At 38.4% G+C, this 71,851-nt stretch overlaps 4 protein-coding genes and 1 long non-coding RNA gene across 8 annotated transcripts; 4 read left to right on the top strand and 1 right to left on the bottom strand.

Moving 5' to 3' along the window:
- The first annotated feature begins 4,640 nt into the window (after nt 1-4,640).
- lum (lumican) lies at nt 4,641-7,883 on the top strand. 2 transcript variants are annotated; one of them, XM_067391040.1, is made up of 3 exons: nt 4,641-4,940; nt 5,818-6,723; nt 6,804-7,881. In XM_067391040.1, the coding sequence occupies exons 2-3, from the start codon at nt 5,844-5,846 to the stop codon at nt 6,956-6,958; spliced, it is 1,035 nt and encodes a 344-aa protein (XP_067247141.1). In that variant the 5' UTR covers nt 4,641-4,940; nt 5,818-5,843; the 3' UTR covers nt 6,959-7,881. The 2 variants fall into 2 exon arrangements, with proteins under 2 accessions (XP_067247141.1, XP_067247140.1); XM_067391039.1 differs by lacking the exon at nt 4,641-4,940 and adding an exon at nt 4,963-5,085 and having other exon boundaries at nt 6,804-7,883.
- An 8,817-nt stretch (nt 7,884-16,700) lies between these two features.
- Nucleotides 16,701-18,187, top strand: kera (keratocan). Its single transcript, XM_067391038.1, has 2 exons — nt 16,701-17,574; nt 18,005-18,187. Exons 1-2 carry the CDS (start codon nt 16,713-16,715, stop codon nt 18,166-18,168), a joined length of 1,026 nt encoding a protein of 341 aa, XP_067247139.1. The 5' UTR covers nt 16,701-16,712; the 3' UTR covers nt 18,169-18,187.
- A 6,321-nt stretch (nt 18,188-24,508) lies between these two features.
- epyc (epiphycan) lies at nt 24,509-32,589 on the top strand. 2 transcript variants are annotated; one of them, XM_067391033.1, is made up of 10 exons: nt 24,509-24,685; nt 28,089-28,172; nt 28,227-28,305; nt 28,574-28,834; nt 29,460-30,104; nt 30,477-30,587; nt 31,034-31,192; nt 31,502-31,704; nt 31,958-32,053; nt 32,356-32,589. In XM_067391033.1, the coding sequence occupies exons 1-10, from the start codon at nt 24,509-24,511 to the stop codon at nt 32,524-32,526; spliced, it is 1,986 nt and encodes a 661-aa protein (XP_067247134.1). In that variant the 3' UTR covers nt 32,527-32,589. The 2 variants fall into 2 exon arrangements, with proteins under 2 accessions (XP_067247134.1, XP_067247135.1); XM_067391034.1 differs by lacking the exons at nt 28,574-28,834; nt 29,460-30,104; nt 30,477-30,587.
- A 383-nt stretch (nt 32,590-32,972) lies between these two features.
- On the bottom strand, nt 32,973-36,980 carry si:dkeyp-38g8.5 (uncharacterized protein LOC568385 homolog). Of its 2 annotated transcripts, XM_067391036.1 has the most exons (6): nt 36,196-36,980; nt 35,965-36,094; nt 35,493-35,641; nt 35,220-35,313; nt 34,996-35,083; nt 32,973-34,411 (listed from the first exon to the last, which is right to left on the bottom strand). In XM_067391036.1, the coding sequence occupies exons 1-6, from the start codon at nt 36,308-36,310 to the stop codon at nt 33,689-33,691; spliced, it is 1,299 nt and encodes a 432-aa protein (XP_067247137.1). In that variant the 5' UTR covers nt 36,311-36,980; the 3' UTR covers nt 32,973-33,688. The 2 variants fall into 2 exon arrangements, with proteins under 2 accessions (XP_067247137.1, XP_067247138.1); XM_067391037.1 differs by lacking the exon at nt 35,965-36,094 and having other exon boundaries at nt 32,977-34,411; nt 36,764-36,980.
- A 6,692-nt stretch (nt 36,981-43,672) lies between these two features.
- On the top strand, nt 43,673-52,328 carry LOC137023915 (uncharacterized). Its single transcript, XR_010895595.1, has 3 exons — nt 43,673-43,786; nt 45,760-45,871; nt 47,385-52,328. It is a non-coding gene; the product is annotated as an uncharacterized lncRNA (long non-coding RNA).
- Nucleotides 52,329-71,851: the final 19,523 nt, after the last annotated feature.

Here is a 71,851-nt window from a genome sequence, read left to right as displayed (position 1 = left end):
GTCATGGTGCAGTGGCAGAGCTGGGCCATTGTGCAGTGGTGGACCTGGACCATGGAGCAGAAGGTCATTGGACACTGGCGGACCTGGGCAGTAGAGCAAAGGTGAGTCTAAACCGTGAAGCAGTGGCCAGGGTAGTGCAGGCTGAGCAGGTAGCCAGTGTGGTGCAGGCTGGGCAGACGACTTCCACGGCAGAGCAGAAGACCACCATAGCATATCAGGTGAGACAGAAGACCACCATAGTAGAGCAGACGAGACAGAGGACTCCCAGGGCATATCTAGTGGAACAGGCAAGGCTAGGTCAGGCAAAACTGAAACACAAAGCACAGAAAGGTTAGCACTGGCCACAGGGTCCATGACAAAACAGGTAGAGTGCTCGAGGGTGTCCTCCATGGTCATAACTGGATCAGCAAGGTGTCTCTGCTTTTCAGGAAGTTGTGTACAATCTCTGTGGTTGTGTCGAGGCAATGAGGAAGTTCATGTACGATCTCTGCGGTCGTGTCGAGGTGAACAGGAAGTTCAGGTACAACCTCTGTGGTCGCATCAAAGCAGACAGGGAATTCAGGGACTACCTCCGTCTGTCAAAGCAGAAATGAAACTCTGGAGTTGAAGCAGGCTCTGGAGCAGACTCGCGGGCTGAAGCGGGTTCTGGAGAAGGCTCTTGGGCTGAAGCAGGCTCTGAAGTAGATCCTTGGGCTGAAGCAGGCTGAAGTGGGTTCTGGTGCAGATTCAAGGGCTGATGAGCAGTATGTGGCCCAAACACACATAATGGCCATCGTCATAACAGGGTGTACAATCGGCAGTGGGACCACTTCAGAGACCCACTGGCTTGAGACTACCACAGGGGTACCATCAGCTCACAATGACATAAGCGATGTGTCCTCCAGACTTGAAGCCAGTCTCGAACATCTAGGGACTGCTTTATGACTTCATGTGCAATGTTTATGACGGCTGGGAACACTGATGTGACGGCTGAAGACTCTGGTGTAATACCCATATTTGCTGGAGACTCTGGCCTAATGTCCATGATGGCTGGAGGCTCTGGTATGGTGGCCATCTTGGCTGATGACTCTGGCGTGGCAGCCATGTCAGCTGGTGACTCTGCCGTGGTGGCCATGTCATGAAGAGGCTCTGTAGTGACAGCCAATGTCGTGAAGAGCCTCTGGGGTGATGGCCATGACGTAATGAGACTTTGGCTGACATGATGATGAGGGCTCTGGCTTGGTAGATAGGACATGAACAGGCTCTAGCTTGGTAGACATGACTTGAACAGGTACTGACTTGGCAGGCATGACGTTAACAGGCTCTGGCTTGGTAGAGTCAGTAAAGTCCACCAGGTGAGATAGTTAAAAAAACAATCTTATACATAATCCTCAGTAAATCGATCCCCTTGATGAAGGTGAAGCAAATAAAACGCTGGGTTCATGATTATTGGTCTAGTACAGGGATGGACAACTCCGGTCCTGGAGGGCCAGTATCCAGCAGAGTTTAGCTCCAACCCTAATCAAACACACCTGAACCAGCTAATCAAGGTCTTTAGGATTAGTAGAAAGTTATAGGCAAGTTAGTTTTTATCAGGGATGGAGATAAACTCTGCAGGACACTGGCCCTCCAGGACCGGAGTTGTCCATCCCTGGTCTAGTATATTTTCACGATCAGTCCACTGAGGTGTGCGTGGTGTAGAACCCAATAGACTTGACCAAAACACTCACCAACAGCAGGTTACATTTAACAAAGCTAGACCACAGTACAATGAAACATGAGGACTATAAAGACCAACAGACTAATGAGCTAAAAAGACACACCTGTGAACAATGACACAAGGAACCAACTACAGAGCAGAACTGAGAAACCACAAGACTAAATCAACCATTAGGCTTGTTCGAGATGCATCGGAGCTGCGCAGACCAATCGGCGTTTGACATCAAAGTACTGCAAGAGTGTTTAGAGAGCAGACGACTCCTCATGCTTTTGAATCGCTCTTGCGGTACTTTGATGTCATATGTTCCCGATGCTTCTCGAACAAACCTAATGACAACATGACACATTCACAAAGGAAGCACATGGCAAGATCATATGAGGGAACAGGGAATCATATGACAAACAGGAAACTGGAACCAAGACAGAAATGACAAAATAAAGGACATTAAACTATAAACACGAAACAAAACCCCAAACCACGTTTAAACATCTGTTGTTGTTTAAAATAGTTCTTGCTTTTTTTCCTCAAATATTTTTTCTGTTAAATACTTTTAAATTAAATATTTTTTCTGTATACATTTTCTGTATTTCAGGGTTATATTTAACTAAAACAAAAACAACAACAACAACAAAACAAAACAAAATATTGAGATGATAATTTATCTTAAATAAAATAAATTATAAAAAACTTACTTTAAGCTGGTTTAAGTAAATTGGTTGGTAATTTCTTATTTTCATTTAAATTTAACTTGATGTACAAAAATAATTAAATAAACTAAAATAAGAAATAATAGACATATTTAAAAAGAAAAAAAAAACTATTAAAAACGACAAAAACAAACAACAAAATTACCAAAGCATTAAAATGAAAATATAAAATAAACAAATTCAGCATATGAATAAAACAAATTAAAGTATCTCAGTGATCCTAAAATAACACTTGTTTTAAACAAAGATAATTACCACCAGTTAACGGAGCATGTAATAAATTACCTAGCACATAACATATAACATGTGACTAGAGTGTGTTTGAAATCACATTCCAGAATGCGGTAAGCAATATGCTAGTATTGTTGCTGTGCTTCTGCAGCAGATTTTTTTTAGTCAACCTGCAAATAGTAGCATTTTTACATGGTTCGAGAGCAATTGCAAGTCTTATACCTGCATCAGGTATAGCTGCATAGGTTTGCCCTGACCTGCCCCTACTACATAACTTCATACATAATGTCCAAACATGAGCTCAACACCACACTCTTGCCCTGGAGGCCTAACAGATGAGTGCATGGACAGAGTGAGTGGAGCGATGACCTCCAGGGGACATGACAGATGAGGAATGGGTGATAAGGTCATAGTGCTTTTGACAGGCATGGGCACTGCTGCAGTCAGATAAAGCTAGAGCAATTTAAAGACTATTCATCGGCATCTGATCCGTGGCCTAGCACATGCTATAACATGCGCAGGTGCTAAAGCATGCAACTGTTTGAATTTTACTCTCAATTACTTGATTTTATTCTCCCACATCTTTTTTTTTTTTTTTTTTGGTAAAATGATGACCATTATGATGACCTTTTCCTACATTATTATAATTGTATATAATAATTTAATATTTTTCATTTATTTAGCTTTTATTTTTTATTTTTATTTAATTTTATGTATTTTTGTTTTGAATTATTTGAGTTAACATCCCCCTTTTAATGATGACCATGGACCCTACAAAATGTAAGTGTTTAATTTATTTTATTTTACTCATATAATCATATATTGAGTACGAATTCATTGTTACTCATCGCTTTTTGAAGTTTTGAATTTTTTAAAATTATAAAATAAAATAAAATGATGACCATGGACCATACATGATTTATTTTATTTTATTTTTTATTTGTACTTTCTTTTGAATCAACATACTCAGTGAAACTTTTTTTTTTTTAGTAAAACAATCACTATAGATAACTTATTGCTATTGTGATTTATTTATTTAATATTTTATTATTATTTTAAATTTTACTTTTGTGTACTTATTCCTTGTTATGACTTTGTTTTGAATCAACACACATGGGGAAGCTGAGATTTTTTTTTTTTTTGGTAGTAAAATGATGACCATGTAGCTTCTTGTCCTTTATGATTTATTAATTTAATCTTTAATAATTATAACATATACAATTACAAGTCCTTCATTTTATTACATTTTATTTTACATCTGGTGTGCTGATTTTATCTTGATATTCTTTTTTAACTTTGCAATAATCTAAGACAATCCATAATCTCAGCTCCTCTGATAAACACAACCAACCAACCTCTCATCTGGTTTTCTGGATTTACTGCATTCCTAAGAGCCAACGTGTGCTATTAAAGCCAAACTGACCTGCAATCAGCTCCGTCTTTCCTGGATCCCTCATGAGTTACAGCCCACCACTGTGTGCGAGCTGCCCATCACAGAGGTCCATGACTACAGCCAGACAGAAGCCGTCTGGCTTTTATGAGGCTTAAGATTAAAAGATGGCACAATGTTTGATGATATACAATCTACCAGCTGTTACGAATTGGACACACTCTCCGTTCAGATGCTGAAGATAGACAACACAGTTATGTAAAGCTGGTTTGGCCCACTAGCGTCTTATTTGGTCAATTTTTCCAAGTCTTATTTACAGCCTAGTAGTCTAATAGCAGGCAGCTGTCATTGCAGCATAGCCAATTTTTTTTCTAGGCGATTTTCCAAATAGTTTTGTTAACCTTTGTTGTATCAAGAATATTTCGTTTTTTATGAGAAATGCTTAGCATTGGCTATGAAAGAACCGGTGGTCGAGGTGTTTGTTGGCTTGTTTGCGGCTCACACAATAGTTGAACTGTTTTATTGGATTGTTTGGAAAAGATGGGTTGGAAAAGTGTGTGTGCGTCTGGCGGCAATACAGGTATATATATTTTGCGAACCCTCCCCAGTGAGTCTTTGCTCCTTTCTTTGTCCCATGAAGTACTACATGTCCCAAACTGCTTTGCTACACCTGAACCTTGTTAGAATCCATATGTGCCACGGTGAACAACTGCTGAGATCTACTCACTAGAACCGCCTGACTTCTGTTTTCTATCAATCTTGGGTAACTAAGGTCTGGCTTGAGTGTCTCTCTCTCTTTTCTCTCTCTCTCTCTCTTGCTGTCTGCTCTCTCCCTCCCTTTCTCTTTCTCTCCAGAGTCCTCGGGCCGCACACAACTCTACCTGAAGTCGTACACAGAGAGAGAAGCAGGAAGGTAAGGATATTTAGCATCTGCGGTTATGAGTTGAAAGCTCATGCTTGCTTTTGTTCTGTCTGGATGAGATTATCAGAAATCTGCTTGGCAGATTTTTGGGGTGGACTGAAGAAACAGTATGATCATATTGCGGATATTCGGCTAGGTAATGTTTGAGATGCTTCCAGTTCTATCAAGTACATTTCAGTCAAATCATTGCATTGTTATAAATAGTTCAGTTAGATTATTTATGAATGCGTGAAGAGAATTATTATGCATGCGTGAATTTTTATGTTGTGCTTAAGCAGTGAGAGATTATGCACTACTGGATTTAATTAGGCATTTTCCTGCTATGAATTGTTTTAACACAAATATTGTGTGTTGAAAACGTCCTTGTGTGACACCTGCTGCTATTTATTCTTCTTTCAACCTTCATGAAATATTAATTTATTAATGAATATTAAAAACATACTTTTGCATTATTCATTTGCAAATCAATAATGATTCAGCATAGCACGCAAAGAGAGGAGGTATAGGTATGAGGTAACGTTAATGTAACTTGAGATGAACTTGGATCTGCACATAAGCAATGTGGGTCTAATTTGAGCTGGGAGGAACGGCTGTCTGGGCCTTTTTGCACTCTTGAGGATGAAGTCATCAATTTCCATTAGAAGAATGTCTCTGGGTTTTGTTTATGTCTGAGGTTCACAGTAGAAAGTTCTGTTATTCTTACGTTTTTTTTTTTCATGTACTATTATATAACCAAAGAAACCTCTTCTCTTCTCTTCTCTTCTCTTCTCTTCTCTTCTCTTCTCTTCTCTTCTCTTCTCTTCTCTTCTCTTCTCTTCTCTTCTCTTCTCTTCTCTTCTCTTCTCTTCTCTTCTCTTCTCTTCTCCAGGTTTGATTTGTCTGAGTTGTGCAGCCATGTTTGCTCTGGGCTCCTTCCTATTGGCTGGACTTGTATGTCAGAGTTTGGGTCAGTACGAATACTATGATGAATACTACATGCCCTCCGCACCACTGGAGGGAGTATCATCTCCCACTTGCGCCCAGGAGTGCGAATGTCCCATCAACTTCCCCACAGCTATGTACTGCAACGAGCGCAAGTTGAAGTTCATTCCCATTGTGCCGAGCGGAATCAAATACCTCTACCTACAGAACAACTTAATTGAAGAGATCAAGGCTGGCGTATTCGATAACGTCACTGACCTTCGCTGGCTTGTCCTCGACAACAACAAAATCACCAGCGACAAGATCCAGGCTGGTACCATTGATAAACTGGGCAGCTTGGAGAAGCTCTACTTCAGCCATAACCAGCTGACCAAACCCCCTGGTCCTCTTTCGAAGTCTCTGGATGAGTTGAAGCTGATTGGCAACGAGCTAAGCTCGTTCCCTGCTAGCACCTTGTCTGGGATGGAAAACCTGACCTCCCTTCACCTGTCCAAGAACAAGCTGACTACTGAGAGCATCACAGGTGCCTTCAAAACCCTGAAGTCCCTCGTTCTGCTGGACATGAGCGAGAACAAGCTCAAGAAACTTCCCTCTGGAGTTCCAGCTTCGCTTTTGATGCTCTATGCCGACAATAACGAAATCGACAGCATCCCTGGTGGCTACCTGGCCAAGCTCCCAGCCCTGCAGTACCTGCGTGTCTCCCACAACAAGCTGGTGGACTCTGGAATCCCTGCAGGTGTGTTCAACGTGTCCTCTCTCCTTGAGCTCGACTTGTCTTTCAACAAGCTGAAGTCCATTCCAGAGATCAACGAATCACTCGAGCACCTGTACCTGCAAGTCAACGAGATAAACAGTAAGTCTTTCTCTGTGTCCACCTAATCAAGCAACAGATTTTGCATGGTTTTTACTCCATTTCGACTTCTGTTTCTTCAGAGTTTGACCTGACGAATATCTGCAAGTTCAGCTCCCCGGTCAACTACTCTAGACTGAGGACCCTGCGCTTGGATGGAAACAATCTCACGCACCGCAGTATGCCAGATGACACGGCTAACTGCCTACGCCAGGCCTCAGAGATCATCTTTGATTAGGGTCACATCCTGCCAGTAGTTCATCAAACAAATTAAGGCTATTGCTCTTATTAGACACGCTGATTGACATCTGCACGTCTTTATTCATGATCCTGGCAGCCACAAGTGATAACTTGCACATTGATGACAATATTTACTCTCTAAAATGGGCAGCAATAGTCTGGAATCTTGAAAATCTTGCACATAAAACATCAGCCTTGTATGATATTGTATGAAGAGTAGTAGTTGAATTTGACAAGATATTCACATCTAAAGAGAGACATATTTGTGCAACTTGTGAATATCCCATTGTGCGCTCTATAAGAAGTTGCACTATATGTCATCTAACTGCATCTTAATATTTCTGCATGTTAAATACCTTAATCGCTCAAAATTGTAATCATATTATTAATAAGCCTGCCGGTAAGGAAATTAGATTGTTTAGAGTAAAAGTTATGAAAAATATCTACTTGTATATAAATGGGCAGCAATGTTGAATGCAATCTAGAATTCAACTGAAAGTAAAATTTATACTAAACTGAAATTAAATTGCTGGACACTGAGTGAATTTGCTGAGGTTTAGCTAACTGTTAACAAAAAAGTTTTTTTTTTTTTAATTTAACTGAGGAATTGCAGTGCCAAAATGTTGTATTAATAGCAAACTAGTAGCAGCTTGAATTTCTGAACTCTGCAAACATTTATACCATGTTCTACTGTATCTGCATGCAGTTCATCTTAATTTTGTAACAGTAATTGCTTTCACTTCTATGGTAAACATCATTGCAGTTTTTATGTATTCAATACAACATTTCACATCATCACAATGTTAGTCAAATCATTGAACCACAAGATTACAGTAACTATTGTAAAAGTTCCCTTATTTGTTGTTGTTCTATTTTGTTTTTTAAAATACCAAAAGAGTTTGTTCTTCTTTAATTGAATAAACCAGATTTCTTACATGTGTGGGGGGATACTGATGGCATCAATCCTGATAATGAGGGCAAATGTAGAAATAAATATATGAATATTATACACAATATTTAATTAATAGGATACATTTACTTAAAGCCACTCCATTTTATCATGAGGAATTCTCTGAAGAATCATCACATGAAATCTTCAGTAGATCTTCATAAAGTAATTAGGATCTTTTGAATCATAAACAAAAGTGCATCAATCTCGATTTGTCTAAATTAAATTAGACTCAGATACTAAACACAAAATAGTTCCCTTTACGCACAGGCGAGCTACTCAATATTTTGTTCATTTTCGACTTGGTTATTGATCTTCTAGCTTGGCTCATGTGGATTTCCTTTTCTCAGCCCTGCTTTTAAAAGAAACTTCTGGTGTGAAACTATCCTCCATCCTCCTCCTTTCTAGCCTCTCAGCCAAACTCGTGGATGGACAAAGTTCTTGTTCTAAGCAAAGCCATTATGACAGAACCACTTCCTCAAGGCAACATGTTCTCTTGATGTCTCTAGCTGAAGTATAGGCTGTGAATATAAATATAGAGATTGTAAGATGAAAAGGCTTTCGTATGGAATAGGGTGTTATTTTTGTGGCATATCCGCTGGCAGTACACAAACATTTAAGTTAATACTGCTTTCTAACATATTAAATCATTCTATTAAGGGCTTTAATAAGGATTATGGAAGTAGTTTTAAGATACATGTACTATTTGTGTCCATAAATCCCAGACTATGATCAAATTCCCAACATTTCAGAGTATGTACTGAATTTGTTGACACACTCGATGAACTATGCCAGTGTTTAACATAAATACTACATCTGCTAATGCCATGTTGACATTATCCTTTGACTTTATATTCTTTGACCTGTGATGAAGTCCTACAAGCAAAAACCACAAAAACAATTTACTTGGGTGTTAAACAAGTACAATTTAGCCCTGCGGAACAAATGTCCCGGGATTTGTAAGACTTGTATTTGAAAAGAGCTGCTCAGTTTACAGTTGTACACTAGTTCAATGTTTGGTCATGTGTAGCTGGGCCAGTATTTGGGTTAGCTGTAAACATTCATTCCCTTCCTCAGCTCAGGACATACCTGGGATGAATCATAAAATAGCCCAACATTTGGTCCATTCTTTCCCTTTAACTCTTCCAACCATCTGCTCCCATCTGTCTCTCCATCCTGAACCACACCTTCATGACAGGAACTTCAAAAGTTGCATTTAACATAACTACAGATCTTTCTGCACAAGTCTGAGCTGGCACTAAAAATGAGTGTTTTATTTAAAACAGTAGAATTGCAGGCAGACAACCCAGCATTCCAGTGGAATGGAGGGTCTGGGGTGACCATCTGATAGTTATACAGAGAGGCATTATGGGAGTTCTTTTGTCTGTGTGTTAGAAACAGATGATGGATAGGTAGTTCTGGCTTTTCGTTTTAAATATCTTTGCCACTTTATAGCAGTCTGAGCATTTAAGTTCACCACAAGCTGATTTTGCAGGACCAACCACAAAAATCTTTAGATTGCTTTTGTTGTTCCAGATGTTGATAATGAAATGCAGTTTTCTGTCTTTCGAAAACCCATTTGACTTTCTTCCGTGGAAGAAACAAAAAGACTTCATTCATAGTATGGACAAATGCTGATTTTAAATGTCTTGTTTTGTGTTTAATAGAAGAAAGCAAGCCATTTGAAACAATGTTAACAGTAAAAGTGCAATGCTAGTATACTGTTAAAGGACACTGCAAAGATGATGAAAATGTATTGTTGCTGTGTCATATGTTTTGTGTGAGTGTGCTTGTCAGCTGTGCATTTGAGGTCTTGCTAGAAACCCACAGCCTGTAATTCAGAGTCTACTAAACTCCAGAGAGACTGTGGGGGAAGAGACCATTGTGATGTTTCTTAGTTGAACCTCCTACAGCTGATCTCTTGAGAGAGAGAGGACACAAGAGTTTCTTGTTGTTTAGAGTGCATGTCATGCTGTGAAAACTCAAAAAAACTTGCAAAGTAAACACAGATGCCCTAAAAGGAAGAAATCGGTTTATTTGCTTTGTGATATCATTGTCAGAGAGTTTTGTGTGGCTCTGCTTAGAGAAATGTATCTTTAAACTAGGCTTTTCTTCCATTAAACTGCAAGCTTGCATTCAGATTTGCCAACATATAATCAATAACCGATGGATAGAACCAAGACTCTGCCTTTTTTCTTCTTCAATAATTGTGACTTTAAAGCTGCAGTCCGTAATTTGTTTTTGTTTAAAAATTATCCAAAATCAAATTTTGAGCAAGTACATAAGCAGCCAGTGTTCAAAACTATCTCCTTACCTTAGCCTTATTCACAACGGAAAGCTTGTAATAATGTTTTCGGTCATAGTAAGTGGCCTTACTATGTACTTACATTTAAATTAATCATTTGATACAATGCACTTATTGTGTACATACATGATTTTACATTTTACTTATATTTTAAAAACACCTGCATGTAATTACATCTGTAATTACATATCCCATACCACTAAAGCTTTCCCTAACCTTACCCGTATCCCACCTCAACAGCAGCAAACGTGTTTTGCAATTCAATATGAACCCAATAAGTACATTGTACTTATTTTTTGATGTAAGTACATAGTAGTTAAGGCCACTTAATATAAAGTGGCACCATGTTTTCTAATTCAGGTGTTACTGGTAGGTTTCCGCGGGAAATTCGAGAATGCAGCCATTCGTCTTTGCGTCATTACGTCACGTCTGTTTACATAAAGGAACAGTCCCAGCTAGTATATGGCATGTGGAGGATGCTGCAGGTGCGGATCATATATAGCCTTTAATCACAACAGCTGCAATAATTAAATTTATCATTTTGATGGTGGATTGACTGTATCATTTTGATGGCGGACTGTAATCCAGAAAGGTCCAAATGACAATCATCAGAGAAAACTGGAGATTCACCCGTAGTCAAAAGCAAAAGAAATTTAAATCTACAGGTAACGCTACCACACACTAACTACACAGTCACGCAATGCTAATGTTGTTAACATTAACATTTTCAGAACATATAAGTATAACACTATTAATAATTTGCATGGTTTGACATGATCCGAGCTAAGCGATCGTTAGATTTAATTACCATTGGCAGCGTGATTTATTGTTATGCTTTTTTTCTCAGTCGGTCAGAACAAAAAATTCATCCACGCTAAGGAGCCATGCCGATGCACAACCCATGTATGATTATTCTGCAAAAAATAACTGCAATTGCAGGTTTCAAACAGAGATGGCGACATTTCCATGAATAGGTTCTTTCAAGAAGTTTGTTTAAAGAAATGTTTTGATTAACCAAACCCAAATCAAGTTGTTTTAATGAAAGAACTGCTCTGGGCTACATTTCTTAAAAGCATTGTAAACCTAAGGAGATTGTAAAGACCATTGGTGTCAATGTATTCTACAATCTACTTAGGCTTACAATGCTTTTGGGAAATGCAGCCCTGAACAGTTCAGGTCGGTTTGTGATTGAATTGTTCAGATTGATGTTGTTGAACCAATTAATTGAAAAGATCTGACTTTATTAAAGAATTTATTCATGAATTAAACATTGATGGTGTAAAGACAAACATTGCTTTTATGGAGCTTTTTGGGCATGGCCTAACATCTGGAGATCTGAAAGTGCATGAGTGCTTTGTGTTAGAGTGTGTGAGATTTTATGGTCCCAAATACTTCAGAACAGAAATCATGAATCCTTTTATTCCAGACAATAGCATCCTTTCAATAGGACTCCATTTTCAATTGTGCAATGGGACTTTAATCAGTATCCTACCCAAATCAAAGTCCTCCTATATCCCACTTTCCTCTTCTCCATCTTGAAATGTCTACAGCAGGATCCAGATGTTGAAACAGATGTCGCCTGGTTACACACTGCTCTTTCATTCATTGTGTAGCTATGCACAACTCAAGGAGAGTGAGACCTACTGGGAAATGGTAAGAGTGCTGGATTAACCCTCTAACATCATTGTAATTCATTTCACCAGTTTTTGCATTCCAGCTTAATTCCACCTTTCACAGGTTGGGACGAGTCTCCATCAGTACAAAATGACAGCCCGATGATGTGCATTGCCCCAGGGTAGCATATAGTTTAATGGGGTAAATGGTCCATCAAAGCTGTGAAGGATGGAGATGAGATATGTCTATTGAAATGAAAGGGTTAAATGTCTTGAAGCCACCTGCAAGTGTTTGGATGGTGTCATATTTGCCAGGGCCCCCCACCTCCCGAGGCTCTACAGAACCTTACTGCACAAAGAGAAAAAAGTGCTGTGCTAGCAATAAGTACCCAATGCACGCTTGAAGAAAGACACACGTATCTTTCAAACATTCACACACCCCCTTATTCAACCTCACCAACTGATGTCAAAGGTTTGGCCTTGGGGAAGTTACAATGCTAACAATAGTAATCTAATAAGGCTGTGTTTTCTGATGCATGTCCGGGCCAGAAAGAAAGTGGGAGAAACTGCAGAGTGGACTCAAACTTGAGAGGAAAGCAGGCGGACCAAGAGATTGACTTCATCCCCAAAACCAGAAACACGCACTTTGCCTCCACCTGCGCAAACCAAAATCAGCTCTATGACTGAGATGAGCAGGTAATGTTTTCTTTTTTTATTCTTTATGTGATGGTGATGCAATACGGAAGTGGGTGTAGGGGGTTCATGTTTTTTCTGTTGTAGAGTATTGAGTTATTTTAAATTCCATTTCATTATATTTTCCTCATTGCTCTGTTTCTCTGCACCTCTGCTTAAGATCTTCATTTAAAATAATGATTTCACATTTTATTTTCATATTTTATTTATTTATTTATTTTTAATAACCAGCAATTACAGGCTCATGAACTTGAAATGTTTTTGAATTTCTTATGTGGTGGTATTAAGTGAACTGAATTGAAATGACTTGTGTAATACTAATAAAAAAAAGTGCCAAAAAAGTAACCATGATAGCACCTTGGTATTTTTGAAATATGGCATCAAAACACTATTGTATAACTGTCTGTCATCACTGTACCAGATACCAGCACAGCACAGTATGTTTTTTAAAGGAAAGACTCAGATTTTGCTTGTGTAAACAACAGAGAGGGGTGTGTTACAATTAATTATTTCAACTTTAATTAGTTTATCTTTTTGTAAAGCTTGAGTTAAGGGATGCTCTTTCTAAATATAATTTGTATAGAAGAAAGTACCAGTGCAGCATTTTGTTGTAACATAATTGCCTGAGACACAATGCCCCAAACAGGAAATTAAATCTATTTGAGAGCATGTGTTTCTTTTTAGGCGAAGCATAAATTTCCCACAGTTGTCTTCACCATATTGTCATTTCTCAGACATCATTTCTTTTTACCAACTATGATGGATTTTATCCTTGTTCCAGTCAAATATGCTAGTAAATTATTTTACTAAAGATAATAATTAAACACAAAGGCATTCAATTGTTGTTTAACAGCCTCAGATTTAAAATAGTTTTAGCGTTGAGTGAGGTGTCATGAAGATACTCTCAAATATTTAACAATTAGCATTAGCACTATATACAGATAGCGTAAGCACATAGCACAAAGCATTTTAGACTGTTTTGATCATAAGCAATGGATGTGATTACTTAATCCCTGCTACTCAAGACAGAACAAGACATTACGGGACAGAAAGTGCCAGATTTACGCAATTCCAAAAAAGCGCCAATGGGAGTGGAAAGTTCTATACTTGATCTACTGATGACGCGCACATTAAAGAACACAGGCGTAGCTGGATCATTTCCATAATGGCGCAATCTACCAAGAGCAGTGCAGATTAGTGGCTGGTTTAAGACATGCTTTTTTTGGGCGTTAAATAATGCCCCAAATACCAGTAAATTGACTAGCGCAAACCTTAGTAAAACATCTTGCATGATTCATTTAAATACTCTCCTCCCATAAATCTTGCGTCTGAAAGGGAAACTCCTACAAATGCATACGCGATAAGGTCAGCTGCAAAAATAACCCTGTCCACGTCTTTTCAGCGCTAATCCTGACAGTAGTTTTTTAACGACAAAAAGGGCAAGCTGTTAGTAAACCTGGCCCAAAGTTTGCACATTTAAGGGGTCGTCTTTCACATCTCAGTTTTGAAAAAGGCTCAAAAAATGGTGGAAACTAACACGATTTCATTGGCTGTTGCTCATTGCTTCTCTTGCACGAGTCAAGACTGTGCACCTACCTGAAGACTGGGTTACAAGAAAATCCAGTCTTAAGATTGTAAGCCGTGTCTAGTCTCATAGGTGCAGACACTAGAAGACTTGGCATCTGCAATGATCTGGGACTTTTGTCTCAGACTACTTGCAAACATGGAAGGGGGTCAAGGTTTATTCTTGTAGAGTGATCTTGGTTTGAAAGACTCATAGAGGAACAAGTCTTTAATATTTCCCTATTGATATTATGTATTAGATGAATATTGATACTGCACAATTTGTCTGATCTGTTTATTCCAATGATGACTTCAATACAGAATAAATACTAATTGCTGCCCCGAGAATGACCTTTTGTCATGTCCTGTATTTTGCAGTCTAACACTCTTAGCTGCCGATTTAGTGTTGTAGACCTTGACATAGGTGTCTTCTGTGTTTAGAGCTCTTTTTCGTTCCTGTGAATAATAGGTTTTCAATTCTGTAATTGGATTAGGTTTGTGTTTGTACTCTTTGCCCTTTAGACCACTGGTTCTAATGTAGAGCGGCACCATCCTTGACACGGGATGCTGGATAATAGACTGGATTACTAATGGTCGTAGATTTAAACTGGAGGAGCCCATTACAGAGGATTACAATGACACAGTAAGGTGTTGTTGTCGTCAATGGAATTGAGAACAAGTAATCTAATCAGCACTTGGCAGTCAAACAACGACACCATATGTGGCTACCTGTGCCAACTTCAAATCAGCCTCTAAATCCAGACTAGTGCTCCCATGGAAACAAAAATTTCAGCACATGCGTTTTGGTTACTGCGCATTAATTAACAGACTTTTTTCATTACTGATTTTGCAACTGTGGGCATCTACACAAATAAAGTAGGTCAACTGTCATTTACCGGTCAAACTGGGAGTCCTTATGAAGGAAATGAGGATGCTAAAAAGGATAGATAGATAGATAGATAGATAGATAGATAGATAGATAGATAGATAGATAGATAGATAGATAGATAGATAGATAGATAGATAGATAGATAGATAGATAGATACTGCAGTCTGATCGAGACATTTGTTTACTCAAAAGACAGGAGACAGGTGATGGGCGATGAAGAAAAGGATGAAGAATCCAACGTATTATATATAGGCCTGTATTAGCCTAATTATAACTGGGCCAAGGCCCATGTCTTCCTTTGACCAACACACCGGTTTAAGCACTGTCCATCCCCAAAGGATTATGACTCTTGATCTTGAGAGGCTATGATTGGCTAAAGTTGTGTCCAGTGTGTCTGTCTGTGAAGGGATCATGAGATACCTTTGACACTACAAATAGGGGCAGGAGATGGCAAAATAGCTCAGAGTTGAGATATCTGTACCCTCAGCAAGAGATACCGTAAAAGAGCACCAAGAAGACAAAGGTAGGTTTCTAGCATTTGTGCAATGATTCTGTTCATTAGGAATATTTTGGGAAGGATATTGTCAGTTTCTTCTACACTAGTAGAAAGCCTCTGTCCTTCAGAAATGCATACTGTGAGCTATGAGTCATTTTTACATCTGCTTTAATCTTCATGGCTTTGTGTATTTTGTCTTGGTTTAACACAGAGGTATGCTGCTTAGTTTAGGGCACTAAAGATATCAGCTGTTTTTCTGCAATGCCAGTTTGGAGGTCTTGATTTAAAAGTATTTTTCTTACTTCTTAGAGATCTTTACAGGTGAAGCTGGCTCCAGCTGACCTGATCACTAGGTATCCAGGGCTTCCCTTTGATCCCAGACAGTCGCTTAGAGCTCAGGACCAAAAATTTAAACCAATACCAGATGAGAGAGAAAGCTCAGCTATGAATATGTGTTAACATATTATTTCTTGAGCTTTCTCTCTGTCTGTTTGCTGTTTCTTTTATCCTTACATGATAAATTTAAGCCAATAGAAATATGTGGATGTCAGCAAAGAAACTTCTGAGGGAAAACCATAATAATTGATTGGGTGTACCACAGCACATACACATTAGACCAAACTCAACCATGCATTTGACAGATTTAAATGTTTTAAGATATGAAAAGAGATTGTTAAGCTTGGAATCAAATGGGAATACAACAAATTGAACCAGCCTGGTCCATGGATGCCTAATGTTTAGTGACGGTCAGGTGTTGTTAAATTGCAAAGATTGTTATACTTTGTTGTATCTAGAAGTAGTCAGACATTCACATACCTGAAGCCTTATGTTTGTCCAAGATGTAACTGTCTTCTGAATGGAGATGAGTAGCACTATGCCAGGCTTAAGTCAATTAAGGTTGACCTGGCAGCATATTCGGAGTTTAAGAGGATTACTACTTAGACGATGAAGACAAGGGGAATGATAATCTTAACTAGAGGATGTTCCTAATTTGTCAATGAGTTTATCCACTTAGAGAGAACCTGGGGTAATATAGGGTGGATGTATAGCAGGGGTCAGCTAGGAAAATTGTTCCAGACCCTGTGACAAGTGGGCCAAGTCCTGTAAACTTTAGTGACAGTCCTGTTTAGTACTAAAATTAAGTATTTAGTTTTATCTCTAATAGTTACATAGTTTTAATATTGATAACAGCTAATTTTGCTGCTTCTTTTTTTTCTCCATGTTTTTCTAGGTTAAACCTAACCATGGAGTGGCTCATGGTTGCATTTGTGGCCCTAATTTTGGCCAGCCAAGTCCGCTCTGATGAAGTTCCCTATGAGCACATGATCTCTCAGCTCCATGCATGTCCTAAAGAATGCAACTGCCCTCCAAGCTTCCCTAATGCTGTTTACTGTGACAACAAGGGTCTAAAACGCATACCTGCCATCCCTCCTTATACCTGGTACTTGTACCTCCAGAACAATCTCATTGATGTCCTCTCAACTGATGCTCTGCACAATGCCACACAGCTTAGGTGGATCAACCTCAACCGCAACAAAATCACAAACGAAGGCTTGGAGGCTGACGCTCTTAAGGCTATGTCTAACCTTGTACACCTCTACATGGAAGACAACTTGCTGACTTCCATTCCATCTCCTCTGCCTGCCAAATTAGAGCAGTTACGGCTGTCCCGAAATAGAATCTCAAAGATCCCAGCCGGTGTCTTCTCTGGAATGGACCATCTCACCTTACTGGATCTGCAAGGTAACAAGCTACAGGATGATGCAGTGACTGAGGTCAGTCTGAAAGGACTCAACAGCTTGATCCAGATCAACTTAGCAAAGAATCAGCTAAACAGCATGCCCCTCGGCCTACCACCCACAACCACACAGATCTTTTTGGATGGCAACAACATTGAGAAGATTCCGGCTGAGTACTTCAAGGGTCTTCCGAAAGTGGTGTCTCTCAGGCTCAACCGCAATAAGCTGGCTAATGGAGGTATCCCAAAAAACGTGTTTAACCTTTCCAGCATCCTTGATCTACAGCTTTCTCACAACCAGCTCACAGAGGTGCCCGTTATCTCTTCTGGCCTGGAGCACCTGCATCTGGATCACAATAAGATCAAGAGTAAGTCCACAACCAAAGTTCTGAACATGCACGGTTTTCCATTTTGACTTCCTTTGTATTCCTTGCTGAAACATTAACATTTAATTAAAATTGAATTAAACATAGTAATTAGTTAATACAGACATGCCTCAAAAGTATCACAGTTCATACAATTGCCTTGTTCTGACAAAATTCGTACAATGAATGTATCTGAAACTGATGACTTCATTTCGACCATGAAATACTGTAGTCTATACTTGCTTGGTTATCTGTAAAGCTCTAAAGACTTTGATGCCTTTGGAAACCTGTCTGAAACCAGTTTCCTTCATAGACAAAACACCACTTAAGTTTTTGACTGACTAAGTAGCAAGGAAACTGCCTTAGAGTTTGGATGTTTTGTACCAGCATGTTTGTGACTTTATCAGTAAGATATATTCTATCATTTTCATAGGTGTGAATAGCTCGGACATCTGTCCACCTGGTGCACTTGATGATTACCTTGATGAGAATGGTCCACGTCTCCGTTACCTTCGCCTTGATGGTAATGAGATCAAACCCCCTATTCCACGAGAGCTGATGATGTGTTTCCGTCTCCTTAGAGCTATTGTCATATGAAGGTGCCACACCATCTAGATACTCCTGTCCATTTCATCCACCAGAACTGAAAATGTATGTAAACTAAAACACTTGAAAAGGGTCAAATAAAGGGCTATCTTTTTGGTTAGAAAATTGAAAACCATACACTGCTGAAAAGACCAGCCAAGACTGGAATGAATTTCCATGCTGGTCCAGATTGACTTATGCTGGTTTGTACTGAACTAGAGTTGGTCTATCTAGTAGGCCAGTGAAACTAAGCTGATAAAGCTGTTTGACTAGCATCTTTCTGGTGGAACTTTGCCAAGAAAGCACATCTAGTTAAGCTAGTGAAGAAGCTGAGTGGGAATACCAGTATCCAAAATATGACATATTTTGGCTTCCTGTCCTGGTCTTTTCAGCAGGGTTAAGATCCATAAGACTGGTTCATATGTGCATTTGTAGATGGTTTCTCATGGCCGTATTGTAAAACCACTGTGCCTTCCTTGATTTCATATGGGAAACTAACAGTCCTGCAGAAACACCATTATGTTAAAAGTTTTGTATCATATAGAAAGCTCCAAAATATAATTGTCTTCATTTGCAAGTAATGTCATTTCCCCATCCTGTGCAGAAGTTAAGATCTTAGTAAGTGTAGCATTACCCAAAAGACGGTTTTACCTCACCACACAATTCTGGGGTGTTTTTGGACAAAAGAGTTGTGGTTTGATTTTGGAGCCAAATTTTCTGGTAGTGAACTTAGTATATAGCAACGGTTTAATTGATTTTATTCAGTGCATGGTAACTCTCAGTAACAGCACCAACAGAAGTTTGAAATTTGAGAGACACAATTGTTTATTTCCTCTGTTGTAGCGAATGACATGTACTGACATGTATTATTTTTTTAAAGTAAGTTTACTTCTACTTTTTTAATATTTCTTTACATCTTTGTACAATCAATATTCAATCAATATTTAGTGTTAAATATAAATTTTATAGATTAAGCACTTCAGTCATTAATTGTACTGTGACATACTGATAATTAATATATAAATACAGTTTAAATTTAGCAGTTGACAATGGTACTACAAGAGAACCTTCTGAATCATTTTAAGACTTATTTTCCTCTAGGGTATAAAATAATGTGAATATTCTTTTTCAACGCACAAATGTGATAATTATTTTTCATGTTTTCATTTATCACTGCAACATTCTTTGCAGAAAAATGACAGGAATTAATATCACTAACTGTGAGAACCATTAAGACTGTCAAAAGGGATAATATGAGACAACTTTTGTTTGATGTCCTGATTAAACTGGTTTCAATGGTCCAGCATCGTCTCTTCACTGATTCATTTTATATATACATGAAACATTTTGGTTATTGAAAACTGCTTTAAGTAAGGACCTGAAGGGTCCATATCAAGTCAGGCATCCTCTTTATTAAAGAAGATATAATCCACAAGCAATGTATTTACCTACAGTACAATAATGTAACTTGTATTCAGACTCGTGATTTTAACAAACACTTCGTTTTAGATTTTGCTAAACATGCAGTTCCTTCAAAAAGCAGTTCCAGTCTTTTTAGATGGTTTGTTTGAAAAGATTTTCAAATGTATTGCAAAACTTCTCATGAGTAGATGGGTAATATGAGAGCTACTATACCAGCGCATATTTATGATCCAAGTGCTTTGCGGTTACAAAACCCTTTAAAACAAAATAAAGTGCAACAAAAGACTCTGGAACACTTTCTTTTAAATATTTATACATGTCTAATAGAGAGAAAGAGCAACAATGAGTGCACAGTATACCCAGGTATCAGTTGAAACAATGACTGCATTTATACTGCAAGCCTAAAGCATATATTTTTGGTCGCATCTGTTACGCTGACTTTAGACATAACTCGCTGTGTTATATTAAATCCCCTACTACACAGTGCAGGCCTGTGCTGCTCAAATTGATCGTGCAAGTAAATGGATTTTGCTTCAGTGGGTTTGCACGAATACTGGTGCATGCTAAGCACTTCTTTTGGTGCCTCTTAAAGCTATATAAAACAGGCTGCAAATAGTAGATATTTTTGCCCACCCATTAAACGTCATCATTAATCAAACAAAGTGAGATTAGTGGTTAAACATGTCAGTGAGAGTGAAACAAAATGCATGTGTGCCATTTGTTTTTAATTTGAATTGCTTAACAGTCCTAGTCCTTAACAAATTAATGCTGGATTTTTATTTCACGTGACTCAGCAGGAATATGATTATATCGAGCTGCCGAGAAAGAGAATTAGTATGGAAAAAGAGGTTGAGGCCTGTAATAACATCCCACCGAACATGAAGAAGGCACTTGTATGCCACTTCCTAATAGGTTAGCAGGTTTTCTGCAGTGCACTGCATCTCTGCACATAGGTAGTGAGCAGAGGTCTGAGTCCTGGCGCAGAGCAGAATGGAGGCCTTTTCTCCTCTCAGCATTGCACTAACAGTGGAGCCTTACAGAGGGCCCATTGTGAGCTGGGGCCCTGCAGATCCCTACATGAAAGCAGAGTATGCCTCACGCTCACCTCAGGAAAAGGAAGACAAATATCTCATACTTAGGACTGAATTACTTATGTGTCTCTTTGGGAAACAAAAAAGAAAGATGGTTGTAAGGGATTAAAGGATTTTGGCAGTTGGGGGTCTGTCAGCGTGCAAATTGTGTGTCTGTTCAGTGTGTGTGTATGTGTGTGTGTGTGAGAGATGCAGTGTGGTATGGGGTGGGCGCTGCTGTAGATGTGACCAAAACTCAATTTCTCCCTTTTCTCAGTCTCACTTCTTACCTTCACACACACAGGCAGGTAGGGCACACAGGTCTGCGAGTGTGTGCACACGTTCACGTCACACACACAGAAACATCCACACACAGATACACACTCGCCTTCTCACCGTGAGTGACCTGTTGCCATTGGCCAGGCCCACCAACCCTCTGCCTGTCCGATCTGAAGAACTGGACCATTTGGGAAAGGAGGAGAAAGAGGTAAGGGTTCTTCTGTATGTTCTTCTAAATGCTGGTGCTGTGCTTTAGAGCAGGGATTGGACCCAAGGGCTTCCCCTTCAGCTTCTTAGCCTCAGTGGTACTTGGCCACTGAGGCTAAGCTAAAAAAGCTAAAAATGCACCTCAATGACTCTACTGAGGTTTTCATTTTTTTTTTTTTTTCTTGTATATGACTGGCTTTATGATTTTAATATTTGGGTGCACACCATGGTATTTATTAATCTTTTTGTAATTCTTGTAACAATAATGCACATTTGTGAAAAATACACACGACCGACTTTACTGAGACTTCTCTCCATGATCTTGGTGAATGTTCTTATGATATTGACAGTGATTTACAACAATTTTAAGTGGGACGTGTGGTAATGATAGCAATTCATCCATGCTCTTTATAATGGTCAGTTTTCCATTCCTTGGATTTTTGGGGTTCGCTTTGAGTGTGATGATGTTTCTGCTTGATTTTTGAGAGGATAGTTGATTTTGTTAAGCTTTACAAAAAAAAAAAAAAAAAAAAACATATAAGATTATTTGCAAAAAAATGTAATGGGAGACTTTTGATGTCTGATATATTGTTAATGTGTTCAAGGTCAAAGGCCATATTACACAAACTTCCCGTTTTAAATCTTCAAATCTGATAAGTTATAACGGAAATTGCCAGGGTTACTAAAAAGATAAGAAATGTCTGTAATATGTGTTTACGTAGGCTACAGTGCTTGTATATTTTAGCATTTTGACTTATTGGAAGAAAATAAGTCATACATTTGGCGATATTGGCTGCACCACTTGAAGAAGAAATAGTAGAATCAATGAACATGTGGAATGCTGTTGGTTAGAGCCAAAAACAACATTGGGATAGTTAGTTCTCACACACATACTCGCACGGGGTCTACACACTGCAAACACTGCCGGGAGTTTGTAAAAGCCGAGCTCTGTGTTCAGTATAGTCCCTCTTTGAGCATTTCCCTGCTGAAGCTGTCATGCATTGGTACACTAAAGCTTTACTGAGAGACGTTTTTTTTTCTTTCGTAGATACGGACTGAACTAGTTTGCGTCTCTAATCGATATCGCCGCTATATAATCTCTATTCATGATGTGATGAGATGGCATGTGTTGATTGGCTGTCAGAAACCCACAGGGAACTGATTCATGTTTAAAAATGTAGTGGTTTCTAGAGAGCAGCTATGCACCAAAATAGCCTTTCACTGAGAGTTACGTGGATTTGTCTGTATGAAAGAGAGAGAGAGAAATAGAGAGAGATCGTAACTCACTGCAATGCTGTCCACAAACCTCGGTGGAATTTCGAACTTGAGTGTAGAGACACACACTCATAAAGGAGCTCTGTCAGAGTTCTCCCTCTCTTTCTCTCTCTTGCTTCTCTCTCCGTCTCACCCTGAGGACCAGAACTTGGTCTGCCCATCAAGTGCACCCTTCTCTTCTTCCACTCCAGCTGGTCATTGCTTTCCTATGTGCCTCTTATCTTTCATAAGAAATGTATATAACTCTACTGTTAAAGAAAAAAAAAACAAACAAACAAAAAAAAACATTATATATTAAACATTAGAAAGAATACAAAGCAATTGAGATTAAGAAGATGAGGAAAAGAAAGTGTATGAGAACGGATAATACTTCAGTTAAATATTTCACAAATCTTTATCACAGACACCAGTAAAAATTTTGAGTTTTGGACATTGTTAATAAGAATTATAGGGCCATGTAGAATCTGCTCCCACAGAACCAAAGGATCCAATCAGCAGAGTTTTCCACCAAAATCAGCACAGAACAGAAGATGGAAAAAAGGTCTGCAGATTCTCTCTGAGCCAGCTGATGACTAGCTGTGAAAATAACCATGTTTTATAGTCTATATGTTAGCATAAATTTGCAATAGATAATTTACCCACATTCTTTAAGTTTTCAGGGGGATCTTCATGGAATCGTATATATTCAAAGAACAAAAAACATTTTATAAGTAAACTTTTTTTCACAATGTGTGTTTTTTTTTCAACAAAAAAAATGCTTTATATATCATAATTATGTTTAAAAAGAAACCTTTTATGATGTCAGCCATCTCACCTCTGACCTTTCAACTTTAACACACAAAGCAGTCACTGAGGGGATTCAAGATGGCTGCTAGGTTAGGTGTTGGCTTCTTGGCCCTTGTAAGTGAGCTAAAGACTTTAAAGGATTAGTTCATTTTGAAATGAAAAGTAGCCCAACCTTTACTCACCCTCAAGCCATCCTAGGTGTATATGACTTTCTTCTTTCAACATAATTGCAGAAATATTGATAAATATCCTGACGCATCCAAGCTTTATAATGGCAGTGATAGGGTTCAATGAGTATGAGCTGAACAAAGTGCATCCATCCATCATAAATATGTGCTACACACGGCTCTGGAGTGTTAATGAAGGCCTTCTGAAGCGAAACAATGCATGTGTGTAAAATAAATATCCATATTTCAAGTCAAATATTGAGCTTCAGCCAGACCGCCTTCCGTTACGAAGAAAGTGTAAACTGACGTCACGCCAATTACGCTTTTTAGCGTACGTTTATTAGGGAAGGCGCATGACGTAGAGTAAGCTTTGTGAACTGCAAGAGGTTTACACTTTCTGCGTACGTTGAATACAGAAGGTGGTCTGGCAGAAGCTCGATATTTGACTTCATAACTTGTTTAAATATGGATTTTTTTTTTTTACACAAATGCATCGCTTTGCTTCAGAAGGCCTTTATTAACACTCTGGAGCCGTGTGGAGTACACGTTTATGATGGATGGATGTGGATGGAAGCACTTTGTTCAGCACATGCTCATTGAAACCTATCACTGCCATTATAAAGCGTCAGGATATTTATTAATATTTCTCTGATTGTCTTTGTCAGAAAAAAGAAAGTCATATAGAACTAGAATGGCTTGAGGGTGAGTAAAGCTTGGGCTAATTTTCATTTCAAAGTGATCTAATCCTTTAAAGGCTTATATTTCAGTATTACGGCTGTCTACACCCTGTTAATGAACACTTCTCCAACCTTACAAAACTCAAATGTCTTTATTCCTATGGCACAGAACTATGCAGAGGTGGTAACAATAGACTACTGATTGGATATCTGTTATTTATTCATCTTTGCTGTCATATCTATGTACCTCAAAAATAAATCTGTACCTATATATATATATATATATATACCCCAAAAAGGAGCAACTTTTTAAATGACGTGTAGAAGTGAGCCAGATAACCTTGTTTTTTAAGAAGCATTCTGTTCAAACTATCCTCTGTCCCCTGTTTACTACTTTGTCGCTCTTCTACATGAGCATTTTAAGATCTCACCAGACTTTAATCCATCTGATTCTATGTGTAGCAGGAAGATGGTAACGCTGAGGTTGATGTGGGGACTCCTGGTCCTGTGTGTGGTGGCAGCCTCTCCCCCCAGATACGCTCGGCAAGCAGAACTAGAGAAATATGACAACAACAACGTGGATTTAGACCTAAATGTGGATGCCGACGAAGTCTATGACTATTATGATGCAATTGATGAACCACAGGTAAGAGTCTCATTCAAGGTTTCATAAATCATCCTGATATGTTAATGTGGGCAGCCAAATGTCAATATGCTCATGTTGTGACCTCAATAACAGGGATTTTCCATAAATGAGCTTTGCATTAGCACCTGAACTCAAGCAAGTGAAATATCTTCAATTACATGTCACATGTAAGGGTTTTGGATCAAGTCTTATTTATATCTGGACCCTGATTAAGATTCCTCTCTTTGCATATTCATTAACTTCCTCCAGCCTGTTGAGATGGCTAATGCTCAAGCATTGGGCTCAGTTTGAATTGTCATGCAGGAATGTATTGCAGCAGTTTTGCTTCAGGGTGTTTGACAACTTTTCATTTGCTCCAAATGTTCCTGGAGATAATCATATCCAGCTATGTCAGTCTTTGGTTTATGATTTTCATTTAGAAACTGGTTTTAACCCAGCTGCTGTGCTTCAGGGTCGGTCACTGAGGGCATGTGGGCCTGTATTTACTCATCCTCTCTGATTGCAGATCAGTTTTTCGGCCGTGCATACTAATGTTAGTCCCTTCTCGGTGATGTGTAACTCCATAAGAAACATCATTTTCAGTTTATTGCCTTTTTACGATACAAAGCTGTCAAAGTAAATTTGTGACATACTTCATCATTTGCATTCAAAGATTGTTTTTGTTCTTGTACTTCAATGTATTTTGTTTAAAAAAAAAAACTGCTCATGGACAGGCATACTGCTGCAGTAAAGTTCAGTGTGTCAGACTGATTTATATTTCTTTCTTTAATATAACAAATACTTCTCATAGACAACATATCATTTGTATGATGGACAAACCAGATGTTGTTGAACGTGAAATGTTCTCAACTGAATTTTCCACTGGCACAACCTTGTTGAATGAGAGGCAGATACTGGCATTTTTCTGTACTGAAGTTCACTCATAATCAATAGTTGTACAACACTAGCCATACTTGTTTGCCAGATTATTTCACTTAAGTGACGTTTTTGGCTGGATAGTTGCTCTGGTATTAAAATACTTAATTATACCCATCTTTACATGCTTTATTAAATTAAATTGTTATTAAATTGTTGATGTTACAACATTTCTGGACAATAAACTGATCAATGTTTGCTTGCCAGAAGTTGAGCTGCAGGTATGAAGTAATTTATTCAGTAATAACTATGATATAACAATGAGAACAATGACCAGTTTATCATCTTTGGCATGGAAAAAAGATAGGCTAAAACTATGCTTGACTGGCACAAGCCAATATGGATTTTTAGAAGAATCACATCAAAGCCAAAATACTTAACTTGATCCTGATGTGAATGTTATGTAGTTAAACCCACAACCAAAAGCACACTTGTGAGTTACAACACATTTTCCTTGTGTAATGTGCTTAGTTTTCAGCTCTTTAGGATATTATAAATAATTTGGGCAAATATGTATTGTTTCTCCTCATGTGGAGAGTTTTCTTTACAGATTCAGAACTGTAGCTGATTAAAACTGCCGCTACAATGTATAACTGAGTGCATCTTAAGACTCAGTAGTTTGGCTCTTGGGCTAAGTTTCTTCTTTTTCGCACAGTTTTAAGTTGAAGTTACTTATAAATGTAAGAGTGCTTGTAGGTTTCTGTGGTGCATGCCTTTCTGCATTTGTCTGTCTAAAAGCATGTATGAACAAGGACATGTAAGGTGTATTTTACACTCTCAATAGAGTTGCTGTTGAAAAGTTGCTGCTGGTCCAACGTGAATCTTAGGCTCTTAAGGTCGAACTTACAGAAATACACATCTGACTGTTTTTTTAGGTTTCTGAAAAAGCATAAAGGCATATAATGCATAGTTGCATGCAGTGCTAGTTACATCTATGCTTAATAAATTATTACTTTTTCCTATATTTCCACCATCATCTTCAGTCCCAGCTGATAAAAATATAGAATTAGCTTTCAGTTGAACCTAATGACCCCTTAGTGAGTTGAAACAGTATAAAACAAATTGTTGCACTGTTAAACTTCCACAACAGAAAGATTTTTGTTTTTAAATACTTTCAAACATACACAACACTTAGACAATGTAAATTCCCTCATTAAATCATCTTCTACCCTTTTCTTTATTTTTTGAGTAAAGAACAAAATGCTGACAGGCTTGTGAGTCACAGGCCTGGCTGTTGTAGAAAAGATTTTGTTAGGGTCTAGAAAGCTCTCATGCATTCTGGTATCTGAAATGAGTCAATGCCACTGTTTATTGCTGTACATGTTGTTGATTTATTTCAGCCATCCTTTTAGCCTTTGGCTTTGCATATTTGACTAGTTTGGTGTATGAAAAGCAAGCATATTCTAAGAAAGGCCCTTGAAGACTTGTTGTTTTACTGGCTCTCGTCATAAGTAGGTTTTGGCCATTTGTCTTCACACATGTTGAAAGAATTAATAGTGTAATCCATTTTAATAAAGCAACTGTTCTACAGCTTAATAATGGTATTTTTTATTTATTTAGTTTTAGAATGTTCAAGTTGACCATACTGTTAGACAAACGAGACACAGTCTCTGGAGTTAATACAACACTCTGGAATGAAAATGTGCAAAAATATGGATTTTTCTGCTACCATGTATGTCTTGGTTCCACAAGGACCATTTCTGGAGAATAGCAGCTGCTTGCAGATGAGACTGTGAATGGTTTTACAGCTCCCCACTCTGGATTGTAGCGGAATCGAATACAAAAAGCTGAGAGAACTGTCAACATCACATATGCAGAGTAAATTTTCTGAGATGAATAGAATAGGTTTTTAAAAATCAGCACATCAAAATGATCTGTAATTTGTCTCACACCTTACAACAATTAGCAATTGTAAGGAAGAGGGTGAATTAGAAAGCTTTGACTGAATAGGCCTGATACCCAGTGAAAAGCCCATTACTCTTTCAAAGGGACGGCCTTTTGCTGAGTCACGCCTCCTATTGAACCTCTGAATTGTTTCTGTTACAATCAAATGTGTCTGCAAGACTTAATGCTTTAGTAGATTACACAGATGTCTAATGTAAAAATTGTTTGTACTTGGGATATCAGTACAGTTTTAAATCAGTTCGGTATAGTTCTACAGGACGTTGGTCCTCCATGAGCGGGATTGAACACCCAATCCCGCTCATGGAGGGCCTATGTCCTGCAGACTTCAGCTCCTTAAGACCTTGATTAGCACATTCAGTTATGTTTAATTAGAGCTAGAGCTAGACTCTGTTGATTGGTGGCCCTACAGGAGCAGTATTGGGTACCTTAACAGACTGAGATAATCATGTACTTGTTTTCAGCAGTCTTTTTAACCCAGCACTTTCTGTCAGTTCTGTAATCATCAGCAGTCTGAGAAAGCCATGTTTTGGTTTGTAATATGACAAAAATGATTACAGTGTACTGATCTGAACTCTTCTTGCAGATCGAGATTGGCACCTTGGGCCCTGATGAGGACATTGATCCTTTACATGGTGCCTCATTGGAGGAGGAAGAAGAGGAGGAGAATGTAGAGCATGAAGAACAAGAAGAACGGAGGACAGTTGAGGGGAGAGAACACAAGGAATTGCCCATAAAGCCTCAGCTTATTCCATCAGGCTCTGGGGAGTCAGGGACTCTGATGGGCCCTAGTGCTCAGGGAGGTCTGTACTATACATGTACAAATGCACACACTACTAATTGTCATGACTAGCCTGCCAACCATCATGCTTTTGTTCCATTTAACTAGCAATACGATTGGTTAAATGAGTTTTAATAATTCTTTAACTTTATATGTGCATCATTCTTATGCTGTTTATGTGCATCATATCCAGTAAAACACTCATAGTCTTTACTGAGCCAGTCCATATGGTTCTAAGTGTAATTCTAATTCTAATAAATGTTCTAACACCTAACCTTGTCTTGAACAAGAGGAGGAGCTTCGTCTGACGCCCATTGACATCCTTCAGATTTCCGGGGACATTTCCGGTTCTGGTGACTTGGGCTCTGGAGACTTGGGCTCTGGAGCCTCTGGAGACTTGCTCGATGAAAAAGCTTCCGGTTCTGGAGAGCCTTTGGGCTCTGGAGGTTCTGGGGCCTCTGGTGACATTTCAGGATCTGTGGACTCAGGAGACCTTGGTTCTGGAGTCTCTGGGTTTTCTGGTTCAGGCATAATATTAATTTCAGGTGGAGGTCAGTATTCAGGACTTTGGTTTGCTTGATATATTTATGCTGTCAGAAAGAAATGTGCAAACATTGTACCTTTAGGGGTACAACAGGTTGGTACTGGTACGGTACCCTTTAAGGTATAACTTTTGTACCGTTGACAACATTGTACCTTATCTACACATACAAGGTGCATATTAGTACCTTAGGAATAGTAATATGTACCCTTAAGATACTACTATTAATCTTTTAGGGGTAAATAAGTTACAAATATGTCTCTTCAATGGTACTTCACCTGTGACAAACTGTTGTACCCCAAAAGGTACAATTATTTCACACTTTTTTGTAAGTGTAGCTTAAGAGGGTCCTTGATTACTTCAGCATAGTATTTTTTTCTGTGGGTGAGTTGGTGTCCAATATATGGTCTATACCTGTTAGACCTTAGTGGCGAGGTTTAAAACAAGTTTTAAAGCAAGTAACCATGTTCTGTAATTCAACACCACAATTTAACTTTTTTTTTTGTATTGGTTAAAATCTTGATCCCAAATGGCTACCTCGTCATCATTACCAGCATTGCTGTCAAGCTGTTATCTCTCAATTGCTAATGAGGAGGCTAATTTCTTTCTTGCCACCCCACCTTGTCTCTCACAAGAGGAGGAGCTCCACCTGATGCTTGAAAATCTTCCACACGAGGCCTCTGGGGATTTTGGGGAGTCTGGAATCTCTTGGGTGTCTGGAGCCTCTGGGTTACCTGAGATGTCAGGGGAGCCTGTGGCCTCTGGGGAGCTTGAGGTATCTGGAGAGCCTGTGGCCTCTGGGTTACCTGAGGTATCAGGAGAGCCTTTGGTCTCCGGAGTACCTGATGTGTCAGGAGAATCTGAGGTATCTGAGGCCCCAGGAGTGCCTGGGGCCTCTGGGGTACCTGATATGTCAGGAGAGTCTGGGCTCTCTGGGGTACCTGATGTATTCGGAGAGTCTGGGACCTCTGGGGTGCCTGATGTATTCGGAGAGTCTGGGACCTCTGGGGTGCCTGACGCGTATGGAGAGTCTGGCATCTCTGGGGTGCCTGAAGAGTCTGGGGAGTCTGGGATCTCTGGGGTGCCTGAGGAGTCTGGGGAGTCTGGGATCTCTGGGGTGCCTGAGGTCTTTAAAAAGCCTGAGACCTTTGAAGGGTTTGAAGAGTCTGGTGTACCTGAGGAGACTGGAGAGCCTGTGGACTCTTTGGAGTCAGGAGAGTCTGGGGTGACTGAGGCCCCAGACGTCACCACTGACCTATTAATTCCTGACCTAGATGAAGGTCAGTACCATAATATCAATACCTTGCACTTCTATGACTTAGATTTATGACACAAATCTGAGCGTGTTGGCTATTTTTTAGGTTCAAGGATAGTTTAGATGAACAAGTAATATAATCACTACTGAACTTATTGTCGCACTCATCAATACTAGACTTCAAGCATTTTCTACAAATGTTATTCCCACTGGAAACCAATTTAACTGGCTGATATTGGTTAACTGTGTGTTCATTTGCTTTGGTGTGCATTATAACAATAATAATGCATTATAACTTCTCAATGTCAATATAACTCTCTGTCTGTCCTGTTCCATTGTTCATCTGTCCATGTGCTAATCTGTCTTCTAACACCTTAATGTTATTGTGTTTAACAAGAGGAGGAGATACTCCTAACAACCCCGACCACTCCCCTGGAGGGGACTGGGGGTGATATAGGGTCAGGGGTGGTACCTGACATTGAAACAGATATTGACACAGATACAACAGGTCAGTATTTCACTTGTATAATGTGTTAACTGATGAAGTTCTGTTGTTAACCGGAGATCACTATTTATTTGTGTTAAATAGTATACTGCAGGAGTGTCCAATCTTGCTCCTGGAAGGCCACCTTCCTGCAGAGTTTAGCTCCAACATACTTGCCTGGAAGTTTCTAGTGATCCTGAAGACCTTGATTAGTTCAGGTGTGTTTGAGGATGGAGCTAATATCTGCACTAAGGTGGCCCTTAGGGAGTAAGATCCCTGCATACTGTTTGCAGCACATGTTCATGTGACTTTGTGACACATTGTGGCTTTCCAGTCTCTTAATGACTGATACAAAAGTGCAAAAACTCTTTGCTCTGTGTATCCAAACAGGCTGCTGCTGGCATGTGCATCAGTACAGTTTCTGTGTTTTAATATGTGTTTGTGTTTGTCTTCTGAATGCCGGTGGTAAGGTATGGCTACCTGTATGCTGTGCACCTGTCTGGTCGGATCTGTGTACTGTGATGACCTTAAGCTGGAGCGTGTTCCTCCCCTCTCCAAAGAAACCACTCATTTCTATGCCCGCTACAATAAAATCGCCAGGATCAGCAAGTCTGACTTTGCCAACTTGAGTATGTGCTTCATCAATGGGAAAATCACACCGTTTTAATGATGTCAAAATTAAATCAAAATGAATCAAATTGAGCCCTGCCCTACATTTTTTTCTAGTTGAATATCTAGTTTAATTCAACAATGCTTCACAATTCCTGTTTATTTGAGGCCTAGAGTTCATATAGACAGCAGTTTGTCTAAAAATCTTAATATTTCATAGCCTGACCTGATAGTGTTAGCATAATTTGACATCTTTAGCTTGATGCTAAACTATTTAATGTTTTAATGAATTTCACTGAATGGCTTTTTTGTCTTTTGTTGTCATAAAGATAAATTAAAGAGGATAGATCTGACTAGCAACGGCATTTCCAGGATTGATGATGATGCTTTCTTTGGCCTTCCTGCTCTGGAAGAGTTGATATTACGAGAGAACAGTATTAGACAACTTCCTGCTCTGCCACCCTCCATGACTCTTATTGATGCCTGTCACAACCAGCTGGGTAACACTGGCATCCAGAGAGAAGCTTTCAAGGTGAGAGAAGCAATAAGAGTTAAAATGGATTTTAATAAAGCATAGCCTTTAGCACATTCTTTACTGAACGGTGTTCCTTGAACCTGTAATAGCCTACTGTTATGCAAGTAGACCTGAGGGAACATCTTAAAGTTTGTTTAAATTAGACAAACTCCAGACAGCAGAAAATATGATGATGGTTCGGTCCCTATGGGAATGGGGTACCTTAGCTAATTTTTGACAGGATTGACATCAACTCGTTTTCTGTTTTCAGGACATGCCAGGGCTACTTTACCTTTACTTGACTGACAACAACATAGACCACATCCCAGTTCCCTTGCCTGACAGTCTGCGCTCCCTGCACCTACAGGTACCTGTACTCCCACCTCACTAGTGCCACACTGTGGACATCTATGGCACTTGCCACCTAACTGAAATATTAACATTTATGTGTACATTTTTGTGAAACTTGCTAAAGTTATTATGAATGGCAGAGAAAGTAATAACTTGAACCAAGCATTAATTTACTGTCAATCTTTCTGGTGATCCACATAGTAAAATTATGATTATATCACACAAAATTTAAACATTGTTAAAAAACAACAACAAAAAAAACATAAAATGTATGTACCTGCACGGTACATCTAAAACATTCTCTGTTTTATCATTCAGAATAACAATATCCAGATGATGCACGAGGACACCTTCTGCAATCCGCATGACTTAAATTACATTCGCAATGCTCTGGAGGATGTTCGCCTGGATGGTAATCCCATCAACCTCAGCAGAACCCCACAGGCCTACATATGTTTGCCACGTATCCCCATTGGTGCCCTTATTTAAGCCGAAAAAACGCACACTCAAATGCACACGTACAAAACTCACATGTATGCACATGCATCAAAACTCCTCTGTGCGTACCTCTCTTTTTTTTTTTTTTTACTTTGGGCTCAAGCAAACACTTGGATATGAATGGCTGTCTTTAAAGGAGGTTGGCATAAATAAATAAACTCACACTCTCACAGGAGTTCTGGTGGACACTTCCAACTCTACGCTGCTTGTGTTTCTAACTTTTTACACAGTACATACTTTTCATAATGTAGGTTTGTAATCGTATCTGGATTGATGACATCTCACCTTATAAACAATCTCTTTTAGAGAAACAGAGAACCAAGCATAACTCTGAAAGTTTTTTTTTTTATTTATCAAATACTAATGAACCTATCAGAAAAAACAAGATGTCATTAATTTACAAATGCAAATCTGAACACGACGAAAACTCTCATTTTGTGTGTTGTACTTGTTGCCTGTTCGGGGCTAGCTGCAATAGCCAGCCCAAATTGTTTAAATATGTTTGTATTGTAAATGAAATATTGTTAATATTCATATAGAATTTAACAAATGTTTATCATAATTAGCATAAACTAATTGAAGCTGGCGCTCACTGAACTTCTTGAAAGGTAAATTGACTAATGCAATAAAAGCATTCTATCAATGAATTTGTTGTAAAGTCTGTACTGTAATATAAATATATATAAGCTGATTTGTTTTTTAATTTTTTTTTTCCTCCAATTTTACAAGAACTGCAATATTTTGGTCTATCACATCAGAAGCTGTTGTTATGACTAGTGGCCTTCAAAATGAAAACTGTTGTATTGGCTGAAGGGGTTGAGAATGATTGGGGGGAATGGGGGGGAAATATTAGCTCAGCATTGTGTTTTGTATGGAAAAATTCACACCTGAATAAAGATTTCTGATGACCTCTCCAAAACAGAGGTGGCTTAACGTTTTCATTGTTAGCTTGTAAAGTCTTCAAAGGCATGAAACCAACACATAGCGCTTCAAAGTGCTCTTTTAAACAATAGCTACTAACATTACAAAATCAATTACTGTAACACAGAACAATCCACTTCCGGCAACAGTAAACGGTTTTACTTCAAACAGAAGGTGTACAAAAATAATAACATATACATAATGGGTCCCATTCAGAACAGTCAGTTCTGTTTTAGAAGTTCTCAATGAGCTTTTCAAACAGGTTGAGGAATTTCTGCCTCCTCTCCAAGGAAGCCGGTTCCATCACTAAGGGAATAGAGGTGTCAGTTCCTTCTGAATTATCGTTCAGATTAGCCGGCTGCTCCCCCTTCTCCATCCCACGCTGCTGCTCTAGGACGGCACGTTCTCGTTCAAGCTTTGCCCTTTCTCTGTCAAGAATCGCTCTTTCCTTTTCCAGCTGAGCTCGGATGTACTCCACAGAGGCCCTATCTCTCTCCACAGCGGCTTTCTCTCTCTCTAGAGACGCCCTGTCTCGGTCCAATGCTGCAAGTTCACGCTCCACTCCTGCTCTTTCTCGGTCTAAAACCATCTTCTCCCGCTCCAGGACCATCCTCTCGTATTCAATAGCAGCTTTATCGCTCTCCAGGATGGCCCTCTCGTGCTCCATCTCATCCCTGTCTCTGTCCAGGTCTGCCCTGTCTCGCCCCATTTCTTCAGACATCATGTCATCCTCTTCGACAAACAGCTCGATCTCGCTTCTGTTCGGCTCACGCGCCCGTTTGCTCCTCCTACGCGTGGTGTTGTTCGGCCGATACTCGCTGTCATCGCCCACAGAAGAAGTGTCTAGGGTGACTTCGCTTCCCGCGAGTCTACCCTCCATGGCATCATCCATGAGGGAGAACCACGGCCAGTTTGTGGGGTTCACCGAGACACCAGGTGGGGGATTCTTCATTTCCTGATACGCACAATCACAGACACAAACAGTTTGTGAGAACGCAGATCATGCAGATTATGTTCTGATGTTTATATCTATTAAAATGTCTTTTAGTTAATTTTGTGTATAACTTTAATTAATGTTATGTGTATATTTATATAATACATTCATGCTATTACCATACATTTTAAATAGTTATTGAGCTGTTTACTATATATGTTTAGGTATATAACACATTCATATATATATATATATATATATATATATATATATATATATATATATATATATATATATATATATATATATATATATATATACAGCTATGGAAAAAATTAAGAGACCACTTAACATTGATTTCTGAACTTGGAGTGGTCTCTTAATTTTTTCCATAGCTGTATATATATATATATATATATATATATATATATATATATATATATATATATATATATATATATATATAATATGCAGAGCACTGAAAGGTTCATGAAGTCCTTGCATCAGGTGTGCTAAATATGGGCAATATCCAAAATGCACAGTGCTGGGGGCCTGTATGACAGGATTGAGAAGCACTGAACACTCATAACCTGGCATTATCATACCTTATATTTCATCTTAAGGTTTTCCCATTTCCTCCTGGCCTGGCTGGCAGAAATTTCCCTTTGAAGACCCAGCTCTTTCAATATGGCCCTATAGCACAGATTACAAAAGTTATGCAGATTTTAAACACTGACTGCTGCAGGCTGCTAGCATAAAAAATTACTGTATACTTATTTATTGGTGCAAAGACATGAATGGGTGAGTATGCATGTGTGTTTTGTTTTACCTATAAGCCAGAGTTGAAGAATTTCTCTTTCCAGTGAAAAGTGAGTCGTTGGTCACACGCAACTTCACGAATCTAACAAATTCTTCATTTGACACTTGAAACACACACACATATAGACACATGCAGAATTTCAGATATTAATATAGGTAGGACACGTGATTTGTGTAATACATGCATCCAATTTACCTGGCCAGCTCAATGCTAAACTGCTAAAATTGGACAGTTAATTAAATGCATTAGGACTTTAAATGCATAAAATTAATTGCTACTCACTCTTATAAATGAATTCTGCATGATCTGGGCCATCCTTAATGTCCTCAGAGGGACTCTGTACAGTATAAAGTTCGTGGTCCATACTTGCGTCTGTTGTCTTTGAGTCATCAAGTGCGCTACTCATGGCGCTAGTGCACAAGCGAAGGGCACTAGAAGAGAAAATGGAGGGTTACGTTTATTCCTTCTGCTGTTGATTCATGACGGTCCGAGTCTACATACCGCCACCTATTGGACTGCTGTGATATCTCACAATGTAAAAAGTCAGGAAAAGTGATGCATAACAGGAAAACATTTATAAATTGGTATAAACCTTTAAAAATATGGAATTGATGATGAAACCTATACATTTTTGCTGATACTATACGCACAGTATAAAGTTGCGGCAACTATAAAGTATAACAGTATGTTATTTTATTGCAGAAATAAATATACTTTATATTTTATAATCTCAACGAAAGCATTTATATTCTACCTTTCAGGATGTGCTTCTTTATAAACAATTAAATGACTTTCAAAATCGTTTCTTCGTAAAACTGTAGTTTCGCAGTAGTGATAATGTAGCGATGGTCGACAGTCAAATCCACATCTGTGAATGGAGGAACCTACAGCATAAAACTACAGCATAAAAATGGTATATTATGAAAATACTACGTACCAAAACCTATATTTATATAAGCTATTCAAACACACTAGATGTACGCACCCTCGTGGAAAACTGCCCTGTTAAAATGTTTTGTCATATGCAGTTTTAATTTGTCATTTCTGGTCGAATTAAATACACTTTCAGAGCAAAAGGGGCACTGCAGCACGTCGTGCATTGATGTAAGGAGTAACTTCGATTCCCAGTCGACAGTTCAACAGAGGGATTTTTTAGAGTTGTTTCAGTAATACTGACCAGAATAGTGACAAATATGCACTGAGACACTTCCAATGTCATATTTGAAATACACTTCCACTTTTTGAGTTGAGAAACACGATTATATGCATTTAACAGTTCTGCTGCCTATCTTGTGCGATGTATTATTGCTTCTTGTTCACTAAAGCACCACAGTGTGTTTATTTATAAATTAATTGAGCACAATTATTCCGTCATATGAACGCAAAAGCATCCCGTTTTGTGTCAGCTGTCGTGGTCTCAAACCCGCCTATGTCTAACGTTACTCGATGAGCAGCTTAGTGTCGAGATTTGATGTTGCACATTTTCCCATTAATGTTTCCCATTAATGTAAAATTTGAATCGACAAAAGAAGCGCAATAAGCTCGATACTCACTAAGATATGACCCGACGTGCTGTCTTTGATTTTTACATTGTCGCTTGTCATATTTACAAACTCGCGTCCCGAAACTGTTGGACTAAAACTGCTGGCGGTGCTGTTACTGTAAATGGCGGTGCATTAATGTAAATACGCCCATTGATACGGACAATCCTGAGGAGTTACTTTACTTATTAAAGGAATGTTTTTTGTATTTATGGTCAAAAGAACAAAATCTCGGATATTCCCTACAGAAAAGATTGATGCAAGAAAAGATGTATTTCACAAACAGATTCATTTTATTTTTCGTAAGTCTCTCCAATACAAAGATGGCAGCAGAGAGCAGGATCAAACTGAGGTATGTCACGGGAGTGACGCCATTTTGGTGAGGTCAACAAAGTAACTCATTTTACTGCAAAATGAAATGTTTTGGTAATGTTCTTCGAGATGTTTTCCCACAACATATGCATTTTTTATTATTTGACCAGTTCAATACGCGAAGATTTGAAACAAAAGACTCGAAAATGGTTTCGAAACGCCATTTAGCTAGTGATCAAAAGCGTTCCTTCACTACTTTGTAGACTAACTTACTTTAGTTGGCATTTATAATATTTGGCAAAAATATATCTTTTTGTTTTTACAGTTACCGACTGCCACGGAATTTGTAATTGTTTGAACTTGAGCACAGCAGAAATTACCTAATGTAAATGATTAACAGAACGAAATACAAGCTTATCTCACAGAAAGCGTTTTAAACCTGGGTAGTGGAACGGAAAAAACAAGGTCCTGGTGTTATAAAATTAACGTGTATTGGATGGTTTGTATACATATTTTGTTTGTGTGTTTATAAAATTCCCTATGGCTTTTCTTCCATGTTTGAATATGTTGCAATGTTTTTGTGATGGGGAGTCGACTCCAAAAGAGTCGATACCTCGACTCTGAATAGCCCCAGAGTCGGGGTCGACTCCAGCATAGGAATCAACTCTCGATGTCGACCATAGGTGTCGACACTGTTGCTGTGTCTGGAATCACTTGTTTACTGATTCTCGAATGGCAGTTAAGTGCATACTGTCTATGGTTAAGTGCACTAAGCAAGGAGTGAACGACTTTAGTTTGTAATTATGCATACCTCCATGTCAGCTTTAGTGTTGATGGAAGCTTATATTACTGCAATAAATATAGATTTGATTTTCCATTTGTTCATTTAACTAACCACACATGAAAATAATAAATAAATAAAAAACTCACATCAACAATAAACACATTAATAAATGTACATTATTGTATGCATTTTTTATGTATTGTATTAGTTTTAGTATCTTTAACTCTCGTGTCCAAGCACTTTTAAGACAATTGTCATGTGCGTTTAGCGCCATCCCCCGACCATTATGAGATGAATTCATGAAAGAATCCCTGCTTTCTCGTTTAATTCTAACATAACATTCAACCACAGATGTTTTTCGTGACTTTTCTCTCGGTAAAATTAGGTATCGGCAGTTAGCAACTGATCGGCTACTCGACAAGTCATCTCTAAATTGGACCAATTTGGATAGTCTCGCTAAACGTATGTTGTTTTAATGAGGGGATTTAAGGCTTCGTGTCGGGAAAAATAAAATAAACGTGTAAAGGACTGCCATCTTGGCATATTTATGACCCTTTTTTTGATGTACAGTAAATGGAGTCGAGGAGTCGATTCCACCGACTCCTACCGTGGGAGTCGGAGTCGACTCCAAAAAAACAGGAATCGGACACCCCTAGTTTTGCTGAAAAGATCCTACGGGGGCACTATTGCGTTCATATCTATGGTCTGATGACCGCCGAATAAGACGAGATGAAAGCTGATTCGTTGAAAACGAAAAACGTCACTTCCGCAAGTTTCTTAAGTACGTAAGACACACGTTCCTTAGCCACGTTTGTCATTCGTTTTGGAGCGTTGGCGAGTCAACAGCAGCCGCAGTTGAATCTTTTTAAAAGCTTTTTTGGTCAACTTTACGGTTATATTTCAGTCACTCGGTGCTTTTTGTATCGCCACATTTGGGTTAACCAAAGACTGTGTTTTGTTTTTTGGTAATGTGTTTTGAAATCATGAAAATGAAAGAAAACTACCCGAAGGACACCAAGACCGCGTCTGTTCATAAGAAGAAATGGTCAAAATCAAAGAGGAAGACGTTTCTGCGAGCAAAAATCAGCGAAAAGAGGCGACGGGTCCGCGCCTGGTCTACCAAGAGACGACAGTTTTGTCCGGACCGTGTTGACGGTTACGTTACAGCTACGAGGAATCAAAGTTACGTACCAGCGGTTGCCATGGCACCAAGGAACACAACACAGTATTTAATGGACCTGGAGTACGCTGAACGATTAGATGTTTCGTTTGAGACATGCGATGTAAGCCATGATTTCTCAATGCAGATTCATGTCCCATTTGATGAGAGCGTTTTCTCACTGTCGGACTCTGATTACGACAGATCGTTGGACTTTCAACAGCGAGACTTCGAGAACGTGTTCTTCAGGAATGAAATCTGACGTATTTCCGAAACTCGACTTGATTTCGTCGGAACAAGACGACCGGGCAGCTGTGAAACCATAGACAGTAATATGTGCGTGAAATGCCAATGGTTTTATTGTTAGGCCTTTATAAATGTGTGATTGTATCGAACAATGTTTTATTGAAGCCAAGGCATTCAACAGAATTCTTTGAGTTGCATGTTACGAGTTGAATTTGGTTTCATTTGTCGGCTCTCCTTGTCTCACAGCATTGCGCAGACTCCAACTCAGGGAGGCGGAACGCTCTGCGTCACAGCTGCGTGATGACGTGTACGCCACGCCCCGCCTCCAGTACGGCCACCACCACGTGGCCAGCAGGTAAACTCGCTCCACCCTTTGTGTATGCGGTGTTAGAGCGTTGCAGTAACCTGATGTCGCAGTGTAATTTGTGAACAAATGTGCATGCATTGTTCTGCCTACGGATGCATGTGTGTTTTTGAGAGACTTTTACAGGTTGCTGATCCTCCTCGACGGATCTCAGCTGTCTGTGCAACCCACCCCAGAGCCTTGGGACAAAGCCACATGGCTGCCTGGTCATCGCTGCTGGGTAAATGTGGTAACTTTGAATGTCAAATCACACAAGTGCACTCAGGTCTTTATCATGTGATATGATCTTATTTTGTGAGAACTTTTGTAAATATTGATTGTATTAATTATCAATAATTGTATTAACTATTAAAACATACATCTGACTTTCATCTTGTTTCTTGTTTATTCATTGTATGAAATTAATTCAGGAAAATGAGATGCAAAGACTGCGTACATATCTGCTTGACGACAATAATACAATACTTAAAATAACAGTAAAGCCTGTATAGCAGGCTGATAAACTGATTTTTTTTTTTTCATAAATGTTTTAGTTGGATGTTAACACACAAAGGGGATGTTGGGATAACTGCTGCAGGATTTCAGGAATATATGGGTAGGAGTTAATGGACCCAAAATGCATGTGTACTGAGAGACCCAAAAGTATTAAACTGACAAATGTGTAGAACATGTAAAATGACTTATCTGTTCTCTAAACCACTTATTTTAAGCATACTGTACTTCTGGAATCGCAAAATGAACTTGTTTTGAAATGCGTTAAGAAATTGTGCAAATGACAGTTAAAGGTATAGTAAGGGATTTCTGTGAAATGCTGTTAAAAGTAGATCTGACACACTTGTAGCCAATCAGCAGTAAGGGGCGTGTATACACATTAGGGGGGAGTTGTTTGTGTTGCATAGAATGTTTGTGAATTTGGGGGCGGAGCTATCAAGATAGGGAATTGGGGGGGGGGGGGGGTTAGAGGTATGTTTGTTTTGGGGATGTCAAATATCATTAGTTTCTCAGAAATCGCTACTCCACCTTAAGGAACATTCCACTTTTTTTTTGAAAATAGGCTCATTTTCCAACTCCTAGAGTTACAGTTGAGTTTTACCGTTTTCAAATCCATTCAGCCGATCTCTGGGTCTGGCGGTACCACTTTTTGAATAGCTTAGCATAGTTTATTGAATCTGATTAGACCGTTAACATCTCGCTCAAAAAAAAAAATGACCAAAGAGTTTTGATATTTTTCCTATTTAAAACTTGAATCTTCTGTAGTTACATCGTGTACTAAGACCGACGGAAAATGAAAAGTTGTGATTTTCTAGGCCGATATTAGGGATGTCACGATTTTTGAATATTCGATTAGTCGATTTAATTATAGAATATCGAATAGGTTGTGCGATTTGTCGTCTTAAAATCCTCATGTTTCCAATGGTGACACGTTCATGTAACCAGAGGGAGGCGCGCGCGCTGCCAATAACGCACCTAAAAAGCTGTAAACAGCAGAACATAGACAAGCGTGGCATTTAACATAGACGTTAAAATCAGTGTTCACACGACACACGTGCCGTCATTCAGGCTGTTCACAATGATATAACGAGTTTGGGCAGCCTAAAATCAATATGGCTTGAGGTAAGCTTGCTGCGATAGTCGGTGTTGCCGGTGTTCAGGAACAACATCGGTATCATAACTTGTCACCGCTCCCGAATTGGCGCTAATTTGAAAGTGAAAGTAAAATCCCTTCAGTTATTCATGGTGCGTGTCCACAAAAAGGTGCCGGACTGGACAAAAGCCAGGCGAACGCCGCGAGCGAGCGACACTGATAGTCCACACTGGCGGAAAGCGAGCGTTTTCAGTTTATTCCTCCGGAAGCTCAACGTAGGAATTAATTGAAAGCGCTCGCTCTGCTTCGCACTGTTATGAATGGCCATGCAGATTTTACTTTCACTTATATTAACGAACATATTAATATGTTTTAGCACATTACAATCATTATATGGCTTGAGTTAAGACGGCATATTCTCCAATGAATTAAACAGTTTATCAATATACAGATTGAAAGCTTGAATGGTCTCTCTCCCACTGTTTGTGTGTTGATGCGGGGGAGGGGTGCATTTTCAAATAATCGAATAATTCCCAGCGATTTTCGAATATTATTTTTGCTTGAAATGCCCATCCCTAGCCGATATGGCTAGGAACTATATTCCCATTCTGGCATAACAATCAAGGAACTTTGCTGCCGTACCATGGGTGCAGCAGGCGCAATGATATTAGGCAGCATCTCTCACAAATGTCTCCATGGTTACAAGGCACGTTCCCTGTGCAAGCAAGGGGTCACAGGTGCTGCGTAATATCATTGCACTGCTGCACTCGTGGTACGGCAGCAAAGTTCCTTGATTATTATGCCGGAATGAGTGTATAGTTCCTAGCCATATCAGCCTAGAAAATCTTTTCATTTTCCGTCGGTCTTAGTACACAATGTAACTACAGAAGATTCGAGTTTTAAATAGGAAAAATATCAAACTCTTTGGTCATTTTTAAGCACGATGCTAACGGTCTAATCAGATTCAATGAACTATGCTAAGCTATGCTAAAAGTGGTACCGCCAGACCCGGAGATCGGCTGAATCGATTTGGGAAACGGTAAAACTCAACTGTTTAATGCTAGGGGAGTTGGAAAATGAGCATATTTTCAAAGAAAGTGGAGTGTCCCTTTAATATTTGGCATTTGTAGGGTCTTTTGAATGTTATTTTGTGCAATTGGGGCCCATGGAGTTCGGGGACTGCTGCTGGTGAGAATTGAAGATGCATGTTCATGAAATGTGATAAAGTCTGTTTCTTGTGTATTAAGGTAAGAATTTAGCTTAAAATGAACCTTTTATGCCTCCTTGAGTACATTAAACCATTTACACTGCATATAGGCACTAATGAATGAAATCAATGGGGCTGATCAGGTAATGTTGAAATACTGTTGCAATAGAGTGGTGCAGGTATCATCACTTTGTAGGCCAAAATGCAGAAATGAGCATTTTAGCACTTAAGGTTTCATTGTGCTGGAGTCTGGGTTTTTTAATGGGATTTTGGTTAATGGCTGAAATAAGGTGTGTGAACACAAGCTCAAGACACTTTCACGTTTTATTCTACGACATAAAATACATAAGCATTACCCCACTCGTGATTTTTTTTTTTAAGCTATTACATGTCTTAAGAAAGGCGGTTGGAAACAAGCGGTTAAATGGGACTACAGAAGCTGTCGGGGAGATTAAACGTCATCACGCTGAACAGGTAAACCTGCGACAGCCTATAGTAGCCTACAGCCGAGAACTCTGAAACATTAATTTTAATGTGATTTTAGTGTGAAATGTTTGCTAATGTTTTCTGTATTAAGTTGAATACATTTACTAAGTTGCAATGACAATGATCTGCCATATACTGTACAGTGAAACCCTAAATAAACTGTACAAATGATATCGGATCAAATAATACACCGGTTTTAACAAAAGAACTGATGTACTGACATTGCTGTGGTCATAATTATGACACTCTTCAGTTCACACAAATGACTGCACAAGTCTAAAACCAAAAAGAGCACATTTGGGATAGAGTACAGGAGGCCTTGTGTGTTGATAAATCAGCATGGACTGAAATCATATTTTGATCCATGTTAGGAAAAATTCAGGCTATTCTGGGTGTGTTTTGTTTGTTTGTTTTTCTTTATAAATAAGCATACACAGCAATATGTGTATTTTAGATAGGCGCACAACGCACTTCATCAAATGAAATGTAAACAAGCTGTGGATCAGCACTTCTGCTAATTGACTCTCTTGGTATATGATTGTTTTGAGTACAGGAACACCTTGTTCCTTTCCTCACCGCACAGCTCAGTTTTTGGCACAGGGCGGTTCCAAAAAAAAAAAAAAAAAAACATGTGGCAAACAGGTGCACTTGCCTAACTGGTTTACACCACCAGGTGGCCCTAAATTGCCACAGTAGAGTAAGGCCCACCACCAGTACTCTAGGAAGGCTGACAAGAGCAATGTGTTGATAATCCTAGTGCCACATTTAGATTATAGTGCATGGCATCTGTTTGTGAGGGACATGAAGCAATGGAGGAGAGCAGGCCAGGACAAACTCTCAAATTACACAAGGCAACGAGGACACAAACCACAAATGAAGGAACCCACACAAGGTAAAGTGTGTCTCTATTTCTCCATGTTCCTCAACTCATACTTTACTATAATAGACCAAACTTTAAGTTTCAACTTTTGTTTTCTTTTTTATGCTGAGTGTTTCTCCCACTCTGACAATGCTTTGTGTTAGCTCAGTTGCCCCGTGGTCCATCTGCCAAGAGTAATAGATGAGACAACTTGTCCCAGGCCTACTGTGTGCTGTCAATGAGATGACTGCAGAATACAAGTCTTGTGCATTATGATTGATATGGAGCCCTCCAGCCAGGCCGCACTGCCAGTCTATTGATTAGTCACTAGCCTGGCCTCATGGGAGGGCCTGTCCCTCTGTCATCCATCATACACATTTTCTCCTATTTTAGACAGACCAAAAAAGTTACCAGGATAAGCTCCTACTTGAAGGTGCGGGTTTGCCCATTTAGAACATATCTCTAATCTTATCTGAAGATTTGTGTAAATGGTACATTTCATTTGGATGCGATAAGGTTGTAGGTAATTCATGCTGGTCTGGTTTCATGAGATTTTAAGCTAAATCTAAACTAAATAGGCCGTTATCTGTTATCTTTCTTTAATGTGATTCCAGTCCATTTCCATTGCATAAAACTTTTCAATTATTTAATCTTTTTTTTTTTTTAAATAAAGGGACATACAATCATTTTGATAAACGGTTTGCATTATGTTGTCAGGCTAATTTTAACCTTTTGGTATCATTAATGGAATCAGGTAAAGTCTGCTTCCATGAAAGGCTGGCCTTGATGAAACAGGCAGTGAATCGGAGTGTATTTGTACCTGATTGCGTAATTGGGGGGAAACTTTATAAACCAAGAGATTTTATGTGAAGGAAATGGATTGGAATGAGTTCAAGGAAGATAATAGATAATGTCCTATTTAGTTCAAATAACTTAAAATCTCAAATAGCCCAGGTCGGCAATTACCTAAAATATAAGGAATATAAATGTGAAAAAGTGACTATAGGGGAATATAAAAAAGTATTTTTGCAATGAAAAATATTTCAAACAAAACAACAGCAAACTGAACTGTATATACTGTATATAAAATGTAAGTTACTCAATATCAACTTCATGTTTTTTTTGAGCTGTTTAAAACTGGGAAATTATAAAAGCAATTTCCCAGTTGGACCAGCTCCGAATCAGCAAGGCTGTGATTACCTGTTGTATATAGCTTAAAAGGTTAGTTCACCCAAAAATGAAAATTACCCCATAATTTACTCATCCTCAAGCCATCCTAGGTGTATATGACTTTCTTCTTTCAGTCAAACACAATCAGAGTTATATTAAATATATCCTGGCTCTTCCAAGCTTTATAATGGAAGTGATTGGAGGATGAGATTTTGAAGCCCCAAAAAAGTGCATCCATTGATCATAAAATGTACTCCATGTGGTTCTGGGCGTTAATAAATGTCTTCTGAAGAGAATTGATGTGTTTGTGTAAGACAAATATCCTTATTTAAATCTTTATAAAGTAAAATAATGAGCTTCCGTAGCGACAGCCATACACATTTGCGTCTAAAAAGTTTTCCGCGACATAGTTCACAATGGCGTTCTACGCTACACCATGACATGCTATGCTATGTCCTATGTTATAACGTACGTCATGTCATTGTGTATTATGTCAGGAAAGTCGCAACAGAAACGTATTATTTTATATTCACTACAGAAGGCCTTTATTAAAGCCCTGGAGCCTCGTGGAGTACGTTTTATGATCAATGGATGCACTTTTTTGGGGCTTCAAAATCTTATCCTCCAATCACTCCCATTATAAAGCTTGGAAGAGCCAGCATATTTTTTAACATAACTCTATGTTTGGCTGAAAGAAGAAAGCCATATACACCTTGGATGGCTTGAGGGTGAGTAAATTATGGGGTAATTTTCATTTTGGTTGAACTATCCCTTTAACTAAATCAGACATACCGTACATAATCACACAGTTTCATTGTCTCTTTTCTAATGTTCAGGTTCTGGCAAATGTTATGGAGAAAGCATGGAAAAACGTGTGTGAATCAGCTGTTTGGTGATGGATGAATGAACCAGACTTTTGGCAAAACACCAGTCCAGTAGAAGATAAAGGTAAACCCACTGGAAGCAATTTGCTTGCTTTTCTTTCTTTTTGTGCATTTGAAACAAAACATTTTTGCTGCTTGTTCATTGTATTTAAAGCAGTTTGTACTTCATTTCATATTCTGCACTTTCTTTAAATGGCAGAGTACTGTAGATTACTTTAATTAATTTGCAAAATTAAGGTGGAATTGATACATATTCAACACTACCTGATTCTCAATGTTGAAACTGGTTAGGGTGTGGAATTTCTATGGGACTGGATAGGGACAGTAAATGGAATTAGTTTTTTAATATTGCTTAAATAATGCCTGATATTCATAAAACATGCACAGACAAAAACAGCACTTTGACCTTCACAGAGACAGGAAGAGACAGGTGCCTGTGGCGTTGTGGTTGGACACACCCACGGAGTGGACTCTGTTCAGCCGAAAGAAAAGGTCACAGAAATGTCGTGCAGTCATGTCCTTGTTAGTTTGATCAGATTTGATAAAAGCAAACCTGCTGCTTGGTTTCTTCCTGCTGTACTTTTCGACATCCATAATAACTACACACCACACATTTGATCTATGTTGTGATGTGTGATGACTCAGCTAACAACTGTTTTGTTAAATTTGCATTGTTCATTAAACATATGTGACAGATGGAAACTGGAAATAAAAAGAAGCTCTGTTCCTCATGCGAGTTTGTAGAAGGCAGGAAATACAAGAGTAACAATTGACAATTGTAGATACGATCAATTCCACAATATGCACATCCGAAGTATCGATTTTGCATTTTTACATAGCTCTTCAGAATAGCATTCTAGCATTCTTATAATTTCTTCCTCAAAGTAGTACCCATAAAAGTGTTTTCTGCAAAGTGTTACAATTTAAAACAGATGTCTTCAGTCTTCAGTGTCACATGATCCTTCAGAAATCATTCTAATATGCTGATTTCTTGCTTAATTATTAATAATGGTTGTTATTATTATCAATGTTAAAAACATTTTTCATGCAGCTTTGGTTAGCAAGGCACTTCTTAATTTGTAATTATTACAAAAGTTTGACTGGTAGTGTGGATATATTGAAGTATCACTGATATACCTGAAAATAGGTGTGGAGTGGGGTGAGGCGCAGAAAAGTCAGTGGTCAACCAGGACCTCCCACTCCATATGTGTTCAAGGACTGTGGTGCCTTCAACTCTGAGATACAGGTGTGAAAATGACAATGACAAATTGATATTGAGTTGAATGCTTTGAGCTTAAAATTTCGCCTTGACCCAGTTGAGGCCCTAAAGCCTGCTCGCTGGAGCCATTTTAATGAATTTTAGTACCGGAAATAGGCCACGGGTGAGGGGGGCAGGGGCTTTGACGTGAGCGTGTGCACCTCCGGGAGCATCCCTCTCCTTCAACCTCGCCTCATTAGTCTAACTGGGCAGTTGTGGAGCTGTTGTGTGTCACATCTATTTTGGTCCCCCTAAACTCCAAAGTGCTCCCTCAACTTATCTTCCTGTATTCTCTCCATTTCCTCTCTCACCACCCAAGAGACAAGGTGGAAGAGATGCGATTGGCCCCTGCTCCGTCATCATCAAGGAGACAGTTTGGCAAGGAGGAATCGGACACTGATGCCGTCGCTAACTGTGTCAAGGACGCAGAAGCCAAACCTGTTACAGTTCACCTGTTAAAGACCTGAGAACACAAATGCAGAGAGGAACTGACCTACTAAACCAACTTAACTGTACACTCGTCCTTAAATTAAAGGTATAGTTCAAACCGTTGCCATTATTTACTCACTGTTTAAGTGAAACACAAAAATAATTTGTAATTAATTTTCCATACAATAAGTTTCCATACAATGATTTAATAGTGACCTGTGAAGCTCCAAAAAACACTATAAACTGTTTGACTTGTCTACACAGTAAAATCCCCAGAGTTAAATCAACTCTGCTCAGAGTAGATATGGTCCCTCTCTAAATAGTGTTAAAGTAACACTGAAGCAGAGTTAAAGTTAATGAGATAATTAAGCAATTAATAAGGCTGTGACTGAAGTCAGTTGTAGTTCTTGACTGCGTCCGAAAACCTAGGTAGCTGTCTTGCTGCCTCGCTATCTTATAAGAGAATGACTTGTATGGCAGCGTTTGTGCATGAAGGTACCTCACGAAATTGATTTCGGACAGACTTCTGAGGCAGTGTAACAGTGTAATGATCTACAGCAATATAGCACAAGCTTTGGTGAGAACTAAACAAATATTTAATTACTACAGTAGTAATTTCTCGATAGAAATGATATCAAAATTGAAATATGTTGATCAAAATCGTACATTTATACACAAACTGAGCAGCAAACGCAACCTTCGGACGCCATCTTTATTTTTCTAGCTCAACTGTCACAGAATGGAAAGCACAGGATTGTGGGATATCAAAGGCAGCTAAGGATACATCTATGCTTCCTTCAAAAATCGATCTGAGGAAGGTATCTCATGAGAGAGGAAGTGAAGCTAACATTGGATTCGGACGTGCCTTGATGCCTTCTTACCTTGAAATGTGTCCTCGGAAGGCAGCATTTTTCAGTTTTCGGACACAGCCCTTGTGTTTCTCTTTTCTTCAATGATTCTGCTTGTTAACAGCAGGTGTTCATCACTAATGCACAATCATCACTTAATTAATTGCTTAATTATGTCATTAACTTTAACTCTGCTTTAGTGTTATTTTAACACTATTTAGAGAGGGAGCATATGAAGAGTTTCGTTGCAAAACGAGAACTCCGTTTTTTTAATTTTTCAAAAATCTTGTTTTTTGGTTGTGCATTCCAATTAATATCAATTCAACTGCAGTTGGTTTGTTTTGATTTAAACCTTCATAACTTAAAAAATACAGCTAAGTAGCACCATAAAACAAAATAATAACATGATAACATAATAATAAACATGTTTTGACAAAAATGTTAAAAACGGAGTTATCTCGTTTTGCAACGAAACTCTTCATATGTACTCTGCACAGAGTTGATTTAACTCTGGAGATTTTGCTGTGTATATTTAAAGTGTTTGTAATGACATGAGATTCAAGTTTTGCGCTATCTAGATTTTTGCACGCTCATTTCAGTGCATGCACACAATCGCATCACCCTCATTGATCTGTCCTTGCGTCGTGTAGCCTGGCCCAAACCTGGAATGTGCCTGTCATCTGATCGCTTAAAGCTTTTTGAAAGAGTTGAAAGAGCACAGACAAGGGTCCTATTGTTCAGCAAAAGACACTGCTCTGTTGATAAAATCAGACACGTATACTCCAGCCCGCTGCTGCTGCTGCTGCTGGTGGTTGAACTGTTTTCTTTAGAATACTTTGTGTAGTTGAAATGAAATGAGAGGACCTCCCTGTGCAAGTACGAACCAGCCTAAATAAGTGTGATTTGAACTAAAGAAGGAGCAGTTTGTGATCCCATTGTCAATTTGCTGAGAGTTTTAGATATTTCAATCCTTCCCCATTCATGTAGGAGCTGTACTTATCTATAAAGAGGCAAATATATTTTTCTGCAAATATGTAGGTCACAATTTGTTTAATGCTTTATTCCCCCCCCCAAAAAATTCAAATGAATCTTTGTTAAATTCAATATATTTAAAAAAATAAATTAAAAAGTACACCGATCAGGCATAACATTATGACCACTGACAGGTGAAATGAATAACACTGATTATCTCTTCATCACGTCACCTGTTAGTGGGTGAGATATATATGGCAAAAAGTGAACATTTTGTCCTCAAAGTTAATGTTTTAGAAGCAGGAAAATGGGCAAGCATAAGGATTTGATTGAGTTTGACAAGGGCCAAATTGACGACTGGGTCAGAGCATCTCCAACACTGCAGCTCTTGTGGGGTGTTTCCAGTCTGCAGTGGTCAGTATCTATCAAAAGTGGTCCAAGGAGGGAACAGTGGCAATCCGGCGACAGGGTCATGGGCGGCCATGGCTCATTGATGCACGTGGGGAGCGAAGGCTGGCCCAAGAAGTAAATGCTGGTTCTGATAGAAAGGTGTCAGAATACACAGTACATCACAGTTTGCTGCGTATGGGGCTGCATAGACACAGACCAGTCAGGGTGCCCATGATGACCTCTGTCCACGGCCGAAAGCACCAACAGTGGGCATGTGAGCATCAGAACTGGACCATGGAGCAGTGGAAGAAGGTGGCCTGGTAAGATGAATCATGTTTTCTTTTACATCACGTGGATGGCTGGGTATATGTGTGTCGCTTACCTGGGCAACACATGGCACCAGCATGCAGTATGGGAAGAAGGCAAGCTGGTTAAGGCAGTGTGATGCTTTGGGCAATGTTCCATTGGAAAACCTTGGGTCCTGCCATCCATGTGGTTGTTACTTTGACATGAACCACCTACCTAAGCATTGTTGCAGACCATGTACACCCTTTCATGTAAACAGTATTCCCTGGTGGCTGTGGCCTTTTTCTCTTTCAGCCACAAAGCAAAAATGCTTCAGGAATGGTTTGAGGAGCACAACAACAAGTTTAAGGTGTCGACTTGGCCTCCAAATTCCCCAGATCTGAATCCAATCGAGCATCTATGGGATGTGCTGAACAAACAAGTCTGATCCACGGAGGCCCCACCTCACAACTTACAGGACTTAAAGGATCTGCTGCTAACATCTCGGTGCCAGATACCACAGCACACCGTCAGGGGTCTACTGGAGTCCATGCCTTGACGGGTCAGGGCTGTTTTGGCAGCAAAAGGGGGAGCAACACAATATTAGGAAGGTAGTCATAATGTTATGCCTGATCAGTGTAAATTACATACATTAAATTAATAACTAAAATAATTAAATATTGTAAAAGTAAACTTAAAAAACCCCAGAGTGACAGTTAGCATTATGTCAATAGTTAGGTGTTGTCCACTTGAGTTGGTGTTCATGTGCTATTTCAAGTCTATGAGTGCATGTGCCTCCTCTTAGTGTTATTATGTAATACTGTGTGAAAACCAAGACACCCTCGTCATACAAACATTCATCATCAATGCTAATCAGAGTGAGAACTCGCACTTGACACCTTATAAACACACTAATGTGATCCAAACACTGGCAAATTTGTCTTCTATGGCTGCTCACCTGTCACCAACACACATACGTACTTGCACAGTATGATACCACTACTGTTCCCTTCTTAGAAATAAAGGGAAAAAAATCAACCTTATTCTTCCCAGAATCATCCCATCGCACACTCGTAGGAGTTTCCGTCAGGCAGAATGAGAGAGATGCTGCATAGAAGGTCTAAAAACAGCACTTTGTTGAGAGACAGACATAGCTGGCGGTTGATTCAGGTCAAACCAGGTGACTGTCTGTAATGTGTAGTCATGACTTGGCTCCTTGATCCCTCTCTCTCTACTTTGGCACATGCAAGAGTTATGGAATTTAGGATGGACAGCTTCAGGATTCAGTTTGATTTTCAGTGTTTGCTCCTATGCAAGCAGAGAGATGTCATGGTGTAGATGAGACCTGCTTTATATCTTTGGTGGATAATGATGCTATCTGTCGACTATCTTAAATTAAATTAAATTTTAATTAAAATCAATATTTAATTTGTAGCTTAGTTTATTTTTTATTCCATTTTATTCCAAATTTTATTCCATTTTAGTATTTTTTTTTTTTGCAAATGTGAGATTTGTATTCCATTAGTCCTATTTCTTTTACAAGTGATCATATTTCTGATTTTGGGCTTGTGTTTGTTGTGTTTTGTTTTGTTTTATTTTATTTACTTTTAATTCTATTTTAATATTATTCCTTTTTATTTTATAAAAATATGAGATTTGTATTTGAGTCCAATAGACCTATTTGTTGTGATCATATTTCTGATTTTGGGCCTGTGGTTTGTTTTGATTTTGGGCCTGTTTTGTTTTTGTTTTTTGTTTTGTGTTTTTTGTTTGTTTTGTTTTTTGTGTTTTGTTTGCTTTTACTTTTAATTCTATTTTAGTATTCCTTTTTATTTTATCAAAATGTATTGTTTTGAGCCAAATAGACCTATTTCCTTTCCAAGTCATCATAATTTAGAATTTGTTTTCTTTATTTACTTTTATAGTATTATGCTATTTTATTTTATTAAAATGTGAGATTTGTATTTCAACACTTCTGCTTCCTTAGGATGATTTCATTAGTGTTGCAGCATTCCTCATTTAAACGTTGCTTTGAATTAAAGGGTCTGCTAAATAAATAAATATAAATGTAAATGTCAAAAATAAATAGCCTTTTTATTTGTGCTCTAAATGCTCTATGACTGAGAATTAAGAGAAATGTCAAAGTTTTCCAGATCACGACCTTAGAATGGACAAACTGGCAGTGTTCGTCTAATGTTCATTTTGAAAGGAAAATAAAGTATAAATAGCCCTATCACAGACCTCCGAGTCTCTGTATGCGGTGTGATTCATATCTCGTTAGAGAAGTCAGCCTCGTTAACCTCTCCGTAATTACCCAATGCGCAGCTCCGGCCCACAGCACACACAGCTTTGGCAAACTGAAGCCAGTGTGCGTCAGTCAGACACCAGTCAGGCCTTAGTGAAAGTGACGGTTCACATCTCTCAGCTGATTACTCATTCCTGAGCACCTACTCAATATTATTAATTCTACATCTCAAGTTTAGTTTGGCACACAGTGTTCATCTTAACTGACGTATACAGCAAACCTGAAATGATCTGAAGCGTGTCCTTTCCAAATGGGCTACTTAAAAGCTGCAGTCATTTGTCAAATAATGCAGTATGAATTCCTGAATATGTGTGTTCCTTTGACCTTCTACGTTTTTTCCTCTGGTTTCTGGGATCTGTCTTGGTGATGTGCATAAGACCTTTTTTCTGTCCCTCCCTACTGTTCTCTTTCCATTCGGGGACATTTCAGAGCCTTGGGAACGGTTTCCATGGCGACCGTAACTGCAGACAAGGAGAGTGTGCTGAGACAGGGATGTGAACGCACTGGCACTCTCATCTCATGTGGAGCGCTGGTTTGCCTCCTTCCTTCCATGTCATTTGTAAAATGAGATGCTCTATATATATATATATATAAGTTGAGCTTATTTATTTTTTTCTTGGTTCACATGAGACTCCTTGTTGCAATTAAATCATTTTATACTTTTACTTATTTTTCTACTTTTTCTTATTGCCCTTTTTATCACCTCCAACATGTCAAATGTAAGATTTTATTAAATCTATTTCAATCAATCAATCAATCAATCAATCAATCAATCAATCAATCAATCAATCAATCAATCAAACACAAATTCTTTTAAAAAATAACATTTCGCTTAAAAATTATTATTTTGAAAACCCTAGATTGGTACAGTTCATGCTTTACACACATATATATATATATATATATAATTTTTTTTTTAATTTTTTTTATTTATTTTTTAATAGTCAGTGTAGTTAAATATAATAATCTATGGAAGCTTGTTTGTGCCACAGAATAAACAATAAAAAATGTAACTGTGACCTTTTTTTCTCACAATTTTGTGTTTATAACTCACAATTCTGTCTTTTTTCCTCACAATTCTGACTTTATTTCGAGTTTATAACAATTGTAGTAATTGTGCCATTTAAGTAATTCTGACTTTTTTCTCAGAATTGTGAGATATAAACTCAGAATTGCAAGAAAAAAATGTCAGAATTGTGAGATAAAAAGCCATATACCTTTTCTATTTTTTATTCCATGGCACAAATAAGCTTCCGTACATATATCAGCATGATTAAAATGTAAATTTAATTGCTGTATGCATAATATCTATCAATAGAAATGATCTCCATGAGACTAAGGGGGCATTTACACAACACCATTTTCAACTAAAATGTAAAACTTTTGGGGGCCTGAAAACGCAAAAAACGATTTTGAAAACGATCGACATTTTTGCAAACATCACCGTGTCCCCATGTAGACACTAAAAATGCAAATTTGTGAAAACAGTGACGTCATGCACATGCATATTACGTGTTCAGTCTATAAGCACGTAGTGTTTCTTTACAGTGTGAAGTCGCCAACTACTGGCCTGGCAGCATAATACAACGTTTTTAGTCGTTTTAGTGGATCCGTGTGAGCGGGGATCATTTTAACAATGCTGTCGTTTTTATGGAAAACATTTTCATTTTTAGTACATTGTTGTTGTGTAAACGTACCCCTAAATAAATAAATAGGTCTGGCTTTTTGTCTTTGTTAACTTACCCCATAATTTATATAATATTAATATACATATATAATATTGCATCAAGCAATAACCAAACAGAGAGTGTAAACGTGTGCTTATTTTCCTGTGTATCTGTCTTTGCCGAGGTCAAATCAGACAAATACATTAGGTCAGCTGCAGGGTTCATATGAACACAGACTCCAGCAAATTAAAGCAGAAAACAACTGTCATCAGAGTGCTCATTCGTTTCCTCAGATGAAGTAAAGTTGGGATCAGAGAGCAATCGGTCACTTCACACCAGTAACATTAACAGAGAGAGGCTCCTAGATCTGGATTTAAGATGGCCTATGCAGAACCCCCAGGGGACATATATATTTAAAAAAGGTTAATGCAGGACCAGGCAACATTTGTATCTGAGGAAATGTTCCATTGCTTTTTAGAAATAAGAAAAATCTGATTTTTATTTCTAGCTACAGGAAAGAAAGGTTTTTATACACACACCCACATTCACATACATATTCCTGCCTTGGTATTAATTGGTTTGTGCCTCTTCAGTAAATGTGACCATCGGTAACCTTTGGTAGGTTTTGACATTGCAAGGCTTCATAATTTTTGAGCTATTGTTGAGCTCTCAGTGAGTTTTTATTGTAAATCAATTTGTTTTGATGTGGAGGAGAGGAGAACTGTGAAGATGTCTTTGTGTACCCAGATGCTGTATTCCACTGCTATTTCATCCTGTTTGCAGCAGGTGAAGTGAGGAGTAATTGGCTTCTGTCAATACTGGCTTGTGAGTTTTAGCAGCAGCTAAACAAGATGGAAAAGAGGTCGATGTAGAGAGAAAGAGAGAGACAAGGACAGAGCGATTCACTCCCACCCACCTCAAAGCTGCCATTTCTCACATCTGCAAACTCACAGTAAATGGCCTCCTTTGACGCTTTCTGCCAAACACACTAGCATCAACAGATATCTCCTTTCATCTTTTTTTTCCACACTGGTGAATTACATGTGAAGGATTGTTAGTGAGAGAAGACTTTCCAGCACAAGGTTAATCAAAGTGATGACTTTAGTCCCCCCCAAATTTAGCTTTTGAATAACATCTTTAATTTGTTGTATTTAATGCAAGTATTAATTGCGTCAAACTTTTTTTTTTTTAACTCTGAGGCAAAACAGGCTTCTATATATACACTATATTGTCAAAAGTTTTGGGATGTCTGCCTTTACATGCAAATGAACTTTAATGACATCCCATTCATGGAGTTGGCCCACCCTTTGCAGCTGTAACAGCCTCAACTCTTCTGGGAAGGCTTTCTAAAAGGTGTAAGAGTGTGTTTATGGGAATTTTTGAAAATTCTTCTAGAAGCGCATTTGTGAGTTTTGGCACTGATGTTGGCGAGAAGGCCTGGCTCACAGTCTCCGCTCTAATTCATCCCAAAGGTGTTCTATAGGGTTGAGGTCACGACTCTGTGCAGGCCAGTCAAGTTCCTCCACACCAAACTCGCTCATCCATGTCTTTATGGACCTTGCTTTGTGCACTGGTGCACAGTCATGTTGGAACAGGAAGGAAACTTGAAACAGGAAACTGTTCCCACAAAGTTGGGAGCATGAAATTGTCCAAAATGTCTTGGTATGCTGAAGCATTAAGAGTTCCTTTCACTGGAACTAAGGGGCCGAGCCCAACCCCTGAAAAACAACCCAACACCATAATCCCTCTCCACCAAACTTTACACTTGGCACAATGCAGTCAGGCAAATACCGTTCTCCTGGCAACCGCCAAACCCAGACTCGTCTATCGGATTGCCAGACAGAGAAGCGTGATTCGTCACTCCAGAGAACACGTCGCCACTGCTCTAGAGTCCAGTGGCGGCGTACTTTACACCACTACATCCGACGCTTTGCATTGCACTTGGTGATGTAAGGTTTTGATGCAGCAGCTCAGCCATGGAAACCCATTCCATGAAGCTCTCTACGCACTGTTCTTGAGCTAATCCAAAGGCCACATGAAGTTTGGAGGTCTGTGGCTATTGATTTTACTTGGCCTACCACTTTGTGGCTGAGTTGCTGTTGTTGCCACTTTGTTATGATACCACTAACAGTTGACAGTGGAATATTTAGTACTGAGGAAATTTCACAAATGGACTTATTGCACAGGTGTCAACCAATCACGGTACCACGCTTGAATTCACTGAGCTCCTGAGAGTGACCCACTCTTTCACAAATGTTTGTAGAAGCAGTCTGCATGCCTAGGTGTTTGATTTTATACACCTGTGGCCATGGAAGTGATTGGAACACCTGAATTCAATGATTTTGAGGGGTGTCCCATTACTTTTTGTAATGTAGTGTATATATACATATACATATTTACATAAAATATATAATATAAAATATATAATAGTAAACTATATATTATATTATGTTATGTTATATTATATTATATTAATTATATGAAATAATATATAGCATAATATTATATATTTTATGTAAAGTGCTATATTAATATTGTTTATTATTATTATTATTATCTCATGACCACAGAGGTCCTAAAGTCATATATTCTTATAATTTGTTCTATGTTTTATTAGTAATGAATGACTGTGAGTTCCTGCCAGTCAGTTTTGTATTATCTCTGCTATGAGTGCCTTTTCTAATTATTAAAATGAGAAATATGTAAATTTGTGGCAGGTGCATTCAAACACATGCTCTCATCCGAACAGGCTCTGTGTGTAGTCAGTGCAGTCAAGTGGACATATTTAACTATTGGATGAAGAACAAGAATTTTAATTGCTTTTTATGTCTCCAATTTTGTTGCTATTCTTCTTTTTATTTGTAAAGGTCATGCCTAGTGAAATTAACTAACTAGATTGGCAGCATTTGATGTTTGTTTGTTTGTTTGTTTGTTTGTTTGGAATACAATTGAAGCTGAGGTGTTACTGTCAATTGGTGTCCCAGAAATATCCCAGAAATTAATTTTACACCATTTTATATATATATATATATATATTTATACATATATTATACATACACATATATATATATATATATATATATATATATATATATATATATATATATATATATATATATATATATATACATATATATATATATATATATATCTATCTTATACATATATATATATATATATATATATTATACATATATATATATATATATTATACATATATATATATATATATATTATACATATATATATATATATATATATATATATATATATATATATATATATATATATATATATATATATATATATATATATATATGACTTATTTTCATTCATTCACTTCAGTTTTCGTGCTGGACCTCTTGGTATGTTAATGAAATGGATTGATATGTTTTCTTACATCTACCGTGTCAATTCATACCTTGAGGGATGTGTTATTTTTGGCATTTGGAAATGGCCACCTCTCTCTGACGGCAGAGCAGCATGTCTCTGAGGACATTTACGCATTTACTCTCATGACTAGCCTGGCGATTGAACGGCATCAAGGACACTCAATGCACTGAATAACTCTGAAGCAGGTCTCTCTCGCTCTTGTTCTGCTCCTCTCTCTCAAGAGCGTTTTCCTTTTCATCACGTTCCAGCCTCCAGGGGGCATCTTTTACCCTTAATGTCCTCAACTAACAGGTGTCCCATCTGCCCTAAAAATACAATACGCCTGTTGCGTGCAAGAAAATCTTAGACTAGAGCCACTGGGGTCTCACATTTCCACACCGATGCTTTCCATTGCACTAATGCATTGTGAATCCTTGTCGCATGGTGGACCCTGAGAGATGTTTTAATTTTGTTTTTGTCTTCTATATGGTCCTAAAACCTGGAGGAGAATTGTGAGCCATGGGTTCCATTGAAAATACATAAAAACACCCCTTGGCCTTTGTGTGGCTTATTGCTTTATTTTTAAGCAGTATTCTACTTTAAAATGTTGCTAACGAAGTTGCTTACTTAGTATCTTGTAAATAAGGATTAGGTTAGTTCAGGTAAAATGTGTGCTGTGATTCTATGAAAACAATATTTATAATTTATTTATTTGTTTATTATTAGTTATAGAATAAAAATGAATTTAAAAATGTTTTTGAAAATAATGAAAAAGGGTACGTTTACACAAAAACAATCTACTAAAAATGGAAACGTTTTTCCTCGTTGTCAAAACGATCTCCATTCACATGGATCCGCGAAAATTACTAAAAACTCTGTATTATGCTGCCAGGCCAGTAGTTGGCGACGTCATTTTGTAAAAAAAAAAAAAAAAAGAAAAAAACACTATGCGCCCATAGACGTATACGTCTTTGGAGTTTACTCAGACACAATAAGGATATAATTTTCAAAAACATGCACTTTAAAAACCCATTTTCAAAAGTTTGCATTTTTTGTTGGTGTGTAAAATGAGTGGCCAAAATGCGTAATTTTTCTGCTATTAGTTGAAAATGTAGTGTAAACAGCCCCTAAGGTAGTGTATACTCAGAAGTACTTAGAGTGTAAGGAAAATATTTATTACATTTTAACTTCAAAACCATATGAAACCAACATGACTTGTAAGGACTTGGCATATATTTAAAAATAGATTTTTTAAAAAAAAATGACACTCATGTCATTGACCTGCATATGAACAACAAACACTTTTTTTGTGTGTATTTGCTGTCTGAGTAAGCCTACTAATTGCCTGAATGGCACTATTTGACCTAGTGTTTCATTCTAATTCCTCAAAAACATCACTGACATAATTGAATCATCACATACATTTTTTCTGTGTATTGCTTTTTCTACCTAATCTGATCCCTCTGATCCTTCTGTTTTCCTTTGCGTCAAGAGGTTACCCTTTTCTCTTTGAGAGTGCTTTCACACCCTTGACTCAAATTTGAGTATGTGTAACGCCGTGAGCCCCTTCATTGTGGATCGTGTCTCATCCTGTATGTTGCATAAAAGCATGAAAGATCATCCGAGGTGAGAAGTGTTAATAGTCCTCGCACCCTCATTTAAAGTCACCCAGGGAATGCCTGACTGAAAATGCAGATTCATCTGGAGAGATGGAAATGGAACAGTAGACGTTAGATATGCAGGAAAGGGAGGGGGAAGGTGGGATAGAGTAGTAATATCACTCTCATTAAACTATCTCTGCACTCTGCCCCCTAATGCTATTCTAATGAGAATCCTACCTGGCCCCCTGCCGACTGCACATCAGAGTGAGACCACAGCAGACCCGCTCGACTTCTTTCCAGGGGACGGTGTCTAAATCCATGTTTTGATCAGAGCAGTTATTGATTGGAAATCTCATCAATGAACATGTTTACATGTACATAAAAAAGACTGATAACTATCAAAAGTCAATGATTAATGTTTTTGCATGTTTTTTTCTTACATCAGTCTGTTAAAATGGTAAAAGTTTGTGAATCCAGATGATGAACAATAATGTTTTTTTAATGACCCTTTATGATCTTTAGCCAATATAAAATGAAATATAAATTCTTACACCGGGGTTCCTACAGGAATGTAATATTGAAATATCAGGGAATTTGACACTTTTTTTTTTTTTTTTTTTAAATCTCTTTAATTATGGAAAAAAAAACATGGAAAATTTCATAGTGAATATGAATTCTCTATTTATGCTCAGCTGGATGGCTGGATGGATAGATAGATAGATAGATAGATAGATAGATAGATAGATAGATAGATAGATAGATAGATAGATAGATAGATAGATAGATAGATAGATAGATAGATAGATAGATAGATAGATAGATAGATAGATAGATAGATAGATAGATAGATAGATGGATGGATGGATGGATGGATGGATGGATGGATGGATATGTCTTAACATTATAGAGAAAATCATGGGTACTTTAGTATATTTTTTTGTCCTAGATATGCTCAGGTCTAAAATTGAATTGTATAAAAAATTTTAAAAATTAAATATCTATAAAAATTATTAAAAAACAGGTTTCAATTATGACTGGAAAAGTCATTTAAATTTAACATTGCAAACTCTCTACCTCTCATTCGCTATTCCTCCATTCTGTCAACCTTTCCGCACAGACTCAAAGGATTATACAACAGAGCATTTCAAATCAAAATGGGATTTTCTCACTGATACTGCACACACACACACACACACACGACTCCCTGGACGATGACGTAATCCAGTCATGGGGCTGGTCCAGACCGGTTAGGCCATCTTGTGCTCTGTAGTGACATGCAACTTGTTGTGCTTTCACATTCCCCACATCTCCTACATTGCTCAAAGGACACAAACATGCACATTTGAAGGCTGCAGGCAGTATTCACTTTGGCTTGAAAGGCTCTATGGATGACCAAGGTTACCACTGCATTTCTCACATAGAGAGAGCACAGTGTCTCTTCAGGTTAGCTCCTACTACAAGTACTAAACCAATTCTGCTGCCAGCAGCAGTCCTGTGGGGTAGATCTCACCCGGGAGGATGCCTGGCACGAATACACTTACACGCACACTATCAGGAAAACTCCTAACAGTTAAATCAGTGAAATCGATAAAGAAAATCACCACCAATTTCTTTTTCAATAAATGCGTGGTTGATAATAGTTTTATATTGATAATTTTGACTTTCCTACTGCTTTAAGATTGTGTTTTGATAATGTGGAGAGTTGTCTGCAAATTTATTTTATTTTATTTTTTTCACACAACAATTAAGTTTAGCCTTCAGTTTGCACATTATTTAGAGGAAAATTAAGGTAAGGAACTACATATTTCCCCTATTGATGGAGTGAGATTTTCATGCACACATTAACTAAATAGGGCTGCAAAATTAAATAAGAAAATTATCAACAACAAACTTCATTATGAATTAATATATAATATATAATTTTTATATTTTTTAATATTTGGCATACATTTTTTTTATAATATAATTCACATATTAATTGATCACAATTTTTTTTAAATGTATTTATTTATTTATTTTATTTTCAAATGTATTACTATAAAAATAATTTAAGGTGTTTATAAAATTTTCGCAGGCACATTCCTTTTTTTTTCCTCTCGAGGTTTATCTGTTCAGAAGTACCTGCAAATTAGAGTAACGCTTGTCTGCTCTGAGCTCTGTTGCCGAGTTTGTAGAGCGTGGCCAATTCAGACGTGAAGATGAGTGAGTGAACAATGTATCAAATGAATGAAAGGCACTCTGAGGCAAACCGTGTATGACAGCGGGCAATTTTGCGTGCGTTTTGGCATGCCAGGCTCCTCGATTTTCTGCTTTGCACCCAAGACCGTCCCTACTTTTTCTCTCTAGACCTTGTATTAAGTCAGCTTGGGAAAACCATTTTGTTAACTGAAGGTAAAATCAATACTCTTCTCTTTCTCTGATCCCTGCTGGACTCAGACAGCAGCAGTAAAGGCAAGGATTGACTAGATGAGTTTTAAATTCTCACTCTTGTATGATATAAATCCATTTGATGCCTTTGAAGCCAAGGTACAAACCTATCTCGTCTCCCCAGGCTCTGTTTTGGTCTGGCGCTGTGTCCATCTGTCCATGTGTATCAGAGGTCAACAATCAGTAACCACATGCCCAAACATATGCCGTGGCAAAGCACCACAAGGTGGCGCTGTAGCCCAGCCCCTCTCTGGGAGCAAAGTGTTTATTGCCCATCACGCCCCTCTCAACAAAATGTTCTCTGTATCCTATTGATAGGCTGCAGGATTGTGCTCTTCGAATGTCACACCATCTGCCTTGGCATGTTTTAGCTTTGTGTGTGCGCGTGCATGTGGTGTTGTGAATATTTCATGTCTGCTCTGGCTCAATACAGGTTGGCTCCAACAGTCTCTTTAATACACCAGTGTGGCTCTAGTTACACACAGAGTCACACTCTCAAGCACACTTAGTATTATACATGTAAGCCCAAAGGCACTTGCACAAACAAACGCACATAGTAACACATGCACATACTCTTAGACATGATGGTTCATTTGTGGAGGAGTGTTTACATTTCTGAATATAAGATCCTACGCTAACATTTACACTTCCTAGGATCCGTTCTGTTTCCTAGTGACACTAAATGAAGTTCAAAGTATGACTCATCTTTTCCTTAAAGTCACTAGTCTACTTTTCTGTCCTCATGCACTTCTAAAAAGGACAAATGACAAAACCAGGACTTTGTCATTGTTTTTGCTGCAGGTGTTGTTGTTATTGTTCTTGTTTGTTAAGAATACCCAGTGTTTGTCACTGGAATAAAGCTACACTATAAAAAATGCTTGGTTGTTTCAACCAAAATTTGGATAAAATATGGACAAACCCAACCTTTAGTTTGAAAATTTAACCCAACGGTTGAGTTTGTCCATTTTTGACCCAAATTTGGATTGAAACAACCCAGTGTTTTCAGAGTGTATACTGACAGATAGACAGATGGTAGTGGTAATGATGCTAGTTCTCTAAACACAGTATACATTTTAAAGTCACCATGAAATCAAAATGCTGCATGCATCAGCAACATGCACTGCAATTTATGCACTCTAAAAAATGCTGGGTTAAAAACAACCCAAGTTGGGTTGAAAATGGACAATCCCAGCAATTGGGTTGTTTTAACCCAGCGATATGGGTTAAATGTTTGCCCAACCTGCTGGGTAGTTTTATTTAACTCAACTATTGTTTAAAAATGACTGTATTGCTTAATTAAAATTAACCCAAAGTATGTTGGAAATGAACATTTATTAATGTTCAATGAATAATTATTAAACAATAAACATTTATTAAATTGCTTATTAATAAATTTATATTAATAAACTATTAAACTATTAAATTTATATTAATAAAATATTAAAGCTTATTAATAAACATTCACCTTTTGTCTATTATTGTTGTCTCTAATTGCATCTGGTTTTAAATTTCCCAACTATTTTGGGTTCATTTTAAGCTAGCCATATAGCAATTTTTAAATAATAGTTGGTTTAAATAAAAACTACCCAGCAGGTTGGGCAAACATTTAACCCAACCGCTGGGTTTGTCCATTTTCAACCCAACTTGGGTTGTTTTTAACCCAGCATTTTTTTGAGTGTGGTGCTGTTGTAATTTGGAGAAGAGATTTGAAGTGCTTACATTTTTGGATGCAAAATATGTTAGCAAAATATTTTAGAAACAGGTTAGAATTATTGCGCTTACGCTCTAATCGCATGTATGTGCCATTGTTGTGGCAAATTATTACCCCCCTCATTGAAGCTCATAATCTGACGGGGGTCCGATTCAGGACAACACCAGCAATCTTTCAATGAAGTCTGCAAAGTTAAATGTAGACTTGCTGTCAGGATAATCCTTTATGCGAAATGGAAATACTTGCGTGAATTTGTAACATTCACAGGAATACAGCAGAAAGATGCCAGTTGTGCGCTGAGGATAATGCATTAAAGGGGTCATGACATTTTTATATGTTTCCTGAGGTGCACTTATAATGCTAATGTTTTTTACATTACATAATTGTCATGATTAAGAAATAAATGTCTATTTTCAATCCTGATTTTAGTCCTCTGATTTGAACGATTTGTTTGAAGGGGCGTGTCTGCTGTGAGACTTCAATGTAAACACCCACTGCTGTGATTGGCTGACATCTTTGCAATTGAAACAAGTATTACATGTGGAAGCCTTTCGAATACTTTTAAACACATTTACCACACAGCTGTCGAGATTAACGAATTGTGAAAAGTGTTGATTACTGCATTATATTTAGATTTAGATCTATCACATGGAAGGTTGCAGTGATGAGCATTAAAGCCGCGCACACAATTAACGATTGTGAGGCCGATTATGAATGTAAATTGATACTTATGTCTCAAACACATCCAGTCGGAGCCAGTTGCGTTCAGTCTGCGATTACAGTCGGTGTTCAAATTCCATGTGTAAGCATTTAAATCGGCTTCAGTCGCAGGAAACAATCGCTGTATGTTGAGCACAGTCTTAGAATGTTTTAGATAGTCGTTAAATGTGTGCCCGGCTTAAGCAGATGGCAGACCGTCTGTTGATTGCGTGAATGCCGTGATCTCGTCATCGCAACGCAATTTATGCACTCTCACGAATTGCTTTCACCATAACTAACAATGTAAACACGATGTAAATACAGTAAGAGATTCATTGTGTAGTGTAAGAGCATCACTGATTGTAGCCTAATGGGAGTTTTGGCAAGTGTCCAGATAAACTTGCACTGCGTGATCAACGCATTCTTTGAAGTAAGAATACTAGGATTATTCATTATGAATTTAACCATTATTAATTACCGGTTTAAAAATTAAATACATTACTTACAGTTTGCGGGGTCCTTGCTAATTTCAGGGGTGCTTTCCCAAAAGCATCATTAGCCAACAATTTCCATTGTTACTAACATAGTTCAACGATTTGGTGTTTCCCGAAACTATCGTTCAAACAAACATTCGCAAACTGCATTGCAAACTTGTGTACTTAGACAGCTCTAGAGCTGTGGTTACAGGCATAGTTTCTTGTTTTTTAATGGCATGTGGAGTTAAATTGTTATCTTGAGCAAAATAAGTACAATGTATATATTTTATTTCAAATACATACAAATGTCATTTACATATTTTAGTTTGTCAAGAGATTTTAAGTACCGTTTTGAAGAGTGCGCATGTGCGTACGTGCTCTGGTACGTAAGAACGAGCCTATGATTGAATCTGGAAATAAAGCAAAATAATGCAGAAAAGCGAGAAGCAGTCCTCAGATGCCAATTTATAGCAAAAAAATCTAGCATTATTTTGATCTCACGGATTCATTTAAAGAAGTTATTACTCCATCACTAGTGTGACATCATTAACCAACGTGGTTGAACGACAGGTTTGCGACAATATGGTTTCGGGAAACAGTCGTGACTAGCTAGTTGAATTGCTCAACGATGCATACTATGTTAGTGAAGCAGCGAGTTACGTCGTTGTACGGGAAACGCACCCAAGAACAGTTGATTCCTGATCTTCGAGCAAAAGTTTTTTCGCCAACTTGATTCATATTGCGACTTGTTCTCAAAACAGTCGCTAGTAAAATGTACAGTACAAACATGCAAGTCAGCACTGACGTGACTAGGATGTTTTTTAAAAAATAAACTGAATCCATTTTTCTCTGACATTTTTCTCGCTGCTCATCGATTGAACACCAGTGGGCGTGAACAACGATGCATGGATGTAAAAGTATGCATTGTTGTCTTGCTCCAGAGCAATCGTATGCAAATGATTGTGCCCTTGTGAGGTCACATGTCACGTTTTAAGTTTTGGAACTTGCAGGATGTACAGTATTAATGATACAAAGACCTCTTATATGCCTAAAGAACAAGGAAAATTAGATTTCTCATGTCATGACCTCTTTAAACAATAGTAGACCTACAGTAGACTACATGGCTTGCTCTACTTTTAGATGCGTGTTTAGTTTCAAACACTTAATATAAAGCACGTCTCATGTTTAAGGCCCTGTTTACACTAGTGCATTTTCATTTTAAAACGCACAAGTTTTTCTTAAGTTGTCGTTTACACTACGCCGGCTTTTTCGAACCTCAAACGGAGACTTTCGAAAACGCTGCAGACGCTGTTTTAGTTTGAAAATGCCGGGGTTGCGTTTTAGTATAAATGCACCAAGACGGACACTTTTGAAAACAATGGGTGGCTGCTCACATTCGCTCTGCGTATCCTTGACGACCGTGTAAACAATAACATGGAGACTGAACGGCAATCTTTGCTGACTTTGTTGTCATTTTTAGCAGCCATTGTGCAGTTAAACTGCATTTTTTTTAAATACTGCAGCTGCCTACATTCGCAAGAGGCAACTGTTTACACTTGTCATGTGACATGCGTTTTTGGTCAAGTAGACAGAGATCGTTTCTGAAACATTGTGGAAACACCAGTGTAGACGAGGATCGTTTTTTTTTTAAAACAACGTTTTAAAATGAAAACACAAGTGTAAATGGGGCCTAAGACAACTCCTTGTTATTTTTTCAGACGTGTTCGCAAAATATCAAAGTAAGGCCTATAACTATATAAATGATATTGTCCCATCCTAGTGGGGAAACTCTGATTTTCCTTACAAAGAGAAGTTCCGCACTTGCGGTGGTTAAAACAACACTGTTTTCGTTCTATACAAATGCATACTGAACCAAATGTTCCAAACCCCTACCAAAAATTTTCGGTATAAATATGCGTACCACCTCACCCCTGACATGCACCAAAGACTTCCATTTTATATAGAAAGAACATGATGCACCAATCTTCCTTTAAAAACATTAATTTATCCAAATAAATCACCTTTTGCTGTCACCATTTGCTACATCTTGCATCCTGCTATATGCTCATGTCCTCTACTAAGTCTTATTAGTAGAGAAACTGTGATCTGTATGGGGCCTCCTATCTAGCTAATGTGTGAATGCACACATGACGTCTCTCTTTGATTTCACCGCCCAAGACACTGCCATATTGGTGCAGAATTGCACCGTAGGCGTTGGACACGCTGATGGTCATATTTAAGTGAAGGTTCGTTTAATATGAATGTGTATTATTGGGCAGGATACATGCAAGCACACGTAGATGCATTCACTTGAGGCTAGTGTTGAATATAAAGTAGGTCTATATGTAGTGTCCCCTCACTCTGCTTATTAAAGGTGGTGAATTGATGTTTGCAATCCATTTTACGTCCATGATTTGACTTGAGAGTGATATTCAGCAGAAAAAAAACTTTTAATTGTATCCATCAGGAATTAATTAAATTGTAAAAAGGGTGTTAGAATGGAGCCAGACCAAGTACTCTAAAACAATCAGTAGAGTTCAAATGTTTGGGTCAGTAAGAATCATTCAGCTTTCATATCACAGGAATAAATTATATTAAAATATGTTAAAATAGAAAAGTTAATAATAATATTTCACAATATTACTGTTTGTACTGTATTTTTAATCAAATAAATGCAGCCTTGGTGACCTTTCAAAAAGATTTAAAAAAATATTAAATATAATTATTATTATATTATAATTTATATATATTTTTTTATATATATATAAATTTTGATTTCATGTTGACATGAACTGTCATGTTGTCACTGGTCTGTGTGTTCTTTAGTTAATGACATCAAATTAGACCTACTTCCTGTGCCACCTCTGCTCTGTACAGATCACATCTCTGCTCTAGAAACACGCTATTAACCCAGACTGTCATTGCCTTCACACTCAGCATGGTACACAAATCAGCGACTGCCCCGTGTACCTCAGTTGTTTCCTTGAACTCCGCATTTAAACACTTGCCTGTGTCATCCTGTACTCATGAACTGTCTGAAACCGATTTGATTGATGTGTGTTCGTGTCTGTGGATGTAATTTCAGAAGATGATTTCCTGTGCAATCGAGTACCCAGCGTTTAAATAGTGAGGCCATTTCATCATTCCTATCTCGCTCACCAGCTCCAGTAACAAAGTTATTACACACTTCACATGATGGAAATGTCAGGTCGTGTTATTCAGGGCAAACCTTACATTGGATCAGTTCAAGTGTCCAAGTTTGTTTTTTATAGTTTACTTTTCCAACTCATGTTCCATTATCGGTTTCCTTTATGGAAGCTTATTTCTGCCACGGAATAAAAAAAAAAAAAAAAAAAAAAAATGTAATTGCAAATGTAATTCATATCTCACAATTCTGAGAAAAAATGTCATAATTGAGGAAAAAAGTCAAATTGTGAGATAAAAAAAAAGTCTGTTACCTTTTTTGTCTTCTGTGGTGGAAACAAACTTCCATAGTTTCCTTTATATCAGTGCCATCAACACACATTTATTATTTTTCTGTCCATATATAGCTTCATAAAGGCCACACACTCCTGCTATCTCAGTCTTTATGAAACATGGATATCCGGATGATAGCAAAAAGGAGAAGAATAAAGTTTTCCGCCTGCCACCCATCATTAGGCGCAGCCATTAGAGAGCTGGAACGATAACATCAGAGCTGCCATGTTGTGGTCAAAACACACATTCATTTAGCTGAAGTCTACTAGGTACATGTGCTGCATGAATAATAACACTGGGCAATAATGAGTTGTCTCTTCAAAGAATAGGAGATGTTGAGCAAAATCTTCCTCCTTTCCCTGTTTCTCAGCACCATTTTACTACATAATGTTTTCTAAGGTGAAAGCACATTCGTTTAAAGAGAGATTCTAGGTTAAATACACAATTGCTCTAATCACTTGTCACTTCATAAGCTTTATAATTTGTAGTGAAAACCATATCGTCTTTGGTTTACATTTCATTTATTGTTTGTCTATAATGTTTATTATTTATAGTGAAGCATTGCTTACAGTGTGACTACAAGTCATCTTTGTATTTCTTTAAGTTAGGGTTAACTTAATGATCTAATGAAACAACATTTCATTAAACTGTCGGTATATGCATCTGTGGCATGAGAGTTTATCACAGAAAAGTATTTTGTTGTTTAATTGTTTCCTTCTTAGGCTTCACTGTAAATACATAACTGTCAGTATTTTATTTGATTTTATTATAGAGAATACGAACTGACGTCACGCCTCGTTGCATGCCGGGGCGGCGCCGCCATTTTGACAGGATCGCCCTCTATTACTCGTACTGAAATTAATATGGATTCTTGCTTACCTTTTGTTTTGTTTCTGCCATTAAGTGGAACGTTAACATTTTTAATGGTATCGTTTGCAGGGAATAGAAGCTATTTTATCGCATTGCATGATCATTTTATTTATTTATTTTTTCACTGAAGTTTTGTAGAATTTCGTTTACAAATAAATCTATGTGATCAACACACTGAGAAAGTCGATTCATTTATTTGTTGGAAACGTTTAAATGCTTAAACGAGCATATTGAGTAGACCTACAACTTGTCATTGTAATTCCCCTTTTCCATGATCACAGATGAGGAGAATCAGAGATTATGGGTCAAATTCAGCGGACAGACGTACACGAACACACTGTATTTTTATATTTATTTTAACAAATGACAACCACACTAAGCAATTTCCTACCTTTATAAAACCGTTATGAAGAAAATGTATAAAATGCTTGCATTTTAAGTGATACTGAAAGTTTATATTTTGGTCTCATCCGTTTTTCTGCATGTGCTTTATTTGTAAATAGAATTTGGTCTCTTTAATATCAGTCTTAAGTGCATTAAGCGTTTTTTTGAGGACATGAGAGGAAACCGTTTAAGATATAAATGTGTTGCGTTCATATTTTTGGCTCATTTGCATATCTACACACAGTATGCTTTAATAAATATGTACAGAATTGTTTGTTTGTTACATGAAGCGTTTTTCGTGTTAAGCATTTGAATGTCCCCGCCAAGTTCTGCTAATTCACGAGTGCAGTGAGTCAGACTCGCAAAGGTAATAAACCAAACAAAATCAAAACGTTCAAAAACACTTGAAAATGTCATTCTTTTATTGAGTGATAAGCAGTGGGTTTAATCAGTGCCATTAATAATAGATTTGCCATCCGGCGTCTTCTCGTCATCTCCTCGACCTGCTTTCCCTTGATGTTTTTACACATAGAAAAGGCGAAAAAACGTTTTTCACTGTCTTGTTTTCTCTCAGAACATGATCTGAGTTAATATCACAATTATCGATGCAGCGTTAATGACATACAATGGTGACATTTTTTCACAATCATGACAGAAAACAAATTGCTGCCCTAAACTCAATAACGGAAAGGCTGCGCGATCCTGTTAAGATGGCGGATAAACAAAGAAGTTACCCAGAACTCAATGCGGCGTGACGTCAGATTCATATTTTCTATTTTATTTATTTTAATGTGGTGGGTCAAATGCTTTAAAATGGCTTAATTTGTATTTACATTTCATTATTATTATTATTTATGTTTTAAATTATTATTACCAAAGACTATAGAATAACACAAGAAGTGTCACTCGTATAGTTTTGAATGGGAGAAAGTGTAACGCGCAATATGGCGGAATAAGTCCCGCCTTTTAAATAAGAGCCAATCGCCGACTGGTAAAGTCATCGCGTCACTTCAGCGGCCGTTAGAATCACCGGTTTCTATAGAAACAGTCAGATGCGCGCCTCCGAAGAGACGCACATTTAGGTCTGCGCATGCGCATTAGCTTGATCCAGCCTGAAAAATACAGTTTTTTGTCATGATTCGAGCGTTTAGAAACTAAATTTATGAGCCGGTTGTTTAGATTTCATTGGTGATTTCAAATATTAAATTTAATCGTAAGGTTGGTGAACAGTTTGAGAATTTGATGTTTCCCCATTCAAAGAGATTGCATGATGCCCAGGATGCCCGAGAGGCGTTTCAAAGATGGCCGCCGAGCGAAATGACTTGTGTAACACAGTTCGTAAATGTGGGAAGAAGGAGGCGGGAACCGGCGAACATTCAACGTAACTTTTAATTCAAAATAAACATAGAACAAAACGAAAGTAATGCCGGCAGACCCTCGCGGACGTCTGCCGGCCACACAAACATAATAAAACATAAAATAAAGTCCAGGCCTGGTCCTCTCTCGTCCTTCACTGATGTCGCTCCTCCTTTTATGCCTCCGGAGCTCCTCCGTGAGAGACTCGAGGCCGGCACGCCTCGCAGGTGACGCTCATTATCACTCGCGTCACCGGCCTCGCGCCGTTCCCTCACGGCTCTCGCCCGCCCTGCTCGTCACATACCCCCAACGCCCCTCGCAGGCCGGGGGGTACCTCCGAGACTGCGCTTTACTCCCCCCCGGGGCCTGTCTCGGCGGCCGCAGCACCTGGGGGTAAGGACAGACGAGACGAGAGAAAGGAGACGGAAGCAAGGGGAGCGACAGGACGAGAGAGGGGAGAGAGGAAAAAGAAAGAAAAAAAAAATGCTGGGTCCGGCTCCCAGACACACTGCCGCTCGGTCCTCAGCCTGCCAAGAGGCTCTTCTTCGCGGTGCCATGCGGTGGCACTGGACGCTCGGTGGACGGCCCGATCCTCGACCGCCTCCTGGCGGCCGGCGATGGCTCCTCCGACTGAGGGCAGCCGGCAGCGAGTCCCCCGTCCCCTGCTCCTCCCCTTCATGGCGGACGGCAGCAGGCTCCGGCCCACGGCAGACGGCGGCGACTCCTCCGCTCCCTCCAGGTCCAGGACGGCAGCCACCCCACCTCGTCCCAGGAGCACGGCATCCGGGTCTCCGTCCCACCTTTCACAAGGCTCCAGCACCACCGCCTCGGGCAGCCTTTCGCGGTCTTCACTTCCGCGCTGCCCGAACTCCGCAGCACCGCGATCCCCCTCAGCAGCGAGGGCTCTCCGACAGCATGTCCCTCCTTCCTCCCGGGTTTCGGCACCAATGTAACACAGTTCGTAAATGTGGGAAGAAGGAGGCGGGAACCGGCGAACATTCAACGTAACTTTTAATTCAAAATAAACATAGAACAAAACGAAAGTAATGCCGGCAGACCCTCGCGGACGTCTGCCGGCCACACAAACATAATAAAACATAAAATAAAGTCCAGGCCTGGTCCTCTCTCGTCCTTCACTGATGTCGCTCCTCCTTTTATGCCTCCGGAGCTCCTCCGTGAGAGACTCGAGGCCGGCACGCCTCGCAGGTGACGCTCATTATCACTCGCGTCACCGGCCTCGCGCCGTTCCCTCACGGCTCTCGCCCGCCCTGCTCGTCACAACTTGTCTTAAAGGGACTTTGTTATTAGGCCTACTCATTTAAAATAATTTAACATTTAAAGGGCTTAATTTGTATTTAAATGGGCTTGATGTGTTTAGACTTAATTTATATCTAAAAGGGCTTAATTTATATATATATGTTTTTACATTATTATTGTTTGTTTTTAAAGAGAAAATAATAATTTTAAAGCTTAACATGCTTAAAGACTTAATTTGTGTAAAAGTGTTTAATTTGTAT

This window comes from Chanodichthys erythropterus, chromosome 8 (assembly GCF_024489055.1).
Source record: "Chanodichthys erythropterus isolate Z2021 chromosome 8, ASM2448905v1, whole genome shotgun sequence".
Lineage (NCBI taxonomy): Eukaryota > Metazoa > Chordata > Actinopteri > Cypriniformes > Xenocyprididae > Chanodichthys > Chanodichthys erythropterus.
This window is presented reverse-complemented; position numbering and strand designations above follow the sequence as displayed.

Coding starts and splice junctions, on each gene's coding strand:
- lum (XM_067391039.1), top strand. CDS start 5,004: ATGAGATTATCAGAAATCTGCTTGGCAGATTTTTGGGGTGGACTGAAG. Junction 5,086..5,817: donor TATTGCGGATATTCGGCTAG/GTAATGTTTGAG, acceptor TCTCTTCTCCAG/GTTTGATTTGTCTGAGTTGT. Junction 6,724..6,803: donor GCAAGTCAACGAGATAAACA/GTAAGTCTTTCT, acceptor CTGTTTCTTCAG/AGTTTGACCTGACGAATATC.
- kera (XM_067391038.1), top strand. CDS start 16,713: ATGGAGTGGCTCATGGTTGCATTTGTGGCCCTAATTTTGGCCAGCCAA. Junction 17,575..18,004: donor GGATCACAATAAGATCAAGA/GTAAGTCCACAA, acceptor TCATTTTCATAG/GTGTGAATAGCTCGGACATC.
- epyc (XM_067391033.1), top strand. CDS start 24,509: ATGGTAACGCTGAGGTTGATGTGGGGACTCCTGGTCCTGTGTGTGGTG. Junction 24,686..28,088: donor ATGCAATTGATGAACCACAG/GTAAGAGTCTCA, acceptor CTCTTCTTGCAG/ATCGAGATTGGCACCTTGGG. Junction 28,173..28,226: donor AGGAAGAAGAGGAGGAGAAT/GTAGAGCATGAA, acceptor AGAGAACACAAG/GAATTGCCCATAAAGCCTCA.
- si:dkeyp-38g8.5 (XM_067391036.1), bottom strand. CDS start 36,310: ATGCACGACGTGCTGCAGTGCCCCTTTTGCTCTGAAAGTGTATTTAAT. Junction 36,095..36,195: donor CAGGGCAGTTTTCCACGAGG/GTGCGTACATCT, acceptor TTTATGCTGTAG/GTTCCTCCATTCACAGATGT. Junction 35,642..35,964: donor AAAGAAGCACATCCTGAAAG/GTAGAATATAAA, acceptor TTTCTCTTCTAG/TGCCCTTCGCTTGTGCACTA.